This window comes from Rhipicephalus sanguineus, chromosome 1 (genome assembly GCF_013339695.2).
Source record: "Rhipicephalus sanguineus isolate Rsan-2018 chromosome 1, BIME_Rsan_1.4, whole genome shotgun sequence".
Classification (NCBI taxonomy): Eukaryota; Metazoa; Arthropoda; class Arachnida; order Ixodida; family Ixodidae; genus Rhipicephalus; species Rhipicephalus sanguineus.
In genome coordinates this window covers 16,447,796-16,519,884 of record NC_051176.1, presented here as the reverse complement: position 1 = coordinate 16,519,884, position 72,089 = coordinate 16,447,796, and the positions used below count along the sequence as shown (strand labels likewise).

General features: G+C 47.3%; 2 protein-coding genes and 1 long non-coding RNA gene across 3 annotated transcripts; 1 reads left to right on the top strand and 2 right to left on the bottom strand.

Moving 5' to 3' along the window:
* The first annotated feature begins 11,307 nt into the window (after positions 1–11,307).
* LOC125756972 (uncharacterized) lies at positions 11,308–16,109 on the top strand. Its single transcript, XR_007414961.1, has 3 exons — positions 11,308–11,429; positions 12,293–12,422; positions 13,984–16,109. It is a non-coding gene; the product is annotated as an uncharacterized LOC125756972 (long non-coding RNA).
* A 22,368-nt stretch (positions 16,110–38,477) lies between these two features.
* LOC125757714 (uncharacterized) lies at positions 38,478–40,747 on the bottom strand. The gene has a single exon (XM_049413687.1). The coding sequence runs from the start codon at positions 40,653–40,655 to the stop codon at positions 38,511–38,513; it is 2,145 nt and encodes a 714-aa protein (XP_049269644.1). The 5' UTR covers positions 40,656–40,747; the 3' UTR covers positions 38,478–38,510.
* Positions 40,748–42,538: 1,791 nt separating this feature from the next.
* LOC125758344 (uncharacterized) lies at positions 42,539–61,061 on the bottom strand. Its single transcript, XM_049415496.1, has 3 exons — positions 60,686–61,061; positions 43,068–44,068; positions 42,539–42,853 (listed from the first exon to the last, which is right to left on the bottom strand). The coding sequence occupies exons 1-3, from the start codon at positions 61,059–61,061 to the stop codon at positions 42,539–42,541; spliced, it is 1,692 nt and encodes a 563-aa protein (XP_049271453.1).
* Positions 61,062–72,089: the final 11,028 nt, after the last annotated feature.

The window sequence follows — 72,089 nt, the reverse complement described above, 5'->3', positions numbered from 1 at the left end:
GAAACGTCACCACACGGTCGTACAGCATGATACAGGTATTGCGGATGTAGACAATTTATTAATCGAGTTAATACCTCCTAGGAAAATAATCAAAGTTTATTTATTCTTAATGTTTACAGCAACCCAAGAAATAGACATCCCAATTTCCGATCACTTCTCTGCAAGACCCTCTCTATCGCGGATGGCAGAGCCTTATTATTGGGGGGGGGGGGGGGATTTTAACGCTCAACACATGGCATGGGGATACAAATATCAAAACCCCAAAGGCGGACAGCTATGGCTAGATGCACAACAACAGGACCTTACTCTCATCACAGACCCTTTGACTCCTACGAGGCGAGGGTCTAGTGTTAGTGTGGATACTACGCCAGATCTCACCTTTACCAAGAACAATAAGGATGCAAAATGGCTCAACACGCTACAAGATCTAGGCAGCGATCACAGTATCCTCGAAATCACTGTAAAAGCAGGGCCACGCAAGTCTAAGGGCAAGCAGCTCAAAATTGTAGACTGGGACAAACTCAGACAAATTCGCAAGGAAAAGGATAATACTATCTCAGATATAGGGGACTGGAGCACGCAGCTTAAAGGGGTACTGACACAAAATTTCGCGGCCGAGATAGCCTGCTGGATCGACTCCCGTGTACGTGCGTGTACCATCTGCAAAATATCGGCAGCGAATAAAGCTTGGAAGGTATTTTATATGAATTTTGAAGTTCGCGAGCGCGATCCAGCATTATAGGCCGCACCTAGTGCATTGACACCCTCGGAGGTGACCCGAGGTGACCCCCCTACTTCCCCTACGTAACCGTTGCAGCCGGCACAAGTTACGATGACGTCGTAGCCGCCATTTTTGTTTTGACGCGCTTCCCGACGAATCGCTCCTCGCCAGCGGGTCAAACATGAAGTGATTCGCCACGTTAGACGTCGAAAATTCCTTCGATCCCCGCCGCAAGAAAATCGTCGCCATCAGACGACGATGAGCCCGACGACGACAGACCGCGCGGAAATGCGTCACTGTTCTCTGTGCTCACGTGACCGAGCGTTTCACTCGCTAGGTGGTGATAGTTACACCCGGCGGCTTGCCGTTTTTGGAGCTCTGTCAAACCGAAACTGACGCTGTGTCGGTAATGAGGAGCTTGTAATTAATTATCTTTCGCTCGCTACAGCAAACGATGTGCCGTGTTATGACTAACAGGCCCCCAGCAACACATTGCAGCAAAAAAAACGCGGCGCGAAAATTTTTGTGTCAGGACTCCTTTAAACAGGATGTTAACACAAGTCATCCCCCAGGAAGCGCAAATGGAACAGGTGGACAGTAAACTTTTACATATGTGGGAAGCAAAACAATCTCCTGAGAAGATGGAAAACCCAGAGAAACAACAGGACGCTCCGACGAAGGCTAGCTCGGCTTAACAGAGACATAGAAACATACGCACAACAGCTCTGCAAACAACAATGGGAGGAAACATGCACCTCTATGGATAAACACTTAGGGCTATCCAGAACTTGGAACCTTCTCAGGTACCTTTTGAGTCCCGAGGACACTAACGCCACGTATAGACAAAACATAAACAAAATATTACACGCATATGAAAACACCGAAGAAGATTTTATTGATGAGGCAGCCGCACGGTATTTATCTCGGGATAAGCCAGCAATACACCCACATTACACAGGCACCAAAAACGCACAACTAGACGCAGAGATTAGTGAAGCGGAGCTGAGATCACCTTTACAAAAGGTTAATACCAATTCGGCTCCAGGTCTTGACGGTATAACAAACAAGATGATCAGAAATCTCGATGATGCTTCTCTAGAACAACTTACCAAGTACATTAACGACTGCTGGGAATCAGGCACAATACCACAACAATGGAAAACGGCTCAGATTATTCTAATACCTAAACCAGGCAAGCGGCTACAGTTGGAGAACTTGAGACCCATCTCGCTCACTTCCTGCCTGGGAAAACTTATGGAACACGTTGTCCTAACAAGACTAACAAACTATCTCGAAGACAACGACGTTCTTCCGCCAACCATGTTGGGCTTCCGGAGAAAGTTGTCGACACAGGATGCAATGCTCCAACTTAAACATGAAATCATAGATAACACAAGTCGAAACACCAAAGCTATTCTAGGATTAGACCTAAAGAAAGCTTTTGACAGTGTTACGCACGAAACAATATTAAATAGAATAACAGAGCTAGGCCTAGGCCAGCGAGTATACACCTATATTCGAGACTTCCTAACTAACCGAAAAGCACGTATTAAGATAGGAGACATTGTGTCCGAGGAACTACAGCTCGGAAGCGCAGGTACGCCCCAAGGGCCAGTAATCTCTCCGATGCTGCTTAATCTTGCTCTGATTGGCTTACCAGCAAAGCTACAGGAAATCGACGGCCTCCATCATACCATCTATGCTGACGATATTACCTTATGGGTGAGCGATGGCAGTGATTGACAAGTTGAAAATACATTACAACGTGCGATAGAAACAGTATACTTATCAGGAACCGGGCTGGCGTGTTCGGCAGAGAAATCTGAGCTCCTCATTTATAAACCATCACGACGTGGCCGAAAACCACGCAATTACGAGGAAAAGAACAACAAATTCACCTCACTACGGCGGATGGTAAACCTATACCCAAGGTGGACAGGATCAGAGTGTTGGGACTCATTATTGAAAGTAACGGCCATAATGGAGAGACCACACGCAAATGAGACGATGTAACGTCTCAAATCATGCGGCTACTTAAACGCATCGCCAGCAAATATAGCGGAATGAAAGAAGGCAATCTGCTTAGATTATTCCAAGCTTTTGTAATAAGCAGAATAGTTTACGTAGCATCATACTTACGATGGCACTCATCAGAAAGATACAAATTAGATTGTTTAATCAGGAAAATATACAAGCAAGCAATTGGACTCTCCATCACCACTAGCAACGATAGTCTACTGCAGCTAGGTCTTCACAATACACTGGATGAGCTAATCGAGGCACAGCGCATCGCACAATACGAACGCCTATCCAAAACTAAAACAGGCAGGCAAATATTGGATCGGCTAGGTATTACTTATCACACCCAACATAGCGTCAAAGTAGATATGCCCAGACATATTAGAGGCGTGATAACCGTGCTTCCTATACCCAAGAATATGCATCCCGCCCACCATCAGGGCAGACGGGAAAGCAGAGCACGCGATATACAAAAGAAATTTGGTCACAGCATGGACACCGTATTTGTAGATGCAGCTAGATACAGACACAAGCGCACCTACACAGCCGTGGTGATAAATTATGAGGGAAAATGTTTGACGAGTGCTACCGTCAGTACGCCACACGTAGAAACCGCAGAGGAAATAGCTATCGCATTAGCCATAGCACAAACACAAGCGGACGTGATCGTCAGTGATTCGCAGACGGCGATACGAAACTTTGCAATCTCCCCAGAGGCACTTCAAATTCTAAAACTCGGTAATAATCAAGAAAAAAGTGTCCATCTGATATGGACACCCGCTCACACACTATCAGATGGTAGTAATGAGGCGGCGCACCGCATGGCTCGAGGGCTTACAGACCGAGCATCGATTAGTGCCGTCTCAGGGAATACCGATGAGTGGGAGTGGGAAGATAGAATGACCACATTTCACGAAATTACAGTACACCATAGATTGCAGAGGCGTACATTCCCACCGCCTCACCCGAAATTAAGCAAGAAACAGTCTGTCGAATGGCGGCAGTTACCCAGTAAACCACAAATATCTCTGCGATGTAGATCCAAATGTCTAAATCTATGAATGACATCTGCGAGACGTCCCAGACACGCACATTTTTTGCGCTAAAATTTATGAACGTCTATGGTATGCTGTTTCTACCAAAAAAATAGACGGCTTATAGATTTTGTAATATGACCTCTAATATATGTTGCAGAAGCTTTACAATTCCACAGCCCATAGATTTTATTTGATAACCTCTAGAGAACATTACCCAGAGGTCAGGTGTTGCAAGCACTCGTAGACGCGGGAAATGGACAAATGAAAGATTTATTTGACGATATGACAAATGAAAAGTTTTATTTTTGAGTTTCGCGCCGAAGCCGCGTCGATGTTACGTCACTGATTATATAACCTTGTTTTATCCTTCAGTTTCTGGTCACACTGATTCACTTCAAGTCTGACAATCGAGACCACCCATATTTTATTCTCTGGCTTCTTCTAAAATATATTCATTTGTACCAATTAATAAGCAATTATGTGGGTCTTAGCAGACCCTTTCAATATCTCTGACGTCACTGGAAGTTGGCACGGGAACTTGAAGCCGTATTGTCACGCGTATATTGGCACGGGAACTTGAAGCCGTATTGTCACGCGTATATATATATATATATATATATTGCACGTTTTGATGATGATGATGATGATGAATTGTGGTCCTGCCCTTTGTAACGGGTAGGCAGCTCTCAAGTGCTTTAACCAGAAAAAAAAAGGAAAAAGGAAATAAAAAAGACGTCGAGAGAACAGAGAGATAGGAGAGAGAGAAAAAAAACTGATACACACACAAAACGAGTTATCACGTTTGCAACATCCAGCTAGTGTCACCTTGCAGACCGGCTACATTGATCATCTACATCGTCTGCGCGTCGGCATTGTCTGCCCGTTCTGCGCCACCACTGCACCAATCTTTGTTTTGTGACGTGGGCCGCTCTGGCCACCGCTGTGTTCTTGTCCGTATCTCTTCGGAATCCCAGTGCCAGCGGGAAGGTGGTGCCCTCTACGTGACCCGGGCACAAGTCAGCGCAGCGGAGGACGAGGTGTTCTGTGGTCTCCTCCTCAACGCCGCATATTCGGCATATGGCCCCGGCCACGTCCGCAGATGTGTCGAACCTACGAAGGTATCCCAACGTACGCAGCGCTCCTGCACGTGCCTCAAAAAGGAGTGCACTGCCACAGCTGTTGTCGTAAAGGGGCTCCATGCCAATGTCGGCCTTGTGAGTGCGGTATGTGAGCAGTGTGGATTTGTCTTCCATGGCACGCCGCCACTGCTCCGTCTCCTCCTCACACACCTGCGTCTTCACGGCATGGGCCCACTTGTACATCTTGTCCTCAATCACAGGTTTTGCAGAGAAGCCGAACTTTCTTTTCAGGTTGCCCAGGCGTCTGCACCACTGCGTTTGTGTGCCGGTAAGGCTCGCATATCTGAACAGTCGCCGGGGCCACCGTTCGTCGTCCATGAGTCGCAGGCGTCCTTCGTATGTAGCCTTACTTCTCGCCTCGCGCGCCTCAAATGTGGACCATCCTAAGTCACCCTGGATGGCCTCTATGGCGACACGCCCGTGGCATCCAAGGGCCATACGGCCCACCTCCCGTTGGCCACGCTCCAGCCATTGCCTGGTTTTCACAGTGAGGCACAGTATGGCATTGGCAAATGTGAGGCCTGGGACGTGTATAGCCTTCCACAAGTCTCGGATGAGGAGGAAACGGTTGCATCCCCATAGACTTTTCCGGCTCAGCACGTTTGCTGCTCTCTGCGAAGTCTTGCGCAGGTTTTCTTCATGCACCCCCAACAAGTCACCGGAGGTGCTCAATACCACCCCGAGGTATCGATATTCAGTGGCCCACTGTATCTGATCTCCTCCTGGCAGGTATATGTTGGCGGTAGGATGGGAGCCTGACAGCTGTAACGCCGCAGACTTCTTTGCATTGAAGGCCAAGTCTAGGTGATACAGATGGGTCGCAGCGAGGGTGACCAGTTGTTGCAGGTCCGTTGGGCTTTCGGCTAGCAGGACCAGGTCGTCAGCATAAACTAAACCCGGCAGCTTCCAAGTCACGGGCATTCCATCGTACAAGTGGGTGAATGAGAAGCCGATACCGGATGCTAGGAGCATATGTTCCAGTCTAGAAACATAGATCATGTATAGCAGGGGTGACAGAGGGCAGCCCTGCTTAAGTCCCCGTGTTACCATTACTGGTCTGGACTGGGCTCCGTCAAAGCACGCTATAACTGAGTTATCTTTGTACAGCCGTCGCATTAGGCCGACCCACACCTCTGACATTCCGACCTCCGCCATCCGCTGGAATAGGGATTCATGTGGGACACTGTCATATGCCTTAGCTACGTCAAGAAAGCAACCATACAGGTTTCTGGACTCCTTGCGAGCCATTTCTATGGTTTGCATCAGCACGAAGAGGTTGTCTTCCAGGCGTCGGTCAGCTCGGAACCCGTTCTGCAAGTCGGTGAGCACGTTGTTGTTCTCTGCCCACCCACTCATCCAGGCCTTCAATACCTGTGCAAATACACGGTATAGGACGCTTGTTACAGTCAAAGGCCTGTAGTCTCGTAGAAGCCCAGCATCTCCACCTTTCTTTCTCACCAGGCACACCCTTCCTGTTCGCCAGGCTGTAGGGACTGTGTCACCCGCCACGATGTCAGAGAAGATGTCGGCAAGGTGATCTCGGGCAGCATCCCCCAGGTGTTTTACAACACCGGCGGGTATGCCATCGAGTCCTTTGGCCGTGTGTACATAAATGCGTGCGATTGCCCTGTCCACCGCTCTTCGTGTCACTTGCCATTTCATGGTCTCATATTCGGGGCAGTGGATTTCTGCTTCATTCTCCTCTGCGGCCACGCAGGCTGACTGTGTGGGTTGGTACAGACGATGCATATGTTCTGTAAGATGTTCCGAGAGATCACAGACGGCCATATCCGTCTCCTCATTCCGAATCCGCGGCATGGCTGCCCTCCTGTCGAGCGATGACACATATGTCCAAAACCGCCGGGAGCCGTTTCGCCTGTCTTCAGTTAAGGCTTTCAGCTGCTTGCCATTGTGCTCGGCAATCTTGCGTTGCACTATTGCTTGCATAGCTCTTTTGCAGTCCAGGTACCTCTGCCAGAGCTCTGCACATTCGTGTGGAAGGAGTGTCCTTACCGCTTTTCTGTGTAGGCGATTCGCCTCCCGTCGAGCACTTAGTGCCACTTGGACCTCCTTGTCCCACCATGGCTTCCGGCGCACACCTCCACGGGAGTTAACGCATACTTCATGTGCTTCCATTATCTGTTGCAAAGCTTCTACATACTGGTCATAGGAAGGAGACTCCAGATTCATGAGCCGGCCTTCAAACTCTTGAGCGATGTCATCATATGTCTCTTCCGGTAGGTAGCGTGCAGCCGGCTCACAACAGTCGGTCCGTTTTTGGCGCCATGCGGAAGTCGAGAAGGTCAATTTAATTCAGTTATGATCACTTCCCCGACTGAACTTCCCCTCCTCGTCTATTGTGATTGATGTAACGTGGCGGGACAGCTTTGGTGACATAAGTACATAGTCGATGCATGAATGGCTGTTCCTAGCACACCACGTGAATTCACCCTCGCAGTCAGAGCGAAGGTTGGCTATTTCCAAGTTCAGTTCACGAGCTGTCAGGTCCACCAGGTCTCCGTTAAAATCCTAGAACCCGTCCAGAGCTTGTAGATGACCATTGAAGTCGCCCATGAGTAGAACTTCTCTGTCAGCTGCCCATCGTTGTACATCCATTGACACACATTCCATAATTCGAGCATTTCCATCATGCTGTCCATTGGTCACTGCGAGGTAAACCACACCTACTATCACGGGAATCCCTAGGATGCTACCACGGAGCCACATGTGTTCAGTGCATGGGCAGGTCAATCTATCCCACATCGCACCGGACCGCCACAGGATACCTATTCCCCCACCTTTGCGTGTATTCCCTTCGCGGTTGGAGCCTGACCATTCCCAGTTTGGATGTACTGGGGGTTCCTCCAGCCCACGAAGGTGCGTCTCTGTTAGCGCATAAAGTTCCATTTTTTCACTGTCTAGCATCGCATATAGCTCTTCCCACTTGCTCGGCTTTCTTGCGCCATGTACATTGAGAAGACCCACGTTGGTTTCCCTTACACGTAGGCCACAGTGGTGGCGGCGACGGTGTACATGCTTTACTCCTGACTGGAAGGACGAGGGGGCTTTCTGCGCTTCCCCTGGTCCTGTTTCCCTGTCATCTGTAGCATCGCCTGTCCGAGGGCTGTCATAAGCGGTGCCAAGGGGTGCGAGTACCCGCTTGTCCGTTTCCGTCGTACTGTAGGTCCAACCGGCTGGAGTCCTAAAAAAACACAAAGCCTGTGTCCCAGGCGTGTGCCCAGCTCCTCAGCAGCGCTGGCTTTGTAGAGCAAGCTGTGTACCCCACCTGTCGGTGCTCGCGTGGTGCTTACAAACTCCACCTGTTGGCCCAGTTCGTCGCAGACTTTCCTGAGCTTCTCGTTCCACAGCTTGCATTTTCTCTGCATTATGTCATTACAATGTTCCGGTTCAGGAACACCGTACACAATGAAGCGATGTTTATTGGCTCTCGCCTGCCACGTCTGCATCCTGGACTTCAGCTCTTGTATTGGAATATCTGGGGAGGCATCATTGTCCACGATATCGCTGCTTCCACAATGTACGACCACAACTGCCTCTGGTGCGCTCCAAATGTCCACCGCAGCATCCATTTCAGCCATCACCTTCTGGAGGGTGGCATCCTTCCATGTGCGGTACTGCACAAGTTTGTTCCACTTCACAGTGCGTAGTGTGGTGTGCCTCATTCTGAAGGCATTCCTGTCTCCATATATGAAAGCACGCCGACTTTTGTTCAGTGGCTCTCTGAAGCGCTCCTGTTGTTTGAGCTCCTCTGGAGGATCTCATTTCGCTCGAGCTCTTGCCCAGGTCATTACGCTTTTTGTTTCTCAAGGTGGGCCTCCACTCCTGGACCTCCAACGCACATTCGTCATCCACTTGGCTGCACTCTTCCCCTCTCGGTTCAAGTGACCCTGGGCAGCTTCCCGGAGCTGCCTGGTTAGGCTCCTTGTCACGTGCGCGACGTTTCTTGTCTTCCTTCTGGGGCAAACGCGACGTCGCACTGTCTGTTGCAGCATGATGCGACCCTTCAAGCTTTTCGGTCTGGGACCCTTCCGTCGCGCTCTTCAGGTCATCAAGCTGTGTCTGCAGCTGAGAAACCCGCGCCTGGAGTTCTTCTCGCATGCGAGTCTCCCGGCCCAGCTGAGAGAGGGCGTCGCTCAGCCTTGTCTCTGTATTCTCTAGCTGGTGGTTTCCGGAGCGCCTTCTCTCGGCGAGAGTGCTTACAGTGTTGCGTAAGGCTAATTTACAAATTACAAAATTAAACTGCAAGGTAATTTTTTCTCTTGTGTCCGTTTAAATTTGCATGGGCCCCTGGAAACAGAGCGCATATATTTTATATCAGCTACACCCGTACTATCTGTAGTCATTTCTCTCTATGTATTAATCACCTGCTGCATGAGAAAATTCAGTTTAGTCGCAAGGGTGAATCAATGCGAACTGAGACCAGCAGGTAACTCATTTAACATCCGACGTGACGTAACTCAACAAAATGGTTGGCGTGGGAAACGCGGGCGCTACAGCGAACGAGGCGACCTTCGTACGTTATATCTCTTCAACGCAAATTGAGCGGTGAGAACACAGCACAGACAAGGGTATGTGAACCGTCGTATAATACCTATCAAGATAACACGCGCGCGACCGCGCCTGGCCGCTCAATGTACGCTGTTTCAGCCGGAGCCACGCCCCCCTTCCCGGGACCCCTCATCATGCCCCTCATGGACCTTTCGCGCGACGGAAGACGACAGGCGTTTGCAGTGCCACGGCCGCTGGATGAAAGCGCTCTTTTATCCAGCGCCGGCCGTGGCAGTGCACAAACCTTGCAGTGCACAAAAATCGAACTTCAGGGCGCAGGCAAGGAACTGTCCTCCGAGCTTCAGCTGCCACTCTCAGAGGCTATGCTTTTCAATATCACGATCCCGTGTTATTCAAAGCAATACCAAGGAGACCTGAAGCTTTCCTCGCTGAGCAGAACAATGGCCTTAATATATGCGTGATTTAATTCAGTAGGCGCCGTGCAGGCGTAAATTTCAACGCCACTTTTTCGACAGCAAGACACAAAACCGACGTCAAATGACGTCACGGCCGCCATGTTTGAAACAATTTTTTAGTTTACATGTTAGCCGCATTAGCCGTTTTTAACGGTATTGGCGCTGTTGTCGCGGTTATCGCTTTTGGCGGCATGGAGCATGGAGGAAGGCATAGAGTTTCTATGGAGGAAGGAGAGGCCCTGACGTCACATTCGTGAAGCCTCCACATCGCAAACACCCGCATCGCCTCCTAGCGAAGGAGCCTCGAAACATTTCGCGATTTCCGCCGTGTCGTTTGCAAGCGCATGCGCGATTCGAGCCTTTTTTTTTTTTTCGCCGTGCAAGCGGCGCCGCGGCGCAGTCGATTCATGCATGCTGCTCCTTGTGTGCGTTCTTTAGGAAAGCTACGCGATGCCCAGCTGTTGCGTATGGTTGCGTATACCCGGTGCAAATCGCGTGCACTGCGGAAAGTACCGGGTGCCACTTTTCATGTGTACGTACACGTTCCCTTCATTGCTGATCACTAATGCATGGTATTTTCATGCGAAGCTCTCGGATGTGCGCTCTGTTTTCTCGTTGTGTCAACTCAGAACACACGCGCACTTTTGTTTTTGGCGTCTGACGCGCCGTACATAACATGCGCCGAAGGCATCGTGCGTTTTTAGTGGCTGTGTCGTTCAACGAAAGGGCAATAAACTTATGTTGTTGTTATCGGACTACGTGATGTATGTATTGTGCGGTGTGCGCTCGCTGCGTGCTTGTTGTGTGCGTACTGGAATTACAAACTTTACGTGCACGATCGCGTATACAATACAGCGGTGTCCTCTTTTCGACGTGAAGTTACGTCAACTATAGGTTGGCGTTGCGCCGAATAGCTACTACGCTCACTACGCTCACAACCGCTAATCCGGCAACAGATCGGAAAATCGGGCTACGAGAAAGGGAAGACCTAACGCCCAGCAGAACGTGTAAGTCACTGCTAGGTGAGTTCGAATACGATGATGCAGGGGCTGAACGTTTTTGATCACGGCACGTACCGGTATTCTGTACTGTTGCACAAAAACGCTCCACGAAGAATTTCAGCACGCCGCGCTCGGGCCTGCCACGCACGAACAGCCTTGTAAACGTCTGCTTACAACATTTTACTGCGTGCGAACCGCACAATACGCGCTGAGTTTACGCCGGGACTACAAATCTGCCCAGAAGCTAATCACCGCGGAGAGCACGCCGCGGGGCGTCTGCTGTTTTGTTTGCCCCATACCGGTTTGTTTGCCCCATAAATCTGACGTCACTTCCGCCACACTTCTCGCAATGCATTGAAATAGGATAGGGCCTCTCCTTAGTATGCGGGCTGCTTATGTTTATGTCGTTGTTGTGGTCGTTGTGGTTGCCGTGTTGGCCGGATCTTCTGTCCACGATCCATGCTACTTTATGAGCAGTGTTCATAGCCAAGTTACACTGACTGCATGTATGTACCTGGAGGAACTATGTAGTACGTATGTTTACCGTGTGTCTGACGCGGCGGGGAAACTTGAGCTGTTACCTTGCCGCATTGTTTGGACGTGCCTTTTCATTGTGCATCTAGAGACTAGACATTCTGATGACATTCATTTCTCTTGCCTCATCCACTCTCTTGATATAACAGGGAGAGCGGGACACGCAGAAAGTATTGCGCTCATTCCAGCGCTTCAAGTCTCGAAACGTGGGTCGCATGAGTGGGTTTCGCGTGTTCATTAGGTTTTCTTGATTGTACTCCTGTCTGCAACGTTCTTGTGCGACGAAGTGCAGGGCCTGTGCCTTCGCTTCGCCTCACAGCATGCGTATATATAGGCCCCGTTCTCTACTCTATATATTCGACATATTGGCCGCCCGCTATAGTTTATGCTAGTCTTGATGTCTTATTACGCGTTGGGTCATCTGTAGATAATGGGCTGTAGTGTGTTTGCCCGTTTCAGTTATGAGTTTAAGGCGTGTGATTAGCTCGCTTGTGTACGACGCCGTCGGAACTTCACCGTAACGGTGGTAGTCCTGTAGTTTTGAATTCGATTGCTCACACGTTAATGAAACTTAAGTGATTGCTCGAAAGATGTGTGTCGATCCCGGCTGTGGTGGTCGCATTTCGATGGAGGCGAAATGCTGCAAGTTCTTGTACTGTGCGATGTCAGTGCACGTTAACCCCAGGTGGTCGAAATTTCCGGAGCCCTCCACTATGACGTGCCTCATGGTTTTGGCTCGTAAATCCTCAAATTTTTCATTACGTAATTGCTTATTGTGACGAAAAAGGCGAGGCGAGGTCGTTCACTTCGGAAGAGAGCCATATATGAGAAGGTAGCGTTTTGGGTTTGTTCGCAGGGCGTGCGCAGCAGCCTGAGGCATCATTTTCCAGAACACGTCGTTGTGACTTTTGGAAGGTGGTTTCTACCTTGGACGCTTATGACCAAACAGGACCTACTGAGGAATGCCACTCAGTTCTAATATGAAAGTGGCTATAATTTTTATGCTCCATTTCACAGCGCTTAGAAGTCGTGAGCAACAAATAGTTGCAATAACGAATTTGCTCAGCGTCTGAAAGAGCATTGTAACTTTGTTATATGAGTACTACCATATCTTGGATGCCGTCTGCCATCTTTTTGAAAGGGAAATGTGCAAGTGCATGGCAGGGGGCCTCATCTGACTCGTATGGCAGAACTAAATTAGAAGATGTTGTTATGCTTGCAAAAACACCATGTAAAATGTTGTTTCTAGTTCCAAATTTAACTTGTAGCATGCTTTAAACAAGAACAACATTATTCAGTTTAGCATAGACATACTGTATCGCAGTTTCTTGAATGGTTAAAGCAGTGATTGTGACGGGCAGCGTGAATGCTATATCAGATTACACTCTGCGCACATACATATCAACAAAGAAGGGAATGTGCCAGATTGTCTGCAGGCAGGACACGTTTGCCATAGCTTATCATTACCACCATAGTATTATTTTCTGGAAAGCGTATTTTGGGATATGCACATCTGTCTGCTTCCAGTTTGCCTAATTTCAATTTTCACAGTTTATCATTAAGTTTCTCATTTTGCACACTTTGCATGAAAACGTCAATTAGTTCTTGTATGGTTAGATACAATGTGACAGTAATTCAGACTTTCTCCTTTTACATTTTGGAATGTTACTGTTGGACATGCTTGAAGTTTATAGTGCACAAGAAACATGCCTACAACAGTTCCTTCAAACCGTCAAACCCAACTATAAGCAAAACATGATTTACAACACATGTGTGCAGCATGGAGAAAAGTTTTGTCATATTGCAAGTTATACTATGAGATAGAGATATGGAAGGATGTTGTGTAGAGGACCTAAATTATCTATCAGTTCTGCCTCAATAATTTCATAGGTCAGATTGCTGCTGCTTTTGTTAAGAATTATAAAGGCTAAGTAAACAGGACTATGTGAGACAATGCAACACCAGCCAGTTAGTTGACTGTGCAGAGTCAGCTATCTATAACATGCACTGGACACTATGCTAGTGTATGCAGAAGGTATCCAACTGATTGCTTCCAAGAACACTAGAATAGCACGGCAGTAGCTCCATTAAGGGTTTGTTGATGCACGCTGTAATAAATAAAAACAATGAAAGCATTGCAGAACCGAATTAGCTTTATTGAGTCTGTACAATTTTTAGCAAGTACAGCAGTTCACTGACCTATAAAATTATTGAGGTGGAATTGATCTATTTGGGTGATACCTGTGTGTAAATACAGTCTCTGTCTGCCAACAAGCTTTCGTACCTGTGATTTCACATAAATTCTAGATCATGCAAGCTGCGCATGCGTGATCTAGAATATGTATTGCGTGTATTTTTTGTGCACTCTTAAATATAAGCTTCTTAATTGCCACCAGCGTGTTTCATGTTTTCTGCTTGTCCTTGTCTTGTGTGCTTTGTGGTTCAGTGACTGAATAGCTGTTTTACTAACAAGAGGTAACTTGCATAATGCAGGCATGGGACGTCTCATTTCAGAAATATGTAATCTGCTATCTTTAAACCATGCAGGGTGAAGGTGGTCACTGCTCCATGAACTCTCGGTCACCTGTGAGTGCGAGCACCTGCAGTGACTGACTTGCATCGACCATAGAGGGAATCGCCACAAGTAAGCATCGTCGGATGGAGCACAGACTGCCATATGCACTGACCATGCACGCCGAATTTCGTTGTGGGCATCTTGTCTACTGGCATCTCGCAAAAGCTCTCTAGCATCCTTGGATGCCTTAAACAGCAGCAACTGAGTATCATAGCAGAGTAAAATCCAGCGTGTGAACATAAAGAAGCACATCCATGCACTGCACACCATCAGACCTTGGTATTTCATCTTATGGAAACTAGCAAGCATTCACAAAGAGCTGCACCTGCAGTGAGTGACTGTCATTGCAACATGAACTGATACCTTAATGTCAGCTGGTGTTTTTGAAAGACATTTGTGATTTGTCGTTGCAGAAAGGATGCCATATTAATTCAAGTGACCACAACATAACCAGTTCATTTCAGTCAGTGCTTCCCTCATTCTACTTCAAGACCTTTGAGAATTGATGGTTATGACCTTGAGGTTTAGGTAGACGCCCGCCTCACTGGGCCAAGTCAGTGTTTTTCTCCTTTTGCACATTTCTCATGTCGCATTTTTACTTGTGCATTGTGAATTGTTCCCTATTTTACTTAATGTCATACCGATCTGTTAGTACAGTGAATGTTCTTACTGGCCGTGGCAGTCGCACTTTTGATGGAGTTGAAAATGCTTGAGGCCACTGTACTGTGTGATGTCGGTGCACATTAAAGAACCTTTGATGTTTGAAATTTCCAGAGCCCTCCATTACGGAATTCCTTATAATCATAGGGATTTTGGCACGTAACGCCCCAGAAATTAATATAGTATGAACGTTCTTACTGGTCTCTCTGGGTTCAGTGAACTTTTGGAGCAACTGCAAACCTTGTTATATCATAGAAATAATTTTAGTCACGCTCTGTAGCTTCTTAGTCTGCCCTGTTCAAATATAAAGTGTTTTTTTTTTCAAGCAATACGTATAATTTATAAAAATTCTGTGACAGTTGCACTCATGTTGTTATTGCACATGAACTCCATGTCTAGATGGATGAAAATATACTTTTCAGAAGCTAAAACTATAGTGATGTGACTAATTAATGAAAAGTCATAAACTTTTTAATTATTCCGTTCACGGCAGTCTTTTATATCAGAAACTTGTAGTACGTCTCAATTTATGGCATACGTATTTTTAGAAATCGCGAAAGTTGCACGTAGTTATATATTCATCATCGAATTTTAAGGGTTAAATCGAAACTGATTGCGCCCGGCGCACAGGAAACGTTCTGTTGCATAAGACCGGAACTACACGTGACAAGGAAGTGACCAAATTTTAATCAAGGCGTGCTGGATCAGAATGTGGTCAGGAAAATCGGCACACATTCTGAGATACTCTAGTGGCTTATTTTTGGGTGGGATGTGTGATGTTAATCTGTTTCCCTTTAAACTATAAACAGACGCAAAAATTATTTTGCTTGTGTGTGAGAAGTGCCACAGTGGCTGCCCGAATTTTGTTTCACAGACAAAGAAAAGGTTGATATTACGTTTTTCTGGCACACAGCTCAAAATAAACAAATAAGCACCAACCGCTGCTTGTAAAGGTGAGGTGATCCGCTGGCGCAAGTGTAATGATTTGCCGCTTGTTATGAAAAGATACGGCAAAAATATGCCTTCATTAAAATTTCGTCACTTCCTTGTCACTGGTAGTTTCGGTCTGATGCAAAAAAAAATGGTTGCATTTCCTGCACGCTGGATGCGATGAGTTTCAGCATTACCCTTACAATTCGATTGTGAGCATTTGAAATTATGTGCAACTTTTGTGATTTCTAAAAAAGGGTCTGCCATATACTGTCATACATCAAAACTTTCTAATATTAACAACTACCCTCAAGTCAATTGTTAATTAGTCACAGAAGTGTCATTTTAGCTGTGGCAAAGTATTTCAGCCTTGACATAGAGTTCGTGTGCAAAAACAATGGGAGCCTTATTGTCATAGGATCTTTATTAACAAATCTATATTGCCTAAAAACACGGTGTATTTTGCAATGTAGGCTCTCGCTGTATTGTTTGTCTGCTACCTAGTCATTTCTATTTACAATATCTGCGACTGCTTTATGAGCCGTAGCATGCATTTAAGATGTTTAAATAGGCTACTTATTTTAACATTGCTACCCAACTACGACAGCTTTTACATGACGTTTCTGTAGGAGTACTTCACCTGACATTGGCGCCATGTTCTAGGTATTTCGCCATCGTTCTTCATTTATGTACATTTTCTCAAGCTTCGTTTTCCTTCACTATTGTGGCAGTGTATATATCTTGCCATGCCATTATTTAGTGCTGCATTTTAATGCTAATGCCTTACAGTCCTGCCTTCTGTTTCATAACAGTTTTTTTTATCGACAATGTCAATATTGGTGGCAAGCTGTCATGCTGCTGTGCTATGCAACTTTCTTGCTGCAGATGGTTTCACTCGACATTTTTTGTAATTTCATTTTTTTATATAATTTGTTCACAATGTAGAGTCGAACTCAATATGACCTGCAACACTGGTGTATGTGCCCTCCCAAGCTCGAAGATTGCGCATAGCTTCAACTTACCACAACTGAATTTACAACAATTTCCACAACTGAATGATATATTCTTATTTGTGATCATCTCCATGTGATAGAACGCATTTACTTGTGCGAACAAGGGCTAGAGGAAGCCATAAGTGATCTCCAAGCTCGTAATATTGCAAGTAATATTGAGCACGACTGTACATGATTAAGTTGTTTATGTACTGACTCGCTGAAGCTAAATATGTATACTTGTATACCAGATGCTACTCTTTCTATGTATTTGTTGGGCCACGTCAGTACAGAGAGACACTTTTGTTCAGTGTTGTACTTGTGTTCAGTACTCACTTGTGCATCTTTTTCTTTAGCATCAAGTTTTCTTAATATGGCTGTTATTACAAGTATTTTGTGAATCAAGATAGCCTTGTTCTGAAGACACACTAAGAACCAGTTTTGTTTTGTAAATTTTCGTTACAAGTAGGACTATTGTAAATCAGTGGTCACCATCATTGAAAACAAGCCAACTTATGTTAGCAAATGTGTGCCTGTATATCATGTAAAGTTGTCTATTTATAGGGTAAATGTTGTTTGCGGGCAGCTATCAGCCACCACCATTTGCTGAAAAGCGTTAAATGCTACTGTCTACTACCTTTTACATGTGATAGCGTTTATGAAGAATAAACTGAGTATGAATATCTCCTACGGTTCATTGTACCTATAACTTTACATAACTGCTACAGATTAGTAAATGATGCGCCCACTGAGTTCTAAGAGCTTACATTAGCAGCTCATGCAAGTATATATAGATTGCATTATTTGCAAATGTAAGCTTTGAGAACTCTGGGCACATCATTTACTAATTGAAATTCCAGGGGAAGGCCACGTACAGTAGCTAGCGCATCTCCACAGTACGTCACATATGCATGGGGGCGACGTAAATCTGACCTTACCGCCAAGTACAGGATGTTGATAGCATGTTACAAATGTCCAGGTGCGACATGTGGTCAACGTTTTTTCAACGTGATTCGGGCGGCCGATTGTTGGTTGTGGCAACGTTGATTCTTGGTAAAATTGATAAAAAAGGTCGTCTGATGGATATGTCTAAGGTTCTGCCAAGAACATCTTTTGGATGTTGATGTGATATATGTGGTTTACTGGGTACAAACCCGATCCTACCCGAGTCCAGCTATCATGCATGTAATACACCCAGACTTATACACGACAGACAAGTGTAGACATTGTGACTCTAGAGCCACCTTAGAGCGCATACTATGGGGATGTCCAGATATAATAAACAATAGCTGTGATGCAGCCTTAAACAGCGACAGCCTCCGCGCGCGCTGGGAGTCTGCGTTGCTCAGCTCGGACCTGGAGCAACAACTCTGGGCCGTCCAGCGAGCCGAGGAAGCCGCCAAGGGCCAGCAACCCTTGGCCGAAGCCTAGGCGGGATCCAGGCCCATCCCACCAATTCGCAGGGCAATCAATGAAGTTAATTGATCTGATCTGGATCACTCACTAGGGAATTTCTGGGTACACCACGGCCCTAGTCTTGCTCGGCAGCTCAAGGTAGCCAACATGAAACATGCTTACACCGCTGACATTGGGCGATGTTTAGGTTGCTTTTTAGTCTCGTGCGTCAGTGCCAAGGAGGTTTAAATAAAACTCGCTGGAGTGGAGGCCGCTTATACTTACCAATGGGCCGCAGTGAGGCCGCGCCGCGCGCGCGGCGGCCATCTTGCCATAGGCAAGAAACGGGGGCCAAAGCGCGCCCACCACGCCAACGTTTCTAGAACCAGGTCAGTTTCGCAGCTCCGCTCGCGTGCCGGCACAGGCGGCCGACGCGTGAACTTACGGCGCTGCTGCTCCATTTTGCTTCACTTGCCGTGGCCCCCGGGATCGGATACGGCAACGCACCGTTGCTCTCAATGGCGCGTTGGCGAAGCTAATCGCGGAGGCGACGCACCTGCAGCAGCGAACTCAGACACGCGAGGAGTAGCCGCTTGCGACGCGTTGCGCGTTTCTCTGTGCTCGCTTGCTCCGAACTCCGTGCGTGATTGTTTGCGAACGGTGATCACTTGGGAAGCAGTTCTTCCGATTTAGCACGTGTGAGAGTGACAAAGCTGAATGTCATCTTGATGCGCGTGCAGCACGAGCGGCTCGGAAACGAACACTGGTCATCACTTCTCCGAATCAGGGCAGGGACTTGCAATAAATATCTTCTTAACGCCAATCCCACCACAATCGTGAAGACGAACTTCGCTACAAGTCGCCTAACCGAGCTCAGGGAATAAAATCAGGTACCTTGATCAACCATAGTTCGCCTTGTACGCCTTTCTCAAGAAATCAGGATTAATTTGCCCGAAAATTAACAATGGTCCTCTTTTACGACTTGCTTAGTATGACATATCTAAGTAAGTGAGCAAGTGTCGTTTTCGCCTCCACGGAAAAAAATGCGACCGGCGTAGTCGTGATCGATCCCGCAGCCTTCGGGTGAGCAGCCAAGCACAGTAACCACTGCTCCACCGTGGCGACTAAACACAGGTTGACGGCAATGGAATATTCGTGCGAGAGGACAGCTAGGCGTGTGAGATTGTACCATTATTACAGGTCACGTTTGATTATCTTTTGATGTTTATGGAGCATAGCTTGTGAAATGAATTGCTTTTTGAAACAGTCTAGGTTATTGCAAAAGTTTAAATGTCGAAATCTCAGCTGTCACGGCCACCGAAAGCTGCAGCAACGATAGGTCACATGAGTGTTGTAGCAGACGACGCGTGAGGTATGATGCAAGATGGAACTGCAGCGCCGCTAGTTCTAGCGTCGGCCGTCGCGTCCACTTCGGAGAGCAAGCGAACTGACCTGGTTCTAGAAACGTTGCACCACGCTGACCGCGTCTGTCCGCCGCGGTTTTTAACGGTTATGGTGAGCATTAAGAGAGAAGTTGTCGAGAAGAAGAATCCAAATGACAGAGAAGAATGCAGTCACTTTTATTCAGGTGTTTCCCTTGCAAGCATGCACACCGAAGAAGGGTGTACGTGTGACTGCTTTTTAAAAATAATCATCCTCGTAACAGCAGACCTCACTTTCTCGGCACTCATTTTCCTGTTTATTTCATTCGTCCTGTGACGGAGTGTTATGCATATGTGGAGTTCGGCCATTTGGCATATCCTTGAGCATATCCTTGAGTTCGACCACTCAAGGATATGCTCATCAAGGCTTGAAAACCATTTCTTTTCTCAAGACACGCTCAAAACCTCCAAAACCAATAGTTTTGGCTTTGTGGACGTGCTACAAATATGGGCATTCAGCTTGCAGTCGACACTATTTCAATAGATATATAGCTTTTCGATACTATTTCGTAGGCTCATGGCTCTCTCTTATCCTGTCTATGAATCAAAAACGCGGCATCCTAAGTCGTAAGTTTAAGCCAACGAGCATATACACATGCAGTCTGTCATCATGCTATTCCAGTCCCAAAGTCCACAAATCTAACCACTTAGTCGCCCACAATCTCAACATGTTTCCTAATTTGTCATCAATCAAAGTACATTAAAGTTTCTGTGCGGCATTGGGCTAGCTTTTCGAGACAGTGACTCATCTGTCAAGCCAGCATTTCCTTTGATGGAATTCTGTATACCGTTCTCGTATAGTGCGTTCTGCTGACAGTGCACGATTAAACTTCGAGCGTACATACTCATAAGCTGGTGGAGAAGATAAGTGCAGCGTTAACGCAAACGCCCGCAGCTCGGATGGATACGTGCCTTTCTGGTCTTCGTGCCCTGTGGAGGCGTTGCTGTATGTATGAGAAAAGACAGCAGTGAACATCGCCCTGCCCTACTCAGACATGAGCTTTTGATCCTTGATCTCCTTTATTATCGCTTGAGGATCGAGCCTCGCTCTTTGCCAGTCTGCAATGTCTCTGCTGCAGAATTTTCATCTTGAGCTGTTTTATCTCCCCTTGGGAAACATGAAGCATTTCTTCGTAATGCTGCCGTGTAGCTGATGCAACTGTAACATCTTCAACAACTGTTTTCAATTTGAACACATGTAACAGCCGGAGTACCCCGGGGCCTCGGTTAGGTCGCTCAATTTATTTGCAGCTGGAACGAGCATTGCACAGTTTACACCTATACTGGTTTAACTCGCTGCACTGCATAAAGCAAATACAAATAACAAAAGAAAAGGCCCGAATGTAAGAATAAACAGGTCCTTGTGTATTGCCCAAATGACGTTACTTAACCTCGTAGTTGCGAGCTACCCTTTTATAACACAACAGGGCAACCGATAACGAAGTCTCGGGAGTCACCTATTTATATAATTTCAACGAATAGCAAATGGTGCGTCCTTTTTTCTATTCGCGCTCCGCACCAGTGGTATCAACAAGCACAAGGAGGTGTGTCACTGGGTTTTGAAAGTGTTTTACAAATGCGTCAAGCACAGTCGCACAACTCCCGGGTCGCAGCCTACTCCGGTCGAAACATTTCAGCGAGAAGTGCCTCTAACGTATGTGATCGCCGTCTTTTGGCTTCCAGACTTCCCGTCAAACAGCCTGCCCCGACGTGCGTCGAACGTTTGGGTCGAAACCGGTTGGGAAAAAAGAATGACCGTGAGATGTGAAATAGACAGATTGCGAGCTGTCCGCATGGGTTTTCATAGCTCGAAATGTTCTGCTTATAACTGAAACTTCATCCCAGAGTACCTTTTCGCTAGGTTTATATAGCCGTACGCAACGCATGACGTACCCAACAACGTCCGGACGCCACCACGCCAGAGAACAGCTGGAACACCTATGCGGCCGCTGCAGCATGCGTTGCGAATGGCGCGCTTTCTGTCTATGGCAAGATGGCGGCGCGTGGCTTCAGCTGATGGGCACCTCCTCCACTCCAGCATATTTTATTTTAACCTCCTTGGTCAGTGCTAGAGTGCTCTAGTCAGGCGAGCGTCTAGAAATCGTACAAAATCCTTTTGTGTTCGACGGCTAGGTACCTAGGGAGAGAATCTCTAGGGATTTTCGATGGTGGCGCCGTCACATCTTGGCGGAGCTTTCTGGAACGCCGCCACGCCGCTTCGCTGGCTTCGCCGACCGGTGTCGGTGTCGGCTGAGCGCGTTCGTCATTTGTCTCTGCGCCAACGACGATGACCGCGAGTCATGCAGCACATGCAGCTTTCGTCTTGACAACCACTGGACAACGTAGTCCGTGAACCGGTGTCCCGTAGCGACTTCGTCGTGACTGCCTCAGAGAACGTCTAGTACTGCCTTTGCTTGATTGACGGACGTCGAGGGCGAAACAGAGCGAAGGTGCTGCAATGCGCTGCTCACCATAGCGCTGCCTTGCCACGACAAGTAAGTAGCGATCTCTGTTATTTCGAGTTCTGCTCCGCTAGTCTGAAATGTCGGCGTACCTGTTACATTTACATATCAGAGAGCGTGATCATATAGCTATGCTGCCGTTCTTACGTTGTGGATACGGAGCGTGATAAACATTTCGAACTGCGGCACAAGAGGCTCATCCGCGATCGCTGCGCGAGCAGAAAAAAGTTTTCTGCGAAGGAACAGATCGTGTGTTTTCATGCACTACATCCGCTACAGTTCGACATGGTTAACTTGCACCAACTCGTCCAATGTTCGGCTTTGCGTAATTGATAACTGCTACTATTATTATCTCATCAACTAATAGGAACAGTTTCTTCGCGCATAAAAGAAACCTGATTGCCATGTCAAAGAACACATGGCTCTCACTTTGTGGCAATTTCGCAAGTGTTCAGGTTTGAATGTCGGATTTGCTTGCATTATGAAGTGTCATCGCGCTCCATTTTCCAAGGGATTGCAACTGCTTGCAAGAGGAAGCAGGCGCTCTTCGTTCGCTAGTTTGATACAAGTGCCACAGTTCACCAGACAGCACTTAACGTGTTTAGTGCGCTCGCATTTAGTGTTGGTTTGTAAAAAGCCTTCTACGAATTGTAAGCGTACTGACGGAAAATATAAAATTAAAGACGAGAAGCGTTCACTCTTTTTTTGTACACCGTATCTCATGTGCCTGCTTAGCTGGCCTTCAGTAAGATTATGCGCCATGTAATGCATATAAGGATTGTGAGAGTGATACATTTAAAGTAGTTGCAATAAAAAACAAATGTAAATAAAAAAGGTATGACTATATACAGCAGGATATATTGTAACGGGCTAAAAAGGACAACGAAGAAGACAAGAAAGACGACGTTGACAGACCCTGCAAGCTGGGCGCCATCTTGCCAGCCGCTGAGTTTATTCCCTGTATATATATTGTAAATATATTCTCCCCGTAACATCTTTGGTGGAAGGTGGGGGGTATTAACTTCACGCAAGACGAAGCTTCGCAGCGGGCGCCTAGTTGCCTCTTCAATGGCGACGGAAGTCAACAATGCCGACCCTTCAGCGGCTACTGTGCGTTCTCCAACCGGGCCGTCAACCCTCATCTTGGAGCCCCCGAGAGACCCAGGTACCTTTTCGGGCACCGATAGTGTTGACGTAGAAGACTGGCTAAAGACATACGAGCGTGTGGGCGTACGTATGCGATGGGACCCAACGCTCATGCTGGCCAATGTGATCTTTTACCTAACCGACACCGCGAAGGTCTGGTATGAAACGCACGAGGAAGAGCTGACCAGCTGGGAGTTATGCAAGCAAAAGCTTCGGGAGCTATTTGGCAGACCTCTGGGACGTCAGCGCCCCGCCCAAAAAGAGCTCGCGTCTCGCGTTCAGACATGCACCGAATCCTACCTTACGTACATTCAGGACGTGCTTGCTTTGTGCCGCAGGGTGGATTCGCAGATGTCGGAAGCCGATAAGGTTGCCCATGTCATCAAGGGTATAGCAGATGATGCCTTTCACCTGCTTGTATTCAAGAACTCGTCTACCGTACAAGACATCATTTCCGAATGCCGGCGCTTTGAGGAAGCTAAGAGCCGCCGTGTTCTCCACCAGTTTACACGCCTACCTAACACGGCTGCTACATCCACCTGTGAAGACCCCCGCCTGCCTTCTACGGAAAGTTCCAGTGATGTTGTCCGTATTGTCCGCCGAGAAATCGAAGCCGCTGCTCCGCTCACGTCACCAACCCTCAACTCCGACAACCATCACGCCACCGTCTCCCTCATCCAGTCCGTCGTACGTCAGGAACTGGCCAACGTCGGCCTGAACAACATCTGCTCAATTCATCGACCTGAATATGCTCCACCAACTCCACCTGTTGCTGTCACACCGAACCGACGTTTTTCCGCTCCCCCACGCTATCGTAACCCGGCGGAATGGCGCACACCAGACGACCGGCCAATATGTTTCAACTGCGGTCGTGTAGGCCATATTTCTCGTCACTGCCGTTCATGGTCTAACTCGACACCATGGCCTTACTTTCCGTCCCATCGCCTTCCTCCCGGTAATCCACGCTCATCGCCGCAAACACAGCCGCTCATGCCTGACACTTCTTTGCCCACTCGACTCAGCCGCTCACCTTCGCCGCAACGCCGTTTTTCCCGCTCGCCCCCATCTCGTCGATCGCCGTCCCCAAGCTCCTTCCGGCGCTCACCTCCGGAAAACTGACGGGAGCAGCTCCTAGAGGTGATGCTGCAATCACGACCCGATGCCAAAATCCTCTACTGACCCTGCCCGCACATCGGAACCTTATCAGTGTAGACGTGGACGGTGTACCAGTTACGGCCCTTATTGACACTGGCGCGCACGTGTCTGTTATGAACGCTGACCTCAGAACACGCCTAAAAAAGTCGTTACTCCTGCCCCAAGCCCTGCGGTCCGAACTGCCGATGGTGGAACAGCTGCCGTGATTGGCGTGTGTTCAGCTCGTGTGACCGTCGCCGGACACCACACATCGGTTATGTTTTACGTCCTAGAACATTGCCCTCACGACCTAATTTTGGGACTTGATTTCTTGTCGGAACACTCGGCCTTGATAGACTGTTCTGCCGGCGTTGTGCAACTCGCTCTACCTACTGCTGTTGACCCTCCCGGTTGCCCTCCAAGCCGGCTCTGTTCCGCAGACCACCTTCGCCTTCCTCCACGGACAGTTACTTACGTCGGCGTCTCACCTGTACCACCTGTACCCGACGGTGACTATATAGTGTCTCCAAATCTTGAAGTCCTGCTTTCGCAAAACGTTGCGTTTCCGCACACTCTCGTTACTATAACGGACAACGCCTCCTGTCTACCGCTCGTGAATTTTGGCCTATGTCCACAAGTTCTCCCTCGTGGCATTTCACTTGCGGAAATCATGCCGGCGGCCGACTGCCACATTTCAACTCTAAGTTACGACAGAGATTCGTGTGCAGAGAAACCTTCCCCTACTACTCCATCAGACCAAGGTGCCTTAACTCAGATGATTGCACCCGATTTACCTACCCAACATGCTGATGAACTGCGCGCTCTCCTTGCGTCCTTTTGGGACATCTTCGACCATGGCGACCGCCCTCTCGGACAAACGTCAGTTGTTAAACATCGGATTGACACAGGCGATGCGAGACCAATTCATCGGCGACCCTACCGCGTCTCCCATACTGAGCGACAAATCATCCAAAAAGAAGTCGACAAAATGCTTTCTCGGAATATCATCGAGCCTTCCAGCAGTCCATGGGCGTCCCCTGTTGTACTTGTTAAGAAGAAGGACAACAGTTGGCGATTTTGCGTTGATTATCGGCATTTGAACAAGATCACAAAGAAGGACGTCTATCCTCTGCCACGCATTGACGACGCCCTGGATTGCCTTCACGGTGCACAATATTTTTCTTCAATCGACCTTCGCTCCGGGTACTGGCAAATTGCCGTTGACGAGATGGACCGTGAGAAGACGGCCTTTATCACTCCCGACGGCCTTTACCAGTTTAAAGTGATGCCGTTCGGTTTGTGCAATGCGCCCGCCACGTTTGAACGTATGATGGATGCCCTGTTGCATGGCTTCAAGTGGTCCATCTGCCTCTGCTACCTGGATGACGTAATCGTTTTTTCTCCATCCTTTGTGACGCACCTTGAAAGGCTATCGAAGATCTTATCTGTCTTCCGTAAGGCGGGCCTGCAGCTAAATTCGGCCAAGTGCCACTTCGGCCGTCGTGAAATTTCTGTGCTCGGGCATCTCGTTGATTCCTTCGGTGTTCGCCCTGATCAAGATAAAATACGGGCTGTGAAAGATTTTCCTGTGCCAACTTGTTCCAAAGACGTTCGCAGTTTCTTCGGCCTCTGTTCTTACTTCCGTCGTTTTGTCAAAAACTTTGCCGACGTCGCGCGCCCTCTCACTCAGCTCCTCAAGAAAGACGCTGCCTTCGTCTGGGGTCCTGAGCAAGCGGATGCGTTCTCCAATCTGGTACAACTGCTTACCTCTCCACCTATTCTCGCCCACTTTGACGTATCAGCTCCAACAGAAGTCCGTACCGATGCAAGTGGTCATGGCATCGGTGCAGTCCTGGCCCAGACACAACAAGGTCGGGAACGCGTTGTTGCCTATGCCAGCCGCCTTCTTTCTGCTGCTGAGCGCAAGTACTCCATTACTGAACGCGAATGTCTGGCGCTCGTTTGGGCAGTCGGAAAATTTCGCCCCTATTTGTACGGCCGGCCATTCACAGTCATCACTGATCACCATGCCTTGTGTTGGCTTTCGTCCCTGAAAGACCCTTCAGGCCGCCTTGGTCGTTGGGCTCTGCGCCTCCAAGAATTCGACTACTCAGTTGTCTACAAAACCGGCCGCTTGCACCAAGATGCCGACTGTTGTCCCGATATCCTGTTGACCCCCCAGACAGTTCTACGGCCAACCTTTCTACCAACGTTTTCTCTCTGTCCGCTTTTCACGACATTGGAATCGAGCAACGGCGGGACACCTTCTTGCACGATATCATCCAAAGGCTAACATCCGCGACGCCCGACCCTTCCCTTAGAATGTTTGAGCTTCATGATGGTGTATTGTACCGTTGCAACATGCGTCCTGACGGCCCCGACAGACTACTCGTCGTTCCTCCTCACCTGCGTCAGACTGTTCTCGCCCAGCTTCACGATATGCCGACAGCCGGTCACCTCGGCGTTTCACGGACCTATGACAGAGTTCGCCGGCGCTTCTTCTGGCCTGGGCTGTACCGCGACGTCTCCCGTTATATTGCTGCCTGTGATCTTTGTCAAAGACGGAAAACACCTACTACCCATCCTGCCGGACGCCTTCAGCCGCTCGACATACCATCAGAGCCATTCTACCGTGTGGGTGTTGATCTCCTTGGCCCTTTTCCTACGTCCACTGCGGGCAATAGGTGGATTGCAGTAGCAACTGATTATGCAACCCGATACGCGATCACACGGGCTCTTCCAACTAGCTGTGCAACTGACGTTGCCGACTTTCTCCTCGAGGACGTCATCCTACACCACGGCGCCCCTCGGCAGCTCCTCACCGACCGAGGCAGCTACTTCCTTTCGAAAGTGGTTGATGACCTCCTACGCTCATGCGCCACCAAACACAAGCTTTCAACTGCTTATCATCCGCAAACCAACGGCCTAACCGAGCGCCTCAATCGAACTCTTACTGACATGCTATCCATGTATGTCTCCGCTGATCATCGCGACTGGGACACTACGTTACCGTTTGTCACCTTTGCCTATAATTCTTCTCGACACGATACCGCTGGGTTCTCTCCATTTTTCCTTTTGTTCGGCCGCGACCCTACGCTACCTTTCGACACACTCCTGCCGTCCAAACTGAGTTATACGTCGGAGTACGCTCGGGAGGCAATAACGAAGGCCCAAGAGGCGCGCGAAGTTGCTCGACGCCGACTAGCGGACTCGCAGGAAAAACCAGAGGCGTGTATATGACGCCCATCATCGTGACGTCCACTACGCGCCCGGCAATCTGGTTCTGCTTTGGTCCCCCACGCGCCGCCTGGGACTTTCCGAGAAGTTACTCCCACGCTATTCAGGCCCTTACCGCATCTTACGCCAGGTGACCGACGTCACCTACGAAATCGTCCCTAGTGACCCCACCGTCGTTCACCCTCGCACTGACGTAGTTCATGTTACGCGGCTCAAGCCCTACCACTCGACTGCCTCCTGATGAGCACCGGGTCGGTGCTTCAGCCGCCGGGAAATAATGTAACGGGCTAAAAAGGACAACGAAGAAGACAAGAAAGACGACGTTGACAGACCCTGCAAGCTGGGCGCCATCTTGCCAGCCGCTGAGTTTATTCCCTGTATATATATTGTAAATATATTCTCCCCGTAACAATATGCATCTTTATTTAAGGCATGAACAGCAAGAATGAGGTTAGCTCAAGCAACCAACTTGCAACCAATCTGTAAAGCTAACGATATTCATTTGTAAACATTGTTATTGCAAAAAGCTTCTACTTGGGATGCTGCTTTACATCCTTGAGAAACCTTCAGTAGTGATTTTTAAGTCCCTTGGAATTGGGCTATCGAAACCTGTACAAACCCTGTTACCTTCTCAGCCTAGAGTTACAGGGACACTAAAGAGCAAAACGATTTTTCTCATATTAGTAAACTACTCTTTCGCAATACCAAAAACACCACGCTTGCTGTGAGAAAACACGCAAAAACAAAATGTGGGTGGTGACGCCACCTTGAAGTTTCCGCACCATTTGCCGTGACGGCGCCTACTAGGGACTACGTAGATCCTAATCGGTAAAAATGAAGTACATTGTCCTCTGAGGGTGCCATAGACTGAACATACCAAGTCTGGGGTAATTTTGTTGAGCCAATGGTGCCAAAATACGATAAATACACTTTAAAATCCGTTACGTCACGTGGGGAGATTTTGGCACGAAATTTAAAAAATGAAACTTTGAACTTGATTTTCTCCTCTATTAATAAACCTATGATGGCGAAATTAGTGACATTAGAGTTCTCAGAGCACAATTTATCGATCTAAACCGATTCATTGTTTCTCTTTAGTGTCCCTTTAAACTAATGAACAGTTTTTGTAATTCACATTTATGAGAATGAATGCAATAGGGTTTTCAGCTGTACTATAGTGTGCAATATACAACCTTTATTTGTGCAGGTGCCCGTGCTGCAAGTACAGTCATAACCCCTGTGGAGGGGGATCCGACCCCATGGAGAACGCAGGGGCTGACGAGCTGCGTTTAAGTATGCTTTGCTGGTGCTTTTAGCTATTTCAAAAGACACAAGAAGTGGCCCGACATCACTTGGCCATAGGCTGCTCTTCCTCATCTCAATGAGCATAGCTCTTGGAACGCTGGCTCCGCCAAAAAACTAGCCATAAAGTTCAAAGTAAAGTTTTTAAACCATGTACTTTTTGTCATCTCATGCGAGCTGCCATACACACACAGATGAATCTTTGTTGTTGCTTGGAGGTAGACTTCATGCTTCTCTCCCAGCAGCCCAGCTCTCTTCTCTTTCTATTATGTATTACTTTTCTTTTATTTATGCTTCAATGACCAAAGTATGCATGCTCACTCCCTGCGTGTGAAGGAGAAATGCACCGGTGTTGAAATGGCATAAAAGGATGTGAAAGGTTAAAGGACCCCTGACAGGGGGGGGGGTGAAATTTTAGTTTGTGACTTTTTTTTTTACTGTAACTTGTAGCCTTGTGTCTGGCGATGCTGAAATTGAGTGAGGCATAAGCGCTCTCACATATCGTATAATTAATGCTAGTGTCGGTAATTCTGGCCACTTTTAGCTTCATTTTGAAACACCCGCCTCAAGTCATAAGAAACTACTGCCCCACAGCGGGGAAGCACCTAAGACATTGTGTGCTAAAGGTTTGGTGACATTGATAGCGCAGTTTTCAAATCGGGGGCCCCGTGCGCGATAAAGTATGAAACGATGTGGGTGCTTCGGTATGAGTTAAGCCGTATAAGTGCGTGTCCCCTCAGGAAAATTTAAAGCATTCCTGGCTTAAGCAGCCAAAACCAACCTGTGAGCAGCCCGACAACTGAGGGAGAGGGACGAGAACAACAGCCTTGGTCGGGTGCCAGTTGTGGTATTGTGTGTGACCTGCCCATCTTTTGCGACGTCAACAGTACTGGCTTTTCTTGTGGAACGTCACACGGGGCCTTCATCTACGTCATATTAGTGGATATGTCGCGAAGTGTTGCCAACTCGGATGAGCACTCTCACTTACTTTAAAACCAAATTAAAATATCTTGAAGGTAACGTTTGCCACTAATAATCGGCAGGACAATCAAACAACACAAACATCTCGAGGTTTTGATTTTGGTGTCAGGGGCCCTTTAAAGGGAACTAAAAGTATGCAGAGGGGACAAGAGCCGTACGGGTCCACCCTATGTGTTTTTAAAACCTGTAAATGATTTAAAGTAGTACTGTGCAGTCTACTTTAGGAGACCGGTAAGCAGTCATCATACTTGCAGAAAAACTTTTTTTCAGAAAAATGTTACTAAGCTTATGTTGAATGCACTAGTCTTTCTTTGATGGAAATGATTTCAATAACATTATTATGTCACTATAATCATAGTGGTAGCGATCTTTCCATGCTTTCTTTTGTTCTTTGGCTTTCGAATAATATTCTTCTATGTAGGAGTGTGTTTTCCCATCATTATGTTTTTTGGTAAACAGAACGGTTACTTTATTGAAAAGACTGATGCTGGGACTGTTGGTACATAGTTCAAAAGAGCGACGACACCCAGCCTTGAAGGGTGCGTATGGAAGAAGGAATTGTACAAGCACAGACACCCAGTGTGTGTGTGCATTCCATTCCTTCCTCTTGAGTAAGACTGAAATCTTGACTGTCTCAAATGAAATAATTTCACTCTTCACACTCTGCAATTATTAGCTTAAAATTTTATTTAACTATGAAACAAAAAGGGGGCGCCAACCATTCTAAACAGAATGTTTATGACGTTTGGACTTCCAGAATGGAAGCCTTGTTCACGATGAATACATCATAAGTGGTTTGTTTTATTTAGAAGATGAAACATCATAAACATTTTGTTTGGACTGGTCTGCGTCTCTTTTTTATTTCAAATGTACCCTCCTAGCCAGACTGGATTTCGCCATGATCCCGACTTCAAATGTCATTTAACGTACCACGTAAGTGCTCACTCAACAGCAACATCTTGTGTTGACAACTGTGTAGAAGACTGGGAGTGGTGCTGTCATCATTAGGATCTATTCAGTGTGTTCTAATAAAGGAAGATGTTGATGGAGGGCTTCACCATGGGGACAGCGGCTCATCCTTTTTTCTTCATTGTGTTTTTCTCCATAATACATTGAGAGCCAATCTTTGTGATTGAGAGACTTGGCACAGAAAGCTAGGGCTATTTCTGAAGCATAGTAGCTTGTAATGTTTAAATTGTCATAATCTTTCACAAGTGGCAAAATCGATTTTCTTAAGAGTGGGACCTTTTATCTTTGTTTTCGCAATCACAAGTTGATTAATGAAAAAGAAAAAGTTCAAAATCGAATTTTTGAACTTCGCGCCGAACCCCACTACCGGTCAGTCAGCATGACGTCACTAATCGATTTTATTATTTTTTAAATCTGCGGCTGGTTTCTGCAGATCAAAATGTTACGAAGCCTCAGCGAGAGTGGAAAAGCTCGAGAGTGATCTTTGTTCCACACCTTTAGGTCAGCCAAATAGCCCAGAAGTATGTTACGCAGTAATAAATTTTTCCCATGGAGAAAAAGTTTTCTATTTTATGCATTGGCGCCCGTAAATGACGGCTCGATTGAAGGCGATTTCGGTTTCGGTTTCCAACTGCGCAAAGCGCCACCTGTTTCCTGCAGCAAGTGTCATGGCGACTTCCTGTTTACCTTTCTGGCTCCAACGCGTGCTTTCAACTTCCAAACTTCTGCGCTGTTCTCCGTGACATTGTGAAATCTATGTGGATTTATACGTGGTGATCATATCTAGTACCATCCGGAACATCAAGCATCAATATTTGATACGCGACACTTTGCCTACTGGTCGTCAGCAGGTAAGCAAAACGCCACTGAATCCTGCACAAGCTTGCGCGGCCCGCGTGGTAATGCGAATATGTAGTGCTTCTACGGCTACCGCTGTCCTTGCATTTGAGAATAACGCTTTTCTGCTTTAATATCGCGTTAACCATAGCGACCAAAGCCTGCGTCTTTAATGGGGAAGAACGTGAGCTGCGCATCCACGGACTTTAGAGAACTAGACGACGCATGTTTTCTGTTCTCGTTCTACACATGTCCTCAGTTCTCGATCGATTCCGACGATCTAGCGCAATTTTCTGTCCGGATTTTTAAAACTATAACGCATTCTTTCTTCCGCGTGGTCACAAATTGACACCACGTGGAAACAAATGAGATTGTACGAGTGAAATTGCTCCCCAAGAAAAGGTGGGCAGAAATATGGGCTTCAGAGCAGTGTGCATAGATTGCAATATTTAAAGTATAAAGACGATTTAGACAACCTGCTGTCACATGGAACTGGCAACACAGCATTTGTACAGAATCGTCTATCGTTTCAGGGTATCATTAAGTTCTGTCGCTCATCCTTTATAAATTAAATGCGGCCGCCGTGGCCGGGATTCGATCCCGCGCCCTTTGGGTAAGCAGTCGAGCACCATAACCACACCACCGTGGCGCGTCTCTTTGATGGGGTCCTTCCGTGCCAAACGTCCCCGACATTGCACTCATACTTCTCAAGATTCTGTTCTAAGAAATTGTGGGCAAGCTTTTTAGTGCAATATTCGACCTCTTTCATGACAGAATCATTGCAAGAAAATTTTTTTCTCTGTCCTTAGGAGGGATGTGAACGTTGCCATAGTGGTTGCTAGAAAAGGAATGGTGCTTTCTTGTTGCCTCTCATTGTCGTCCGCTATTCTCTCTCGCGATATGTTTTGTGGTGAAGCAAAACGGCGAGTCTGCGTCCATTCTGACAATTTTTAAAAAATTCTACAAAGTATATCAACACAATACAATAACACCATATGCCAGGATAGTTGCCAGTAAGTGTGTCAAAAAAAGTATGGAGGTCAATCACCGAGAAGTTTCAAAGAATAAGGAGTGAAAACATAGAAAAATGTATAAGTGGGGGTGTCGCACCACCCATATATACACAAATGCGAATATACCACATCAAAGTCCAAGTGCCAAATTGCCAGACAAACCTTTTTTTTTTCTCAATTCAATTCTGCCAAAGACAGCATCTGAATAGAACCACCTCCTCGCCTTTGTCGCCAATAACCGAGACCATTAATCTTTTCAAGCTGCCATGCATAACATTGTGTAATGTACATGTATTAACAACTCTCCTCTGTAACACTGGCATTGAGAGTAAGTTAAATAAATAAATAAATGACTCGTGTTCAGGAACATGCAGTTTGGTGATGCAGTCAAATTAAAATTGGGTGCTTGCACTTGTTTGGAAAGGTATACAAAGGAAATTCGTTTCGGTAAGTTTAATTATAATGATTTTTGTTTTAAGTGAGAAAATTTATGTTGAGCATCTGCCGCGTATTTGGACGTCAGCTCGTAAGTCCGCTTCACTGTGCTGCGTGCTTCCTTGGGGCAAAGGAAAGATGCAGCGGCCACACAAGTGGTAAGATCGTATGCTGCTTTGTGTATTTCCATGTTTTCACAAGCATTCATCGGCTTTCTGCAGTGCTACCGATCCACCATGTTTCAGATGGTTTGTTCAGAAATATACTGTTACAGTATAATAAAAGTACATAAACACTGGGGATACACTTTTTATTCTTTTTTGCAGCTCCCATAAAGGTGATTCGCACAGATCATGGCTTGAAGCCGTCTGCTGCTTCAGTTTCTTACGCTTGGATCTTCAGCAAAGGTGAACTTTGCTCGGGAGATTGCGGCGCCGATCGAGCGCACAAATATTCCGCAGGTCGTCCTTTGGCCGCATCCCTTGGAAGCACATAAAATAAGCATCGTGAATGATGAGTCTACTGCTTCCTTGTCATACTTTAGGTGGAGAGCCTGTAAAAAAAAAAAAGTTAGAGTGATAAGTATCTAAAAGGACGGTGCCACCTTACAATTACGGTGCTGAAGTGAGTGCCAACAAATGCTGCACTTAAGTGCAAGGCTCATTCTTAAAAGGTGTTAAGGGCCGGTTACACTCTTAAGTCAAAAGCTAAGTATAAAGTTGGTTCTTGAATGTGGCAGTTAGTGATGAGAAAAAAAAAACTGGGGGCAGCTACGCACTATGGCACGAAGACTGAGGAGACAAAGCTAGTGGTGCTCCCCTCCTCCTCACCCTCTTTTCCCTTTCCACCCCTTGCTATAATGTACTATATAAGAATATGCTATGCTTCCCCATCTCCCCTCCTCCTCACACTCACTTCTGTTTCCCTTCCCTTTCCCATACTATTGGGCACGAAGCCCACCACTTGAAAAGCTGGCGCCACCGTCAGCGTGACAGATAGGCAGGATCAGCAGCAGCGTTGTCTGCTTAGGGAGCACCTACATGTGCTGAAGACAAAATTTTAGAATACCACCTGTGCTGTAATTTTGATTAAATGAGCTGTTCTCCCGTTTCGGATGAGCACTTAACACTTGAAAGCACAGAAATATGAAAATGTGAGCTTGGGCATGTTGGTATTCCATCTTAACACCTATAGCGCACAGAAAGGACAGGAACACAGAGTTATGGTGCGGACACAGCGCTAGCAGACATAGCGCTGTGTCTGCGTCGTACTTCTGTGTTCTTGTCTTTTCTGTGCGCTATAGGTGTTAAGAAGCAATATGCAATCCCTGTCTTTGAAGGGTTCTTATATGGTAGGCCAGTACTCGGTGCCACAGTGCAGGATGCACGCAACAGAGCCCAGTGCCAGCTTTCACACGTGTCCACCGGGTAAAAAGCTGAGTGAAGGTTGGATTGTGAAATTTAAAAATGGTACATGATCTCACACTGCCATAGGTTGGCAAACTCACTCATGAGTCGACTCACTTGGAGAGTCCGGCTGCGTAATACAAGGGCTGTCCGTAAAGTAAGGTTCGCAGTAATTTTTCACAATAAAAAACATGCTTATTGGCATTAAATAATACATGTTTGGAAAGCTTAGACTTTCCCCTATTTTTCAACATAATCACCGTGGAGATCAATGCATTTTTGCATGTGGTGTACCATCTTATTTATGCCTACATCGTAGAACTCTACTGCCATGCCACGTAGATAGCTTAAAACCTCTTCTTTAAGCTCCTCTTCGGTTCTGAAATGAATCACATCCAGGTATTTCTTCAATTCTGGGAAGAGATGGTAGTCACTTGGGGCTAAGTCTGGGCTGTAGGGCGGGTGAGTGACAGTATCCCATCCACATTTGTTGATGAGATCAATCGTTACACAGGCAATGTGCGGACGAGCGTTGTCCTGATGGAAACGCACTCCCTTCGTGAGTACGCCTCTCCTCTTGTTTTGAATCGCGCGGCGAAGGTTCTCCAGCGTCTCACAGTAGCGGTTCGCATTGATTGTTGTACCAGCGGGCATGAATTCGCACAACAATAATCCCTCCTGTCCCAAAAAACACTCGCCATCACATTGCCGGCATACAGTCTGTTTGAACTTTCGCGGCTTCGGCGACTCTGGATGTTTCCACTGGTGTCGTGTAGTGGACCCAGGTCCACTACACGACCCCAGTGATATTGAAGTCCAAGAATTTCTCGCCATCGGTTTCGTAGGCCTGAAGAAATTCGCAGGCTGCTTCAACACGTCTCCATTTATGGTTTTCTGTAAGCATTCCCTGGACCTACCTTGCAGAAACCTCTGCATACCCGAAATGGTCTGTCAAAATTTTGTCAATGCAGGTCTTGCTGACATCAGGGATCGTCTCGCAGAGCTCCCAAACCGTCACCCTTCGATCTTTCAGCATTGTTTCTTCCACTTTCGCAATTGTTTCGTCCGAAACCGATGGGCGTCCAGAACGTCCAGAACCATTTGCACACATGTTGAATGCTCGTACACTTTTCCGTAGACAACTGGGAATGAATGTCCACCAGCGCAGTGTTTTTTGCACACAAAAAACTAATCGCAGAGCGTAATTCGCACCTGATGGAAGAAGCGAGTGGGAGCTCCATTTCTAATGGCTGCCAAGCCTGAGTGTCGCAGACAGCTCGCCGGAAGCGGAGACTACGAGAGGGAAACCACACTGCGTGACAGAGACGCTGAATCCAGCGCAGCTGTGTGTTTGTGACTGCAGCTCCTTGGGAACCTTATTTGACAGAACACCCTCATATTTTGGCAAGATTATGTCCGAGTCAGTGCAGCTGAGGAAAATTTTAGTGATTCTGAGTCCGAGTGAGACCGCCTCCGAAATCTCTGCGAATAAATCCGCTCGTGTCTTGCGTTGAAAAGGTCGTGCAACTGACTTCGACGTTGTAATGAGTGACCCGTCGACCGGGTGGACGAACGATTTGACGCCACTGCTGCGCCGAGGCGGACGCATAACCCCTCCAACTCGGAATTCAGTAGCCGGTAACGAGGAATATCGCTCGTCAGAGCTGAAAGCTGCTGACGGAAAGTTACGTCCATGTAACTGTAGCAGCATCGCCTATGAAGAACACAACGGTGACCGGCCTGCAAAATGAGGTGGACGCGCGAGACTGGAAGTCTCAAGCGGCCAGTGCCGAGCACTTTCGCGTACTCTGTCCCGCATACAACAAGTGCAACGCTGTAGAGGCTAGCGATACTTCGAAAAACAAATAGTTCAATGTCTTTACCGCCAGACTGTGATTTCTTTTTCAGGCTGAGTAATACATGATTTGTGCCCTAATTAGAAATAAACAAACTCCGTTATGCGGCTTTTAATGTGCTGTTTCACATCACCTGGCGTTTCGTTGTCTCAGTATTTCATTTGTAGCCGGTCGCGATGCCTCACACAGGCTCGTGCTCGGCTCACACGAGCATTCACAACCGCGAAAACTAAAGAAAGCGGACACGCGGATTTATACATTTTGCTGACCGAACAACTTGCACAGCTTCAACAGCGGTGCGCTTGATGTGTGAAAATGAGTGTAGTCAGGTCCGCTGAGGTACCACAACAACTTGGCTGCCAGCAGCGGCCTTCCATTTGGCAAAATACACTGTATGTACTTATTATGTCGGTGGCTTGGCGTCATTGCTGCCCGCGCTATCATGTCCCGACTCCACCGGCTACATCAACAGACTGCGAGTTTCATTCCGCACGCTTCGTGGCCCTGAACCGCGCTGCCAGCAACATACTTCCCATTTTCCTGCAAAGCTGGCAATGTCGGAATTCTAGGTCGCCAACGTCAAGTACAGAAGCCACTGCAACGCGCTTTATGCGTCATCCATCGCAGGGACGAGCATTTTACATAAAAATCCACAGCATGCCTGCACGGCCTAGCATTTCCACGACTATAATGACATTGACACATGCACTGTGCATAGATATGTGACACGTGTGTTTGCTTACATCGCTCTGTTGCACATACCTTTCCGTTCTCGTCACGGTAGCCTAGTTGGTGACACAACGGAAAACAGCACCTTCCAACCATCTTTAGCAACACATTTCCAGCACAATTCACAACGTGCGGGCTGACTGCCATGCTAACGAAACGCCGCGCACCGGCAATCGCAGTAGGTAGTCAACCTAGTCGCAGTGTCATCTGCTGCGGCGCCCTAAACATGGTGGCTTGGAGTTGTTCGCGTGAAGGGCGCTATGAAAACGGTCTATACAGCAGAGGAATGAGCAATTATGATCGAGTTAGACAGAGTGACTGTTGATATGAGGCTGCTAGAAACCTGCTTTCACTTGTGGAGCTGATGTTCGGCCCTCATTTTCTGTGGTTGGTGCATGAAGACTTAAGATTGTGTTTTGTTCTGTCTAGCACATCTGAACAACCTTGTACCAGTGCATGCACGTGGCCCTGTTAACATGAGAGTGTGTTCACCTTTGCAGCTCGCAGATGATGGTGCAAGGAGAATGCCAATATCTTCGTTATTGTACATTTCAAAACAATTCTTCAACATATAATTCCCGTCCAGAAGTGTTACGTCCTTTAGTCATCCTACTGTGTTGCTCCTGAAATGCCAATAAAAAGCACAATGTGAAAATTTGCTTTGGTTTCTCTATTTAAAGACATTATTCAGAGTGCATGCCCAGACTCTAGGCATGCACTTGCTATCCATATTCACTGAACCAAGTGTGCAATGTGTCCAAGAACAAATAACTTCCAAGATTAGCAACATTTCAGTCCATAATCAGAATAAGCATTCCAACTATTTCTCAAGGTCATGAATTAAAATCATGTTTTGCGTCAAATTTGACAATAGCAGCATGCTTGGGCACAAAGTGCATGTTGATGTTGGGCAGCAGCTTGTTATGCGCAGTTTTTAGCAAATCTTTAACATTCATTTTTATGCACGTGGCTTTCAGTGACAATGGCCATACGTAGTAGTGTAATAGGGTTTATTGGAGAACAACAGATGCGCCACAGCGGTGGGGCTGCAGATGTTTACAGCCAGCCACTTTTGTAATGTGCAGAATGCTGAAGCGAGCAAATACATTTGTTTTCTCAACAAGGCCTGTGCATTGATTGATTGTGCCACTTAAAGGTCCCCTGACAACGCAACTTCAAAGCCAAAATCTTTTGTGTTACATTCTCCCGCATACATAGGTAACTCAAACCATGTATTACTGGTGAACATTGTCTTAAACACATTTTAATATGGTTTTAAAGGAAGCGCAAGTGCCCGAATTGGCGACAACTTGTGGCCTCATTATCAGTATGATGCATTTAGTGGCTACTCAGGCTCACTGATAATTCACCTGTTCTACGAGTATAGTCGACGTCAATGACGGACAAGTTTGCAGGGCGCACAATGAGGGCTATCGTCATTCACCTCTCTTGCTTTATTCTTGGGCTGCTTTCTAGGTGCTTCTGGATGCTTACGCCAGTGGTATTTTAAACATTGCAAGATATAAACAAGTAGTAGTAGTAGTAGTAGTAATAGACTTTTATTCAGCCAAATTCATAGGCCGAGCATTTCGACCGCCTGCGCGATCAGTCGACGCTGTTCTTCTTCCCCTTCGGCGCCGATCCAGTCGAGCCAGGTGGTGATGGAAAGGAAAGGGGGAGGATAAGAGCTGGATTGCTGAGCAGTTGGACAGTAGAAAAGGCAGTGTGGCAGGTCTGCATATGTAGATGGGCAATTGGGACAGCAGGGGTCCGATCTATATTTATAAAGAAAAAGGCGAGAGGGGGTGATCAGGCAGTTCATTTGGATGTGCCGTAGAATTCGAGCCTCTAGTAGAGTGAGCGATGGATGAGGAGGAGGGTAAAGACGCTTGTCGAGTCGGAGCTGTAGGTATACCTCCTTGATAGTATGGCGCAGCGAGATCTTCCCATCATTCTTGACGGAGCTCCCACTGTCTCCCGAAGGTGTGGGCCAGGGGATGAACGGTGCCCGGTGCAATATATCACGGGCGAGCCGGTGAGCCAGCTCATTGCCGTCAATCCCCGAGTGCCCAGGAACCCAGCGTAGGAAAACAGGGGAAGGTTGCAGTGCATAGACAGCTTGCTCAACCTCCTGTTGGAGGTATGGGGGTAATGTGCGGTTCTGTATGTTACGGATGGCGGCGTAAGAGTCAGAGTATATCGTGTACTCGGGAAGTGAAGGGAGGGAAGAAAATGATTGTAAGGCATGGACAATGGAAAGGACCTCGAGCGAAAGTACATCGGGTGGGTGCAGGTATGGCCCGCTGGTGTGGGTTTCAGGTGTCGAAAGGTGTGGATGGTAGATAGCGTAGCCGCATGAACCCCGAGGAGCCACGAACGAGGCATCCGTATAGGCGACTCCCTGTGTAGAAAAAGGAGGGGAATGATGTTGCGCTGCCACGTGACGACGGCCGGCGTGAAGAACGGGGGACATGTTGGACGGGAGAGGAAGGATACGAAGGTTGGGAGCAGGGGTGCACGCGGGAGAAGGCAAAGTGGCAACGGGAACTGGAATGTGAGGGATACCCGCTTGGGCCAATAGCCATTGGCCCTGACGGGTAAGAGAAAGACGCGCAATCTGAGAGTCGTGGTGGAGCGAGAGAAGAGAACGTAGTGGATGGAAGAGGCCAGTGGCAAAGAGCTTAGTGGTAGAGGTAGTGATAGGGAGATTGAGAGCTGCCTTGTAGAGGCCTAACAGAGCTCTTTCGAGGGTGTTAAGTTGGGTTTGGGTAAATTGAACGTAAGGTATAAAGTACAGGAACTTGTTGAGGGCGAGCGCATGGGCAACACGGCACGCATGAGCCTCGTGGAGACCCGACTGCCGAGTGACAACGCGTCGCAGGAGGTGAGTTACCGAGTGGCAGGTCCTGACAGCGTGATGGAGGGCCTGCGCGTTCTTGGCCGCATGCAAAGGGAAGCCAAGAACTTTGCATTGTTGAACGGTAGGAATGGGAGAGCCAGAAAGATGCAGGGAGATGAGATCATTGTGGGAGCGCTGGTAAGCGGAGCGATTGAGTAAAAGCAGCTCAGATTTCTCTGGAGCAGGAGACAGGCCAGCAGTGGATAGAAAGGAAGCGATAAGATCTAGGCCACGCTGTAAAGTATCCTGCACTTGTCCGGGAGATCCAGACGTACACCAGAGAGTGATGTCGTCGGCATAAAAAATATGATGGAGGTCAGGAATTTCGGATAGTTGGGAGGCAAGAGGCGCCATAGCCATATTGAATAGGGTAGGAGATAGTACGGCACCTTGAGGAGTGCCGCGAGTGAGGGAGTGCGGGTTGGACAGATGAGTATCGACTCTAAAGCGAGCTACTCGATTAGAAAGGAAGGACCGAATGTAAGAATACATGCGGGAACCACATGAAAGGGAGGAGAGCTGAGCCAATATGTGGTCGTGGCAAACACCATCGAATGCCTTACGGACATCAACGGTTACAAGAGCATGAATCTGATTGCGAGAAGGTGAGAGAAATGTGTGCTGGAGGACGAGGAACATGTCCTGCGCACAGACGCGACGTCGGAAGCCGATAAGAGAATGGGGGAAGAACTCTCGCGCCTCAATAAAATCAGACAGGCGAGTCAGGGCCATTCGCTCAAAGGTCTTGCCTACGCACGACGTCAAAGAGATAGGGCGAAGGTTAGAGAGGGATGGAGGCTTGCCCGGCTTCGGAATCATGCAAATGAGAGAGGATGTCCAAGAGCTCGGAAGACAGCCGCTGTCCCATGCTTCGTTGAATGTTTTTAAGAGGAATTCTTTAGCGTTGTCAGGAAGATTGCGGAGTGTATTATATGTTATCTCATCCTCGCCGGGAGCCGAGCGATTAGAATGAGTTGCCAGGGCAGCCTCAAGCTCCCTGAGGGTGAATGGACGGTCTAGGTCTGGGTTAGTATCGCCACAGTAATCTGGGTAGGAAGGTGTTAAGGGAGGCGGGAGATACAGCGAGGTTAAATTGTCAAAGACATCAGACGGAGTCCCGTGAGTAAGCGCTTTAGCTAGGGTGGGAGCAAGGGCAGGCTTAGTACCTAATAGAGATCTAAAGAGAGACCATGTGGATCGCGAGTGCAAGGCGGAGTCGAGGCCGTCACACAGCGCGTTCCAACGAGAGTGCTCGAGGGATGCGCCGTAAGCCACGATTTCAGCACGCAGAGCATCAATGCGGGAGGAGAGTTGGACGTTATGCGGCTGGGAGCGAAAAGAGCGTTGTAAACGTTTATGACGACGCCATAAACGGAGAAAGTGAGGATCAGGGTCAGGAATAGGGTGTCGAAAGCGAGCGCGACGGCTGCTGGATGCCAGTGCTGCGGAGATCCGCGATGTCCAGTCGTCGTAACTTTCATATGAGTCAGAAAGGAGATTAGTGCGGAATGCCTCCCAGTCAGTGTGAACTACTTGGCGTGTCCGAGTCATGTGGGAAATGGAAGTGGTGATGTGTATGAGAAAGTGGTCACTGAAAAAGTTTTCGGCTGACACCTGCCAATGAAAAGGAAGGGAACCCCGAGAGAAAGTGAGGTCGGGTGTAGTGAAGCGCTGTGAGGCAGTGCCCGCTCGAGTAGGGGTGTCAGGAGTGTTAAGAAGGGTGAGGTGACGTTCCTGGGCAAGACAGTGCAGAAGGCGGCCTGGTTTGAGTGTCTGGGGGTAACCCCAGAGCCTGTGAGGAGCATTGAAATCACCCCCAAGGAGGATATGGGTAGTCAAAGGAAGAGAGTGGAGCAATTTGCCAAGGGCATTGAACAAAGAAGATGTGGCAGGGGGATTGTAAAAAGACATAAGGGTGAGAGAGATGCGAGAAGAGGGTTGGTAATAGACCACACCAACTAAATATTTAAGGAGAGTGGAGGGGATGTCAAGTGGTTCGACGGGAACGTCGGTGCGTACATAAATGGACGCAAGTGGCGTGCCCGTCGTAGCATGGTAGGCACGGTAGCCCGGGAGGGTGCGGGCCGTCCGAGTCTCCTGGAGAAGAAGAAAATGGGGCAGGAAAGGGCGGGTGAGGATATATTGGTGGAGAGGGGTCCTATTATGGCGAAAGTTGCGGCAGTTCCACTGCAATATCTCGAGGTCCTTTTCACGCGCCATCTAAGTCATTGCAGTGGCGGAGGCGCTTGTGCGACCGCGTTCCTTCTTTTTTGCCGGGGGGAGCGAGTCTTGTAGGGAGTTGAGCATAGAAGCGAAGGATTCCAATTGCTTGGATTGGGTTTCGAGGGCAGAAAGAATCCGGACAATCGAGGTTTCCAGTTGAACCAAGCGAGTGTGGTGTGCAGTGGTGGTGGTTTCGACCATGTCAGCCAGTTTGGCTACATGGAAGTCGGAGCTCGGGGCAGTGAGCGTGGCGAGTTGCTTATTCAAGTCCGCGAGTTCGGAGGTAAGAGAAGAGGTAGTGGTTTCTAGGGTCTGCGTCAAAGCGTGGATTTTCTGCTGTAACTCATCTGAGACGCGCTGTTGCTCGCGCTGGTTGCGTTCCAGCATTGCGAGCCGGAGATCGAAGGAACGGCTCTCGTTACCCATGGATGGTGAGGGTGTGTTGTTAGAGGAAGGTGGGTAAACCTGTGACGCGCCTTTCACTTTAGCGGCGTAGGATCCCGGGGTGGATGTTGCGGGGGGTGAACGGAATTCATGCGTCGAAGAGGAGGGCGGGCATGGCTGGGTGGTTCGGCGCAAGGCTGTGCGACGGAGAAAAGCGGCTTTGGCACACTCCCGCTGCTTAGCAAGGAGGAAAGGGCAGGTGGAGTCGAGAGATGAATGAGTATTGACTTGGCAATGGATACACCAGGGTTGGGCACAAACGTGAGCAGCAGGATCTGCGGGCAGAAGCGCTGCACAGCGGCGGCACTTGGCCGCAACGCTGTGCTGAGGGCATTGGTGAGCACGGTGCCCTATAGCAAGGCACCGGGTACAAGTAGGGGGCTTAGGTTTATGTGGGCGACATCGGAAAGAGACGCGTTTAAAATATACAAAGCGAGGGATGACGGTTCCAGCAAATGTTATGAGAACGGATTCAGTAGAGCCCATCATACGTGCAGCGAGTATGTCAGTAGTGAAAGATTCGAGGTCATGCAAGAGCTGAGCTGATGTGAAATGACCACAGACGTTGTGTATGACGCCGAGGCATGAGATGGGAGGATTGGGTGCATATGGCTTGATGGTGATCGGCTTACCGTTAAGTTCCATATTCGTAAGAGAGAGGAGGAGGTGGGCAGTGAGAGGGGAGTGTGTTTTCAGGAACACAAGGCTCTGAGCTGGTTTGGCCTGAAGGGTGACTTCCGCGCTGGTCTTGGGCGAGAGGTTTGCGGCGGCGATGATGGAAGCAAGCAAGTCGTATAGAGGTAGTTTGGGCGTGAGTGTCCCGGGTGGAAGTTGGATACCGACGGTGATGAGCTCGGTGCGAGGTCGGGCGATCGAAGCAGGTTTCCGGTTGGCCCTCACGGTGTTCCAGCTGCCTTCAGGGTATGAGGTATTATCTTCGTTTCCTTGGGATGCCGCGAAGTCCATTTCTGTCGAAGAGTCGTCGGCCGCAATAGTGGAGGGCAAAACTGTGGGGACGAGAGGAACGCCGCTCTTCAAAACGGACTTGTCGGCACACAGAGAATTTTCCTTGAGTATTCCAGGCGAAGATCCGGTGGGAACAGCATCATGCGCGGCCGACTGCGACGCCGACGCAGTATTGACGCTCTTGGGATCCGGAGGTAGCGTGGTTGAGCTGGGAGTCTCAAGGACGCTTCCAGCGTTGCACGTTGCTGGAGCGTGCAGGCTGTTGGGGAACGCTGCCGGTTGATCGACGGTTGTCGGCGTGGGCCTGCTGACGTTGCCAGACAATGACAGCGTAGGTACGGCAGCGGCAGTGGCACAACAGGAGGCTGGGCTTACCGGTGGGGCATCATTTGTTGTCGGTGGTACCGAGGGCTCGGCGAGACGCTGCATTACGGAGGTGCAGGCGCGGCGCGTTAGGGTTAGCGCGGCGCCGCGCCGCTTCGGATTTCTGAAGGGGCCTGGAGGGCCAGCCTGGGGTCGGATCGGTACTCGTATGGTGTCCACGTGTCGTGGATGCCTACTAGAAGGAATAGTGAGCTTGTCCAGAGCCGGGCGGGGCCCTGTACCGGGCCAGGAACACGTGAGAACAGAGCACGGTATGCAGCCAGCCAGACAAAGCGGCGCCACCTAGCGGCCTCCATAAACAAACATTCAAATAGTGGTGAGGTTTTTTTTGTTCCCGAGGGGGACTGTGAAATCGGTGCCCTGCCGGCAGCTGTACTCTAGTAAACAAAATTCGGCAGAAGCTCCCTCGTCAAGTCACCTGCTCAAGAAACTCAACCATCTGAACGGAATGGAGTCACTATTTTAGCACTTTACTTCTTCTCATGCTGGTAATAAACTGTTTGTATCTAAAAAAAAAAAGGATTCGGAAAAGTTTCCAAGTCACTGTGGTATGTGTGTAAGGTGATTATGACAGTGCACAGCTTCATATTCGTTGTGTGACTGTCAGCTGATTATCTTGGAATATCTCTGCTAGGTACACAACAGTGAAGTTGCTAAACGAAGTTTGCCACCTAAACATACGGAATGAAAATAATGCTTATGGAGATTAGACGCAGCAGTCTATAATACAACATATGTGTCACTGCTGCTGGTCCTGGAACAACTGTAACATAAGCATTACAACAGCTGTAACTTGCAACAGTATAGTATAATAACAGTAATATTCACGGAACTTTCAGTTGGCAGCGAGCATTGCCTGCCTATGTTACAACATGCTCCGTGTTGACATGAGCTGCGTGACAGTGTGTATTGCAATTTTTTTTTTCTCTGACACCATTGATGCCCTAGCTGAGCTGTGTGCCACAAATCTAGCAAGTGGTGACTTGTAAAGCTGACACATCGTGCAAGGCTTGTAAGCCATCTGGCAAGCGGAGTTGCTTCAGCTCATCGCTGCAGTCGGCAATCTTGCTCTCGCTATCCACTCAACCTTCAAAATTGGATAGCGCAAAATTGAACAGGTCCTGTGCATCTGTGTTCTTTTTAAGTCCTGTTCGATTTCCCGTTATGCAATTTTGAAGATTATGAGCCAACTAGCCTATCAACATATTTTGTTTGTTATCCACCCAACGCCCGCAGGATCCACGTGTCTGCGGCTGTAACTTCATCCCAGGAGACACAAACACTTTGCCCGAGTTTAGGCTGATCGGTGATCGTTCTCATATACCTTTTGTTTGTCCGCATGCTTTTGGAGATGGTCACTATACAAGAGAATATAATAAGAACAGCTGGTAGTGTGGCGGCACGTTGCAGAGCAGATCTCAACCACTCCACACACTTGGTCTCTGTTGCCTGACGGCGCGTGCTCGATCGAGCTTGACATGTCGAGTGCGCGTGACGGTTGGCTGTTTGACAAGTTGAGGAGGCATAGCTGGGTCGAGGAGGGTGCCAATATAATTGCTTGCAGCTGCCTTGATATGCAGTGCGTGGCTTAATTCATGGTGCAAATGATTTGATGATGATGTAGCCTAAATTCTTACAAAATTTCACAGACAGTGTCAGGGTCCCTTCAAAGTCAAGTTCACTTGGCTCTTATCCTATTCGAAATTATCTTCGTGAATACTTTGTACAAAGATGAGGCTGACATGTCTAGTTTAAATTCTTTCATGTCTCCATTTTTTGTATTACTAAAACATTGGCGTTTTTCCAACTCTCTGTTACATTCGAATTTTTGCATCTTGCCGTATGACCGTGTGCGGTACGGCGTCACTCTCTGCGTACCTTTGCAAAAGAAGGCGGCTGAATGAACGGCTTGGGCACTCCACGCAAGCATGATTCATACTGTAAGGCATGTTTCGGTACATACAACTAGTACAAGTAATGGCGAAGTTAACGAAACATCGCCCTGCGCACTGTTAAAATAAAATGATAAGTCGTTCTTTAGCTGTTTCTTGTTTACAAGTACCAGGTTTTCAAACGCCCCAGTCGGTCAACAGGATTATTCATTACCGCAGTACAACGAATCTAAGAACTTGCCTAGGATTAACGACAAGGGAGTGCCCTTACTACTAGTTGATGAGATAATATCAGTAGTGGTTATCACTTACGCAAAGCCGAACATTGGACGAGTTGGTGCAAGTTAACCATGTCGAACTGTAGCGACTGTAGTGCATGAAAACGCACGATCAGTTCTTCCGCAGCAAATTTTTTTCTCCTCGCGCAGCGATCGTGGATGAGCCTCTTGTGCTGCAGTTCGAAATGTTTATCACGCTCCGAATCCACAACGTAAGAACGGCAGCATGGCTATATTATCACGATTTGTTATGTAACAGGTACGCTGGCATTTGTGGCTATTACGCGCGACAGAGACTAGCGAAGCAAAACTCGAAATAACAGAGATGGCTACTTACTTGTCGTGGCAAGGCAGCGCATTGCAGCACCTTCGCTCTGCCCTCGACGTCCGTCAATCAAGCAAAGGCAGTACTAGACGTTCTCTGAGGCAGTCACGACGAAGTCGCTACGGGACACCGGTTCACGGACTACGCTGTCGAAACGAAAGCTGCACGACTTGCGGTCATCGTCGTTGGTACAGAGACAAGAGACGAACGCGCGAACATACATGCACACGTGGAACAGCATGGAACAGCCGACACCGGTCGGCGAAGCGGCGTTCCAGAAAGCTCCGCCAAGATGTGACGGCGCCACCATCGAAAATCCCTAGAGATTCTCTCCCTAGGTACCTAGCTTTCGAACACAAAAGGATTTTGTACGGGATATAGACGCTCGCTCTAGTCAGTGCCTTTCATAGAGTTTCATACAATAACCTATGGTGCGATCTTGTACGCATTCCAAATAAACACGGAGGCGTGGCGTTACATCCAGCCGCACGCGAATGGCCCATGTGAACCGCGACAGACGTCACGGCCCTGCATTGACCAATCGCGTGCGGTCACGTGCGGCTGGTTGTAATGCCACGCCTCCGTGTTTATTTTGGAACGCGTCTAGAGAGGAAACTGGCGCCTGGCGCTGCGATCGTTCAACCACCATGGGAATGATGGGAAGTACAGGCTTCGGATTGGATTTCGTTACCTAGCGAACTGTCTACGGATCTTTTTCTACAGTTTCAGTTTCGTTCTTTGCGAGGCGTGGGCAGTGGGGTGCGTCGCAAAGCACTCAAGCAGTGCGTTTGTTGTTCAAAGAGGCTGAAGACCGCTAGATCTCTTGATTTGCTGCGACGTTGCAGCTTTACAGGTTGTATATGACAGTTTTAGTAAAGCGTCGCGTCCCATGCCAGTTCAGGAAATTGCTAGAGTTCACGTTTTGTGATAACACTACCTGTTAAAACTCTTTCAACTCGGCTGCAAAACGACGGCGAAGCCAAGTAGACGCACCGTCACGCTCCTCTGACTCGACTTCACAACAAAACGAGGGATGCGTTGGAGGCAGGCCACTTGGACAGACGCACCTGGCATCGCAGCAGACGATACGTTAAGCGTTTCTCACTCAATACAGTACTGTTATTTCTATAAATAGATAATGCGTACTATCGAGGGAAAAACAAGCATGTTTGTTTTCAAGTGTTGTAAAAAAAAATTCATTATTTGGTGATGCCAAATGTGGAACACAATTGCAGAGGAATGCATACCCTGGTGGTTGAATTTGTCCAGGTTTCAGTTCCATCTCACGGTCACGCAAACTTTTGCAATAAGTTTTACGTACAAAAGAATGAAGCAAGTTTTAATTGGAAATAACTTCATATCGCTTTGTTTTACACTCGACAAACAAGCGTCGCTAATCTCAAGAGCCTAATCCATCCGAAGCAAATCCGAAGCCTGTACTTCCCATCATTCCCATGGTTCTAGGCACCATGGGTAGCCACCATGGAGGAAGGAAAAACTAAGGAGAGGCCCTATCGTATCCCAATGCATTGCGAAAAGTGTGGAGGAAGTGACGTCAGATTTATGGGGCAAACAAGCCGATATGGGGCAAACAAAACAGCAGACGCCCCGCGGCGTGCTCTCCGCGGTGGTTCGCTTCTGTTCGGATTTGTAGTCCCGGCGTAAACTTAGCGCGTATTGTGCGGTTCGCACGCAGTAAAATGTTGCAAGCAGACGTTTACCAGGCTGTTCGTGCGCGGCAGGCCCGAGCGTTGCGTGCTGAAGTTCTTCGAGGAGCGTTTTTGTGCAACAGTACAGAAATTACCGGTACGTGCCGTAATCAAAAACATTCTGCCCCTGCCTCATCGTATTCGAACTCACCTAGCAGTGACTTACGCGTTCTGCTGGGCGTTAGGCCTTTCTTTTCCTTTCTTGTAGCCCGATTTCCAGATCTATTGCCCGATTAGCGGTTCCTTGCTCGTGTATATGGAGTGAGCGCATAGCTATTCGGCGCAACGCCAACCTATAGTTGACGTAACTTCACGTCGAAAAGAAGACACCGCTGTATTGTATACGCGATCGTGCACGTAAAGTTTGTAATTCCAGTGCGCACACAACACAAGCACGCAGCGAGCGCACACCGCACGATACATACATCACGTAGTCCGATAACAACAACAAACGTTTATTGCCCTTTCGTTTGAACGACACAGCCTCTAAAACGTACGATGTCTTCAGCGCATGGTATGTACGGCGCGTCAGACGTCAAAAACAAAATTTCACGTGTGTTCCGAGTTGACACAACGAGTAACAAGCAACAGAGCGCACATCCGAGTTCCCAATGGGCATTGAAACTCCCTCGGACATCCGAATAAAATCCGAACGTCCACGTCCTAAGCACTTGTCCAGGGGACATCCGATGGATATCAATGTCGGATTAAATGTTCAAGTCCGTTTGATTTTCTCCATCGGACGTCCTCGGGACATAACGTGCAGGACATATCGTTAGTCGCGTACGATTTTAAATTGTTTCGGGCTTTCTTTGCGAACTTGTGGTTTTCGGTACTTATGAATCAAGGATATGTCTTTGAGGGCCATCATGTGCGCGATAGGTCGAACTTTCAACAGAAAATGTGGTGTACATAATTCACTACGCCTTTCAACTACTTAATTATAGCAGCCAAGCCTATATATCGCTTTCAAAAACCCCTCGGTCATTTCTTACAGCGCAGAAAGCGCGCCACGCCCGAGAAAACCCGCACGCTGCCAGTATGGCCACCACGGGTGTTTATTGAATCGCCGCATCTGGCTGAGCGATCGAATTTTCAGCACAGCACAAAAAACACTAGCATTTTCAGCGCAGCCTCAGAAACACTACGGTCTTTAGAATTATGTATCGATATATTTTCTACTAAAGGAACGCACCATCTAATACTTACGTATTGATGTTGCGCCTCAGATATGCGTAATATTTGCTTTTTGATCGAGAATGTTCACAATTATGAACCCCGCTACCAGTTCAAGATGGCTGGGCATTCAGAAAGTAGTTAAACTTTAGCCGGGTGGCTTAACATCGGGTGACAGACGGACACCAAAGTATCTGCGTTTGTTCCCTAAGAAAGACTATCGTCTTTAATATTTGACGATATGGCCGTATGGCGTGCAAATTAAGTCACGCCGATCGAGGTAGCGACGCCCTTTAAAACAAATTACACATATTTTGAAGCCGCAAATCTTACTCGATCGTTGCAAACGACGAAGAGACTACGGTTGATCTGCGGTTGCCACGCGCATTTTTTCCCCTCCATGGCAATGAAAACATCAATACAATAAAAAGAGCTCCTAGCTGCGTCCGTTGAACCTCCGAATATCCGCCCTAGACACCCGTGGGACATCCGCCGGATTGCCAATTAGTATGCGCCTTATAGTCCAGCGGATGTCCGCTGTACGCCTATCGGCTATTCGCGGATGTCCACTGGACGACCAAGACATCCAGAAGTGGACATCCACTGGACGCCCGCCGGAGTTTAAATGCCCCATGGGTTCCGAGTGCTCCGCATGCAAATACCATGCTTTAGTGATCAGTAATGAAACAAACGTATACGTACACATGAAAAGTGACACCCGGTACTGCTCGCAGTATACACGCGATTTGCACAGGGTATACGCAACAGCTGGGCATTGCGTAGCTTTCCTAAAGAACACACACAAAGAGCAGCATGCGTGAATCGACTACACCGCTTGCACGGCGAAAAACAAACAAACAAAAAAAGGCTGCAAAGTTTCGCGATGCGCGCATGCGCTTGCAAACGTCGCAACGGAAATCGTGAAATGTTTCGCTGCGCCTTCGCTAGGAGGCGATGCGGGTGTTTGCGATGTGGGGGCTTCACGAGTGTGACGTCAGGGCCTCTCCTTATTTTTCCTTCCTCCATGGTAGCCACCATGGTAAGGTGGCTACCCATGGTGGTTGAAGCGCCGCTAGCGCCGCTCAATGCATATAAACGTTGGCTCAAGCACGGCCGGGCTAGACTGCGCGCGCGGTCTAGCCCAACGTTTATAGAACCAGGTAAGTTGCAAAACTCACGAGCGTTTCTTTTCTCACAGACTCCATCCGGGTAACTTGGATCTGGGGATATTTTCCCCGTTTGCTTCTTGAAGATCTCCTTATGTCTGGGTACTACCTAGGAACACGTGCAATGCTCTTTTTATCCCTAGGAGAGCTTTGCGGGTTGGCGCGCGAGGTTTTTGTTGCTGACGTTGGTGGCGGACGGCGCGTCCGTGCTCGCCGGGGTGTGTATGACGGTGTATGATCCCATGTAGCCCTGCCATAAGTGTTCTGTGGCCCTGCCGCGCTATGGTAGCCACCATAGTCGCGCTGTCACTTACCGTCCGCCCTTGTCTTTAATCCCGTCGAACGCCTCGAGATGCGTTTTCTTTGCCATTATCAGTGTAGCTGAGAATATTGTGCGTTTTTGGAAGTTGGCATGAACGAAAGCACTTCGCTAATCGTTATACCGGTGTCACAGGGGCAATTGATCGCGATCACGACCGATCGGGATTGGGCTCGATCCGGATCAGGTGTACCTACACGGTCATTTTTAATTGTTTAATTGCGATCTGCGCATCGATATCTAGCTCCTAGATCGCGATTTGACTGATGTCTGCGCCAAACTCGATCCGGATTAGTCTGGACCGAGCAGCAGAAATGATTGATGATCGCGATCAAGAAATCCGGTCCGGGTCAACCTTGACTGCGATCAAAAGTGCCTGCGTGTCACCGGTATTACTTGCAATAGCTATTCTGCCCGCGCATGTGATTGAGTTTTAATATAGTTGATGCTAAAAATCTAGGGCACGTGCACTCAAAGTAATGAAAGTGTCCATGCTTCTATAAAAAAAGAGCCGAGCAGGATCCTTAGACGTCAGGTGGTAATAAGAAATAATTGCAACTGCTGGTTACATCACATTGCTAGTGTTCAATATTTGGACATACAGTGACAAGGATACGTCTACATGGCGAGTAAATAAAAAGAAGCGAAATGTTTTGAGAAGCAGCATGACTGCTTTCATTCATGTTGTCGCACGGGTGTATCAGTGGTGTGAATGCACCTGCAACTTTGTTTCTACAGTTGGTGGTTGGTAAAGGGTGCACCTTTTTAGGACAAGTTTTCCTTTGGTCATGAGACTTTATAACTGGCTTAATGCAAAATGTGAAGTTAAATGCGCCATTATTAGATTAGATGGTACATTTAACTTCTAGATGGGTGACACACTTCTATAGGCATGGGATACTTCATTTGGTTCAGTTCAGCCCAGCACTGTAACTTTCACCATTCCACGAATGCACCCCTTCAATTGCTACTGCAGTTTCTTCTGCCTACAACTGCCATTTGCAGACTAGAGCAGATGCACACAACCAACATTTGTAGCTGCAAATGCTTGCTCCTTTGTTATACTGAAGTTAGTTTTTTTTTTCATGTGTTGCTCTTGTACTTGACATCAAAACAACAGAAATGGGAATGTCACTTGTGTTGTTTGGTTTGTTTCCTGACTGAGAACCTGTGACCTTTGACTATTGTGTTGCTTCATCCCTTGACCTTTGCTTTTGCGATGCTCTGTCGCAAGAGTGTACCTGCTTGTCTGTTGCCGATTCCGCATATGCTGCTTTAATGGTTCACAAAGTGACACAGATGAATGGTTTACCGTATACTTTCAGCATTTTTTTTACATTCACACAAGTGGAAAAATGTAGCTGTTTTCAAATTTCAGCTGCCCACCTACCAACAAAGCCACATATACCTGTACCCTCTAAACAAGGAAGCGTGACGTTTCAGTTAATAAGGCAAGGACCAATTTTAATGGAGTGTGGAAATTTTTTTCTCACCATGTCTCCTTTCTTGTTGATTTCTCTTGTCATAAATGCTTGCATCTTAGCTGTTCTCACTTTATGTGTGCTTACTGGTATGAAGTATATTTTGTGCCATTGAGAGCTGTTTTCACTGAATTTCACCCGTTTTAAGACAGTTGCTAATATTTTCCTGTGATAGCCAGCCCGAATGAGAAGTAGGAAACCATGCAGGACATGTGGTTCTTTTTCATTTGACACTGCAGTGAGCTTCGACAGCTTTTGGGAACCCGACAGCGGTGACTGCAATAACGATTTGTGTGCAGGAGGATCACCATTTGTTTTTGACTGCCTGCACGGGAAGGTAGGACGTAGTATATGATGTCACAAACACAGGGTGGTACGCATTCAAAGGTGTAATACGGGTCTCGCTAAAGAATGTTTAACCCTTTGAAGTGCAAAGCATGAGTTGGCAGTAAGCATTCCATCTTCGTCGTCTCTGTGTACCCTGTCCTCTTCGTGCTGCACCACCTTAATGAAAAATTTTGGCCGCTGTTCAGCCGCACATTAAAAAAACATGCCCGACAAGCAATTTTTGATCGGCAATGGGAAGGATATAATTACAGAGCTCGTGCAGAAGTACAAGGAATCGATCGAAAAAAAAAAAGAAGATCGGACACAGTGTCACTGACAAAGTACTTCAGTGAAGCACCCTTTTAGTGCGAGGAGCGAGGTAAGGAGGCACGAAGGTTGCTCTAGTGCTACCTTAACTCAAGAGAGCACCAAGGAAGGCCTCAGTGAGGGAACCTTGGTAAGAAGTGTTATAGAATACATGGCAAGGCGTCCTGAAGCAGTTATGGCCTCCTCGCTGAGGCAAGGAGCATTTCAGAATACGGGCCTTACTTCAACATTAAAGGCTTGCTAATCTGAAACACTGAATCAGTTTTTATTGATAAAGTAATCAAGGACTTTTACTCGCCTTGGTTTCATGGCAGTATGTTATTAAGAGGGAAAAGAATGGTACAAATTGCTTTTTTTAACTTTGCACCAAAAACTATAAGTTCTTCAGTGTTCTCAAAACCATGTGGCCTGAATAGAAATTGCCACGAGCTCATAAATTATCTTGTTTTAGTGGTGTAACAAGTGATGCACTCATTCAGTTTACCATTAATATTGCCATGCTTATCTTTCACTGCATGCATTTCGGTCTTTCCTATAGAGTTACCTGGTAGCTGTTTCGATGCCATCACCTTTTTCACTGCTCTTTGATATCATAATTCCATATGTCACTGGGCTTATATTTATTGATAGCTTTAATAGCTAAGCAAATTCTATTTATCTATGCCCACCCACTTATCTGTTGTTGTTTCTTTATCCAGTCTTTTGTGGTTCAAGAGATGTTGCTTCTTGCATTGATGCTTTACCTCCAACTTCGACTACAGATTCAGAAATTGGTCTAGTTGTGGTTTCCTCTATGTCTTTTGTTTCTTCTTGTTCTAAGGTGTCGTATTTGTTTTCTAGGGGAATTCTAAAGTATTCTGTTTTTTTCCTGGCTATACCTGGGTTGGCCTGTGCATTAGTGGTTATTTTTTTGTGTGTGTTCTTCAAACTGGGGGCAAGGATTGCACTCACTAGCCTATGATCGCTGCATTTTACATATCTATACCCTGTAGCTATCAGATGCATGAGATCACTAAGACATTTAAACACTTTTTTTTTTTTTCAACGATCAAGTGACTGGGACGAACTACCACCAGTCCACAAAGAGAATGAGAACTATGTATCTTGAACTGTAATACACCTGTATGGTTCCATGTCGTACATTTGTTTATGATGTTGGTGCAAGTGAATGATATGTTTTTATTGATCATTGTTTATTCTTATTGTGTATTCGTTAGCCTTGTGCTTCATGTGTTTATTAAACCAACTATTTTTTTCTATGTTCATTACTTATTTACACACACACAACACACATGCACACACATCCAGATATACCTAACAGAATGGCTGATTGGGTGAGTTGGCAATTCATGATACTTGAAATATGAGGGCGTTACTACACAGGAACTTAAGTATCATATATAACTACTTCTGTTCATTTGCCCTGCTGTTCTGGGCTCAAGGCCTGCAGTAACAGATAAAACAAAACTTCTACTCCATTTTGTGATGTGTTTATATCTGCTTACCTATTGCGAAGCAAGTTTTTACGAACTCACTGGAAAGGTAAAGAGCATGCTGTTGGGTGTGTGCCCAATTCTTGCAGATTTATATGTTGCGTTCCCCAAAGCAACTCTGCCTACGCAAAGCCCCAAACCTTGCTTGTGCTTTTCTGTAATGTCGTTTGGGTTTTTCAGTACTCCCTGCAAGTCTGCATGGGCAACTTTTACGTTACACTAATATGAAAAATATAAAAGTCCTAGTTAGAGCATGTGGTGACAGCATCATGGTGTCAAATAATTTGCAATACCGATGCCACTTGTCCATTAAAATTTGTGCATGCTAATAAATGCATCAAAAAGTGTGTGATCGTGCAGGGTGGTCATTTCAACACCTGTGGTAGGGCAAGTGATTTATAACTTTTACAAACCTTTACGAGTCGTGTGTGGCATGCAGCATGACATTCAGTTTTTTTTCGCACTTTTCCTTATTTCTTACTTTTTTTTTGCATTGCGCATAAAAAAATGGGACGAGCCAGTCAATTTTTATCCTTCCTGAATCTTTGACCGTAAGCTGCATTAAAATCGAATAATTTGCAGGAAAACTACAGCCCAATGAAACAGGTCAGTTCTAAAAGAATGACCATGCACATTTGAATACATGTCTAGCTGGCATGATTTCACTGCCACGGCAATAGCAGCTTTGCTGGATGCATTAGGCAGCGTTTTGAGAATATGACAACGATTTCCTCACTCAGCCTTTTCAGACAAGCGGTGAAAAACATAATACCGGTGTCACACAACCCCTTTCGATCACAATCGGGCCTGATCCACATCGAATTTCTTGATCATGATTAGGTCTTTTACTCAAGCTGAAGAAGGCGGCCATCGCTGTTCATAAATTTAATACCTATAGGGCTCAAACGCGATGTAAAGGCGGTGTCTAGCGTTACGCCCAGACGTAACGATTAACAGTTGCTGAAGTACCGTCCAGTGTGTCGCTCACGGAGCGCACTTGACTCTCACTTCGCCAGCATACGTGGATTGTCACTCGGGGAGACTACCCACATGCAAAAAGTTCGTCGTCTACAAGATCGACATCTTCAGAAATTGCGAGGCCCTTTAACTAAAGCAGGGGGCAATCTCGAAGCGTTCGATGGGTGTAAAAACTGGAACGGACGGAATGTAAACACACCTCGGCCGCAGATCACCATCCGCGCGCGCACAAACTTCGTATTCGTAGACAAGTTTAACACGCGCCATCAACAAGCAGCCGAGTGGCTGGGTCTCTTAGGGACAAACAGTTGCCTAGGTAGTACCCAGACGTAGAGGGATTTTCGAGGAGCAAGCGGACGAAAAGTCTCCAGATCTCAAGTTACCCGGATGGAGTCTAATGGCATCTTCGACAAATCGCACCGGTGCGCACCGGGGCGCCCTGGTACGCGGTTTAGTCCAATCATCGTAGCGCCTGGGCGCCCCGGTGCACACCGGTGCGAATTGTCGAAGATGCCATGAGAAAAGAAACGCTCGTGCAAACGACGAGCAGCAACGCTCTCCTAGGGATAAAAAGACCATTGCAAGTGTTCCTAGGTAGTACCCAGACATAGGGAGATCTTCAAGAAGCAAACGGGGAAAATGTCCCCAGATCCAAGTTACCCGGATGGAGTCTGTGAGAAAAGAAACGCTCGTGGTGGGGTTATTTAGTGGGGGGGCAGTGTCTGCAGCGACCGGGTGGACGCAGACAGTAGGTGGGGTAAAACGTTAGGTGCACCCATATAGCCGCTTAAAACCGGCTTGACTTGACTTGAAGTGTATGAATAGGCGGCGGCAGAGTAGCGTTCAGGCCGCTGTTTATTTCTGCGTGGTGAGTGTTCGCAGAGAAGGCACTACTGTGTTGGTTTTGAGCGTGAACCCGTGAACTGTGTGCATTAGCGTCACGAGAACCACCTCTGGCCGTGGTGTTACCGTGGGGACGTGGTCGCGTTGTGTAGAGTGTAGTAGAAAGTGATTCATGTGCAAGTCGTTGCCGCTTTTGTTTCTGCGATGTCCCCGTGTTCAGTGGACCGCCGCCAAATCTATAAGCAACGATAACGAGCTGTACGAGCATGAGATAAAGGCCATGTGTTACGTGATTTGGGAATGTCTGTTTGACGCACTGTGGTAAGTGCGTGCTTTGCGGATCGATCGCTTACAGTCAGGGGCGTAGCCACGTTAGGGCACACCCGGGCCCGTGCCCCCCCCCCCCCCGAAATTTTTTTTTGCCATAACATACAGAGCAGAAAATGACACTCGACCACATCTGCCTGCTCGTCCCCACTACAGATCAAGGAGGTGCCCCCCCCCCGAAAAAAGTTTCTGCCTACGCCCCTGCTTACAGTTGAAAAGTCAATTGGGCGAAGTGTACTTGAACCATCACTTTTATTTAAGTTCCTGTTGTATTTAGAACAGAGAGAAACGATGCATCCGATGCCTGAACATCATCTTCTTTATTTCATGTCCCCACGCGACCATCCTCATCTTCTTTCATATACAACATTTCCCCGGTTGATAAAAAAAAAAAAAACTATCGCTTGCGTAACGCATAGTCCCTGAGCTTCAACGGCGTTTTTTTAACTCGTGCGCTCTTCCGTGGTGGTTGGCCGGTCATTTTGTCCTGCAGTGAAGACGGCTGAGTACTTGATTGACTGCTGGCTTGTGCTGCTATTTCTTGACGTGATGTAGGTGGACAGTCAGCATGTTGTTCACTCGCAGGAAATGCACCACCTTGAAGAGACTCGTCAGGTAGTGGTAGAGTCCACTCTAGAATACCCGGTCGATTGCCTATGCACTTCTCCGCAGCTTCTGGGTGTATCGCTTGAAATTTGGAGGCGTTCCACACTCGCCCGTCATCCAAAAGAAATGAAGCTGGCCCTCGTTGCTCAATAATCTTCTTCGGTTCTGAAAAGCGCGAAGATATTTTCCCGTGAACTGACGACTTTCTCACGCGGACGTAGTCGCCGACGGCAAAGTGTCTTGTCCGGGCTCCGCGACGGCAGTCTGTGTAAAGTTTGGAAGAAGCTTGGTTTTGTCTGACACGCTGACGCAGCCATTTCATCGCCTGTGCTGGATTTTCGTGAAATGAAGAATCCGATAATCCAACAATGCTTAAGCGTGTTCGTGGCAGTCGTCCGTGCAGCAAAACGGCGGGTGCAACTCCCGTTGTGGCATGAGGTGTGCAGCGGTAGACCCCCAAATAGTCTGTCACGGCGACACGGATATCACGCCGCTCGTATACTGCCATCTGGACAACCGATTTGAGGACTCTGTTAAACCTTTCTACAAGCCCGTTTGCTTGCGGATGGTAAACAGAAAAAAAGCAATGGCGTATGCCACGTTCCTGAAGGAACTCTTCAAATTCAGCCGAGCTGAACTGCGGTCCGTGGTCGGAAACCATTTCACTCGGGTAGCCTTCACGAGAAAACACTTGTAGCAGAAAGTTCTTGACCGTCGCCGTAGAAACTTGTCTTGCAAAAAAAACTTCTGGCCATTTGCTGTGATAATCAATAATCGTCACTGCATAACGGCAAGTGATGGGAGCTTGCTCAAATGGGCCAATAATATCAATGGCAATCTTCTCCCAAGGGTTGTCAGGGAAAGCTACTGGCTGCATAGGTGCTGCGGTTGGCCGTGCTGATTTGTCACATGACTGACAAACAACACATGTTTTAACCAGTTGTTCTACGTGGTTATCCATGCGAGGCCACCAGTACAACTCTCGCAAACGGCTTTTCGTACGACTGATCCCCGGGTGTGATTCGTGTGCGACTTCCATCAAACAACGAGTAAGGGTACTTGGAATTACGATCCTGCCACCACGGTAAAGCAAGTCGTGTACAATGGATAGTTCTGCACGTACATGAAAATATGGCATTAGCTCCGCTTCCAGAGATGCCTTATCAGGCCAAGATGACAAAACGAAGTCCATGACTTTTGCGATTGTACTGTCAGATGCACTCTCCGCTTGTAATTCTGCAATGGTTAGCATCAGAGAAAGAAGGCAAACAAACTCATCTTCGGCAACCTGATTGGTTTCTCCTTGCAAAGGCAGTCGAGAGAGTGCATCAGCCACCACATTATCGCTTCCCTTACGGTACTCTACGGTGTAGTTGTAACAAAGAAGTCGCGCTGACCAACGTGAAATTCGCAATGGCCGATGTCCAACACCTTTGGTTGATAGCAAGGTGACAAGAGCACTGTGGTCGGTTCGCAAGACAAAGGGGCGACCCCAAAGGTACACGTGCCAATGTTCACAGGCCCAAACACATGCTAAGGCTTCACGTTCGCCTGCAGAGTACTTCCTTTCTTGTGGGCTCAAGGTACGGGAGGCAAAGGCAACCGTCTGTAGAATCCCCTTGTTATCTTGTTGTAGCACAGCACCCAGTCCATACCCGGAGGCGTCGGTCGTGACGATGACAGGTAGGTTCGGGTCAAAGAAATGTAGAACCTTGCAAGTTGTAAGCAGTGATTTCAAATGGACGAAACTCTCTTCGGCAGCTGACGTCCAAGCAAATGGCTCGTTGCCTCGAAGCAATGCCCGTAAAGGTTCCACAACATCCGAAAAATGGGGAACGAACTTGGAGTAAAATCCCGCCAGACCAAGCAGGGAACGAAGTTCATTGATGTTCGAAGGCGCCGGAGCTTCTTTCATCGCTTGTATAGATGACATTAGTGGAAAGAGTCCTTTGCCGTTCACATGTCCCAGAAACGTTAGTTCCGTGACGTCGAAAACGCACTTCTGGTTGAGTTTCAGGCCCGCTTTAGAAAGTCGTTGCAAAACGATGCGGAGATTTGAAAGATGATCTTCTCGAGAACGACCATATACGATAATGTCGTCGATGTAGAAAAGTACACCTTTGCACCCTTTCAGTATGAGATGCATCATCTTTTGAAATGCTGACGGGGCTGAAGCCAAGCCGAAACATACTCTCTTAAAGCGAAAAAGCCCGTCGTGCGTGATGAAGGTAGTCAGATCACGACACTCAGGATCGAGCTCTAGTTGATGGTAGGCAGACGCCAAGTCCAGCTTAGAGAATCGTTTGGCGCCAGCTAAGCTGTGCAGCAGCTCGTCTGTCTGTGGTAGTGGAAAACTATCAACAATTACAGCTTTATTGGGCTCTCGCAGATCAACACACATTCGTATAGAACCATCCTTCTTGCGAACAACCACTATAGGAGAAACCCACTGGGAGGCGTCAACGCGCTCGATTATGTCTTGGGCTTCAAGTTTCTGCAGTTCAGCCGACACTTGTTCACGAAGGGTAAACGGCAGCCGTCGTAGCTTGCTGGCAACGGGTGGAACGGAATCACGAACCTTAACCTTGTGTTTGAATCCTTTGGCAAGTCCGAGCTGTCTGTCAAAGAGGTGTTCGTACTCTGAACGTAGCTCAGCTGGCAATGTAGGAGTGCTGGAGGCCAATCCAAGACACTGAAGCGATTTACCTTCAATATTCATCTGTAGTGCCGCAATGGCGTCTAAGCCCAGTACAGTGGTGCCTTCAGATACAACATACAAAAGAATGCAAGCAGTTCTGTCTTGGAACGCAGCTGAAGCGACAAAGCATCCTCGAACTCTTATCTTCGACTTGGAGTAGTCGAAAAGCTGCACTGAGGTAGGTTTCAAAGGGTAAGTGCTTGCAAAAAACTGATGATAGAGTTCTTCAGCCAGAATAGTGACAGAAGATCCCGTATCAACTAGAAACGAGATAGGGCGACCTTCCACAGCGACGGATGCGTAAATGCCATGCTTGCGTCCATTGACAACACAAACTGTTTTTCCGCTACTCTGGGAGCTAGCGTCGTCGTCGTCATCAACTTGTTGAACTTTAGCTGAATATCCAGACGACCTACACATAAAATCTAAGTGGCCAATCCTCTCGCAGCGACGACACCTGCGCTTGCGGGCCTTACATGCAGGACTGTTTGCAAGATGATCAGTCGCTCCACAACGATAGCAAGCTCGAAGGTTCGTGGTACCTTGTACGGGATGCTCAGATGATTTGGCTTTGCACTTATTACAAGTTGTGCATTCCTTTGGTTGTTCAGAAGACCGAGAAGAGCTTTGCACTGTTTTAACGTGACGAACTGAAGCATCGCCGCAAAATTCCTTAGCATGGCTCACGGCTTCTTCGTACTGATTAGCAATTGTTATAGCTCGTGAGAGCGTCAGTGAGGAGCCCTCAAAAAGTAACCGCTCACGTAAATGATTATTCGTCGTTTTCGAGACAAGCTGATCACGTAGCATCTCATCGGCGAGGCTTCCAAAATTACAGTCGGCAATGAGGATTTGTAAAGCAGCGACGTATTCTTCCGCTGTCTCACCTGCATGCTGAGCACGGCGACTGAACCGTTGTCGAGCCACGATGACGTTGACTGAACGCTTGAAATGGTCCGAAAGCAGGGCGATTGCAGAGTCATACGCGTCATTCGTCGACCCGGCGTCACCTGTGCTCGAAGGACTAGTAGCGGAAGCAGAGCCAGACAGCAAGTCCGCTGGCTTCAGTGTAGAGAAGATCCGCTGCCCCTCCATACCAAGACATGTGAGCAGGATAGCTTTTCGACGTTCGGCTGGAAGCTCTGAAGCTCCAGAAACCACCATGTACGTCTGAAAGGCCTGCTTCCACTGGTCCCATGGTACAGCCGGATGACCAGGCGAAGGCAGGAAAGGCGGTGGCGGTTGCAATCCCGGAATGCTCATTGTGGTGATGCAGCAGAAATCACCAGGACTCTTGCTCTTGCATGGGTTGAAATCTCGTCGCCAATATGTTGTATTTAGAACAGAGAGAAACGATGCATCCGATGCCTGAACATCATCTTCTTTATTTCATGTCCCCACGCGACCATCCTCATCTTCTTTCATATACAACAGTTCCGTCTTGCGTAACTGTGCGAGACAGATACGGAATGCACAATTAGTTGGAAGTGACGGGATATACAATGCGTTCACCTGACATATTGTCCGTGTAGCTTATGCTGTCACCGATGATGACGAAGAAATGTTTTCTAAGCAGCGTGTGTTTAAATAGGTGCATACAAATGAGTACGCGCGTGTGTGTGTGCAAAATGGAAATGCAGCACTGTCATTAGGACCGTCCCCTGCTTCATTTGTGGCGATGCGGCGGACAGCACTGCCACCAACTTCAGCCTTCGGAATGAGGATATAACAATTTACCCTGTAAAAAACATTTTGTGGCGAGCGATTGGCAAGGCAGTAAGCTTCTGGTTCATTGCAGAAATAATTCAAAATTGTTGCATGGCCTCTTTAAATAAGTGCAAAGTACCTGTGATAGAATCCAGTGGTACTTCATATTTTGCACCTTCACTAGCCCTTGTTGCCTTCATTACCGCAATGGCAAACCCAAATCAAGACCTTTGAGGGATAATAGGACGAATCTGTCCCACTTCTTCAGTAAAAGCTTGCTCCGCGGCTGCGTGTCGCCATCAGAGATTTTGTGCTGCTGTGGGTCAGAAGCATTTAGAAAACCAGGAAAAAATATTTCACATGTTTACAACACGTGGTATCGGTGGTGCGTAGAATTTAAATTCGTTTTGTTTTGTAGAAATTTTTTTTTAAATTTTCGTTCCATTGCATGCAAGATAACTGAAGTTTAGATTTATGGAATGTTTCTCCTTTTCTGAATTTTGAGAGAACATGTTACAGCATCGAACTATGGATTTTGTATGAAAATTGGAGCAGTAAATTGGGCAATAATAATGTCGAATCGTACTTTAACGAAAAATGAAGCAGTTCTTTGCTAATCCTAACTACATAACAGGTACGCATAAATGTGTTTTCAAGATTGAGGGGCACTATTACATCATGAGACAACGCCTTATAACGGAGAAGACCCTGAAATTCTTTTTTGTCCTTTTTGACCGCTTCGGTACCAGTGGGAATGAAAGTAAAAACTGTGGCTAGGACGTTCCTGACATTGAGGGCCAAAGAACAGAATGTTGGGATCGATGCTCTAGACAGTGAGGAAGCGACAGAGAACACCGAGTTTACAATATCTAGGAGAACAGCTAATACCTCATACTTAGCTGAATGGATTTCATGAATGCATTTACAGGTATCAGTGCATTCAGTGGCACCCCAATTATGTGGTTTGCCTTGATTCGCAGCTGCAATTTGATATATGGGCAGAAATTAAAAAAAAACTGAGGTGCTTGTCCTTATCTACAACAACAGAAGAGACAGGAAGGAGCTAAAATGGTGAGTGTATGTGAAGAGCTAGGTCAGACAGAGCCGCTGGCACAGCACGACTGGCGCTGGTGCACATTGTGTACCACCACAAGAAATGAGTTGCGCCAGAATTTTTCTTTTTGCACAGTTTCTGAAGTGCCCCTATGTACTACTTGCTTCGAGTCGGTGTCGGCGCCGTTGGTTGGGAGCGAAAAATCATCATCTTCTCCGTGACCGAAAAATCGCAAAAGCTGCAAATAAAATAAATAATCAAAAACTTCGGCCCGAGTGAGAATCTAACTCAGGCCGTCTGCGTGGGAAGCAGGTGTTCTACCACAAAGCCACGGTGTTGCTTTTTTCTTTCTTTTACGGTATTTGAGCAACAGTGTTGCTCGAAACAGTTACGTAAAAATACACTGCATAAATGTCATGTAGTGAGAGGGTCTCTTAGCACATCTAATATTGCGTGGCAGAAGCGTAGAATTGCGTCAGGGGTCAAAAAATGTGAATTGCGCAACGAGTCAATGTTTTAAAGGCTCACCCATTCCAAAGCGTTCAGACAGAGTTGGTGTTTAAAGCCAACCAAAAAAAAAAAAAATAAAAGGCACACACATACTGTGCGTATTCCTCTAAGACCATGTGTGGGTGCATCACAACTTCGGAAAAGTTTCACGCGCATAGTTTCTCCTGGTTTAAAGCATTCGCCCCATTTACATAGGCTGCACACCTTAGTGCACACAGTCTGTTACATCATGGGTCAATGGGACACATACCTCCCACTTTTTTCTCGTAAACTAATGGTCATATTTTGATGAAAGGTGCTTCATACCATTTCTAAGCACGTTATTTAGATATTCCGCAGGCATATTTTTTGTTATCATGTGAAAAATATAGATGAAGCCTCAAAAGGTTAACAAGCATCAATCTGCATTTGTTTGTTGTACACTAGGCATTGTGTATCGCATCCTGCTTTCCTGTGACAAACAATATATCAGACAGATGGGCCATTGCTTTAATGATAGATTAAGGGAACATTGTAACGGCAAAAAAAATTGGCAGGGTGGATGGCTAGCCATTCATTGTAAATTCTGCGGCTGAGCACAGCTCTTCAACGCATGTACAGTAATCAAGAGAACATGTGACAAGCTTATGAGAGAGATTTTTGAGGCTGAGGCTATCTCATCCCTGGGTTCCTTGTGTATCAGCATTCCATCACTTCTCCTAAATGATAAAGAACTGTCGTTTCTAAGAATTTAATTATGTCATGATGTGACGCTTTTCCTCGGGCGATATATGTAAGTGATAATTGAAAAACTTATAACTGCGCTAAGGTACGCTTCTCGAGTTCATATGTAAGTGAGCGAGGAAATAAACATTATGTTGAAATTTAGCACATGTGTTTTGTCCTCTTCTTGTGTACCTGTTCATTCAGCGTTATTTTTCCTTGCGAGTGATTCAGGATGCATGCATGGCTTTACATTCACTAACACCTACTTTATTTTAGCAATGTTCACAACAGTTAGCTACATTAATTATGACAGGTGGTTGAAATCGTCTGCATTAGTTATTTCAGAAATGACAACACCACTATTAGCAAATGAGTGAATGTTCGGTGATAGCAAGGAAGGGAAGTTGTTAGTACAAATGAGGAACAAACTGCGCCTAGCTCAGTACTGAACCTTGCAGTATACCCGAACTGATGCTTCAAAGTGGTGAGTAATGGCCATTTGTGGTTACGAAGTGAGTGCAGATTGATAGGAAGCATCCAATCCACATGACCATGTTGGTGCCAAGGTCCAGATGTCTTAGTTTTAAAGTAAATGTTTATGACTGGCTTTATGAAATGCGTTAGCAATTCTAAACAATTCAATGTGTGAATGATAATTGCATTGAGAGTATGATGTAATTTATGAGTAAAGATAATAAAAATTAAGCTGAGTTTCACTTTGAAGTGTATTTTTAAATCCATACTATGCATAGTGTAGTGTGCAGTATTGGCCAATGTAGACGTATTCGACTGCTGAAAAATCTTTGTCAGAGTATTACAAGGGCAATAGTATTTTGTTCATAAATCTAAGAACCACGATATGAGTGTGGTGTTTCAGCAAATAAATTAGTTTTGTGACAACAGCCACATCAACAATCACTGGAGTCGTGACTGCATAACCATTCTGACAAGTAGGATATAGGTAATCATGGCAGGAGACAGACATTTTTCACAAATGTATCATGATGAGAGGTGCAGTGCATTCTCCATTAGGTACATGGATACCAGTGGTTTTTCCAGAATTATATATTCATCACTCAGGGCTTGATCATAGTCCAAAGTTTTTCAACATAAGACATTAAGAAAACTTAGATCTGGAGCTCTTTAGTGCCAGATTCAATCTTCTCGACTGTGCTCCTACAATTGAAGCGCTTCTGCTCGAAAACATAGGTTGAGCCTTTTTGCACAGGCCTCTCACTGCAAAAGTGCTCGACAAATTTTTTCTTCAGATTTCTTATTCTCTGCGCCAGGAATCTAGCTCATCATTTCAGCACATCGTTTCTCTCACCACATGCATCAAAATGCTGCGTATCTGCCATGTGCCCAATCTTCTACTTATCAATGCTTATTAGTTATTTTACATAGTGCCCAACACTGTCATGCCCTCCCTTCTGACAGTGCCCTAATCGCCAATAGTATATTGTTCTCATTTCTACGCTATTTTAAAAATCATCTGTAAAGTTGCGAAATCTTACATGACCGGCCATTTTTTCTGTCTGCCCACTCTCATGCAATGTCCCATGTCAGAACCTTTGCGATATCATGACTAAATAGGTGAATAAATGAATGAAAATGCAGATATGCAGTCTCACTTATTATAGGTAGGTATATCAACCATTTGTCACGGTACAATGTCGGCATGGTCAAGGCTGGCTGTATACATGCACATTAAATGATACACGTGTCGTTTGTGTTACTGTGTTACTGTGTGCGTGATAATGAAAAAACTCAGTACTATATAGTCTTTTACCTTATGACTGAAAAAAGAAAGCAAAGATGGAGTATCATTCCAGGTTATTTTTGGAAGACTAAATCACCCAGAAGTAGGATGCGTTATGAAAGAAATCACATGTGAACAAGGTTTAATACTGTCACATGGTCGTGACGTCGACGAAGACAACAGTCAGCACGTCCGAGATGAAACTGTTTATTTGGCCGAACTTGTGGCCGGAAACTGAGAACTAGAACTACAGCAATACACGCTGTACAATGATAGCGGCGAACAGGGCGTCGTCCTTCGATCAACTGACAAGCGGTCAAGCGCGTCGGCTTTTATACAGGCGCTATGGAACTTTCCAGCAATATCGCTGGTGGCGGCGTTATCTCTCGACAAAGCTGGAACATTCGCGTGCGGCGCGCAATCTTAACAAAACGATCTACTAAAATCGTGATGCTTCTCGAACACTGCTTCGCGGCCAGCGTCGAGCGTTGATACCGTCCTTGCTGGTCAAACTCGAACACATCAAAATAAAGAAGAAGCGGGCGTGGCAATACTATCATACAGCTAATTGAAGAATATAGGTGCTGTGGAGGGTGAGCAGTAACACATGATATATGATAAAATTTGTTATGACTAAGACATACAGATGACTAGGCAGCCTCCAGATCCTTGCTTGAATAGGTAATAAAAAGGTAGTGTCATTTGAAATTCAGTAGCGCTGACAGTTGGGCTAGTTGCCTATCTTCGTGCATTCTTCGTCAGTGTTTCGTGTCCTTTGATTGTGCCGTTTCATATAATCATTTGAAATTGCCAAAACGGCACTACTTCCTCTGCAATTGTAGCAAGAAAGAGAAAATTGCACAGCAACATTGCATACTTCTGTGACATGTGCAGGTAAGCACATTAAGCATGATTATTTTCAGAAAATGTGCCAATGGCAGACTATAAGAAATGGTATTGTTACAGACACACTTAATCCTGACATTGGAGAATGTAAAACTAAAACTCGAAGAAATGAAGCAAATGAACCAATTCCCCTCTTAATTGCTTCCTGTGCCGAAGGATATGGTGGAATGGAGCGTGCACACTGTTAAAAACTGTTGAAGAAACAGCACTTGGGAACAAGGCAGATGGTCTGCTCAGGTTGGTGTTACTCTGCCAGCCAATCACAGAAGCAAGGAAAATTTACATCAAGCAACCTTTTTAAAATAGCGTCTTTGGTCATTTCAACATCAGTTAAAGGATTAGGCTTTGTCATGTTCCACTCTAACATACAAATGAAACACATTTAAATGTATTGTAGTGGTGAAGGATCAGGCATTCACCAGTGGGACACTCTCTTGGTGCAAAGCACGAGCGCTGTTTGCGAGCTGTTGACACGTACCGAGCTTCTTGGACTGTTTTTTCCCGCTGTGCCAGCTTTCTGTCTGCTTCAGACGTTGTCAAATAAACCCCCTTTCAAAGTGGTGGAGGTGCTGAGTGCTTAAATCTGGAACTTCGAAGCCAGAAGCTGCCCCCCACCATCACAATTGATGAGACCATCGAACAAGGCACCGCCCAGCCAGGCACGACCCAATCTCCACTGGTCAACATGCCCACCATCCTGCGCCAACGCAATCCCCCTTCTTCAGCGGCACCGATGATCAAGATGTAGAGATTGTCTGGTGTTGTTTGAAAAGGTGAGCGCCGCCAACAAGTGGGACGACCTCTCGAAATTGGAGTACGTCTAATTTTATCTGAAAGACGTCGCCAGCCTGTGGTTCCACAACCGCAATTCCGAATTCTTCACGTGGGCTGCTTTCAAACCTACGTTTGCAGCAATTTTTGGTCGCCCTGTATTACGCAAGCTCCGCGCCGAACAGTGCTCGCACTTCGCACCAAGCGAGTGTGAATGCCTTGTGCACCTATTTCTTCTCTTGTACTTCAGGCATATTCCAGGATAAGGCGCGCATGCCCGTAAGGAAGATGCGAACAATCTGAGCCATATGAATCTCAATTAGTTTTTATACTAGAGAAGAAGGAACCCGGCTGAAAAAACTTCAACTGGTTCTAGGTGGTTCCAGCTGGAACCAGTTGAACAGTGTTAAGGAACAATTCCAAGCTAGATCAGCTGGAACCAGTTACCTCTGGTCCTAGCTGAAATCAGTTACCAGCTTGTCCCTGCCAGACCTTGTTGGCTTCTGGTCCCAACTCGTACCAGTGCCAACAAATAGCAATGACAGAAGTAACAATGACGCAGCCCACACAGTTTAATATTTTCACAGGCATACATATGAATGAGTCAGTTTGAGGACACATACAATGCTGTTGTGGAGGCATTACACTTCAGTCTGCGTATGATGCTAGCAGAACTGAAAATTTTGGCTTGCAACCAAACATATTGCAATAAGCAATTGTATTGTTTATTGACAGTGTTCTAATTTTAACCATATGGCAAAGAACCTTTGGTGAAAGAGTATGGACAGACTACAAGCCTTAAATTGTATTTCTTTTTGTCATGTAACTTAGGCTCGTGTTACAGTCGGCGTGTGCTCTCGGAGACCTCCTGCATGAACTAATTTCTTTCCTGCAGTTGGGCCGTATCATTCCACATTTAATCCTGCTGGTGAGATTAGCCTTGGATACAGCTGCTTGTGCACAAACAAAAAGGTTCCAGCTAGATAAGCTAGCACGATTGAAAGTTGGGCAAGTTGGTTCGGATTCATGTTTGAAAACAGAGGCGTGTTGAAAGGTCTGTCTTGAAATGACAAGACATGCAGTGTGAAACACACGAAGCCTTTCGTGCGTTGTGCAGCAAGCGCGATGGTCTACATTGGGCGTTGGCTGCGTCCTCTGAAATGTTCCGCCGTAGTAGTAGTAGTAGTAGTACAACTTTATTTATAAGGGTTGGATAAGGGGTCATGAGCTCGATGGGTGGGGCCCCAAGTCCGGGCTCCACTGGCTACTGCTGCCTGCCTGACGTGACCCAGAAGCGCAAGCTGTACCTCCGGGTCAGAGCTGGCGAGCTAACCACACAATAGCTTATTAAAATCAGCAACGAAACATGTTCCGCCGTATTTTAAGAAAATTGGGTACGAGTGGTCTGGCTGGCAACTGTGTGTAACGAATCCACGTTGTTGTTGCTCCGTTCCCGCCGTCCGGAACTAATTACTGCATTCCTGATGCAATAATAAGCCGTCATGGAGTGTCAACAACAGTGGCGACGAAGACGTGATCACGGGGATCACCGCTGAACTGTAAGATACGCCAACGAACCTACGAGGATCGCGACAGCGACCAGCGGCACATATCACCCGTTGTCAAAAATGGCGGCACCCGCATTCACCTCGCCTCCACCGCAGTTCGACGCTGCTGCGGAAACTTGGACAAACTACACGGAAAGGCTAGAAGCGTACTTCGACGCCAGCGGCATATCAGATGAGTCTCGGAACGCTCCATTCTCATCACATGTCTGACTCCCGAGTTGTACGGCCACTTGAGGAGCCTGCTGGCGCCAAAAAACCGCGCGACGAGCCGTACGACCGCCCTGCTCACCCAGCACTTGAGTCCGGCGCCTTCGGAAACCTATGAAACGTTTCGATTTCAAACTAGGGTGCAGAATGCAGGCGAAAAGTGTCGGAGCACTTAGCGGAGTTGCGGAAGATCGCGGACAACTGTGGATTCGGTTCGGCTCTAGAGCGCAACCTCAGGGACAGATTTGTGATCGGCCTGCGCGAAAAGATGGTCCAACGTGTACTTCTCGCGAAGCCCAAGTCGCTGACATTGCAAGAGGCCCTGGATGTGGCTACATCAGCGGAACTCGCAATCCTGAATGCGGACCGACTGCCTAGTGCAAACGCGTCGGTACCTGGCCCATCGGAAGTGAACGCCATGCACGTGAAGAAGGGTCGCTCAGGTCAACCCTCGGAAAGTCCGAAAACCACGACCATGTATTCGCTGCGGTGCCTGCTCACACGAACCTCCAAACTGTCCACACAAAAACTCGACATGTTTCAAGTGCCAAAAACGAGGACACTGGCAGCGAGCTGTTTGGGAGGCAAGGAACAGGGAAAACCTAACTTTCAGGCGAGCGCGGTGACTGTATCCGATGAAGTGAAGTGGCTGAACGAATTATCGACATATTCACAGTCACTAGCACAGCGACAACCAGTCGTGAAGCCGGTTTCCAGAACACTCAGCTGGGGCGGCGAACTCCTCAGTATGAAAATTGACACTGGGTCTCCTGTTGCATAATTTCGGAGGACACATACCGCACTCATGCGAACCAGTGGCCCAAGTTGGAAAAAACTGGAAGAGAACTTCGTTTGCTACCTGGGACAGCTGCCTGTCTGTGGAGTACTGAACATGGGCAGTTGAGCACCAAGGTCGACAAATGGCAGCTGAACTGTTCGTTGTGAAATGTTCGGGGACCAGCACCTTGTGGCCGTGATGTGATTCTGGGACTGGGTCTCATGCACGACATTCAGGTGGGAGCAGTCCTAGACTCGACCGAAGACACCTCTGCAACTACAATGAAGCTCAAGGCAGACTTCAAAGATTTGTTCCAGCAGGTACAGGTCTGATGAGAGGGCCACCAGTCAACATTGCCCTTAAGAAGGATTGTAACCCCAGATTCCTGAAAGCTCGCTCACTCCCATATGCAGTCCGCAATAAGGTTGCGGCAGAACTGCAACGCATGTGCCAACAAGGGATCTTGACCCCCATCAGCCACAGCAAGTGGGCAACACCTATTGTCCCAGTTGTGAAGCCAGACGGAACTCTGAGAATCTGTGGAGACTTCAAGGTCTTAGTCAACCCTGCATGTGGCATTGACCAATATCCTCTTCCCAAGGTTGAAGACATTTTGCATCACTGAAAGGAGGCTACTGGTACTCCAAATTGGATCTTCGTGAAGCATACTGTCACATACCGTTGAGTGAGGAGGCAAAAAAGTTGCAGTGTTTGAATAGCCACAAAGGTCTATTTGCATACAACAGGCTTCCATACAGCATTGCCTCAGCTCCGGCAATCTTTCAAAGAAGGATGGAAGCTCTTCTGCAAGGCATCGCAGGCACTCGGGTCTTTTTGGACGCTGTGCTTATTTCAGAGCCTGAAGATGGCTATGGAAAGACGGTGAGAAGAGTACTCAGGTCTTCCGTGAAAATGGAATTCGACTGCGGGAGGACAAGTGCGTTTTTGGTGCAAGGGAGGTGACCTACCTTGGACATCGTATTGACCGGGAGGGCTTGCATCCTTCAGAAAGAAAAATGGAAGCAATCATGCAAGCTCCTGCACCTCAGAATGTCCAGAAACTTAGGTCGTTCCTAGGGTTGATCACCTACTACCGCAGTTTCCTTCCAAACATGTCAACTCTTCTGGCACCACTGTACCAACTTCTTCAACAAAATGCAACGTGGAGGTGGACAGCGTTGGAAAAAGAGGCCTTTAGCAATGCAAAGAGTGCTCTGAAAAACTCAGACCTGCTAGTCCATTTTACCCCACAAAAGAACTGGTACTCGAATGTGATGCGTCCCCACAAGGCATCGGTGCAGTGCTATCACAGGTCATCAATGGCACCGAAAGACCTATTGCATTTCGGCCTCCCACAAACTAAGCCCGAGAAAAACTACTCTCATTTGAGAAGGAGGCACTGGCACTCATCTTTTGTGTCGTTAAGTTTCGTGACTACTTGCTGTGTCGGGAGTTCACCCTGAAAACTGACCACGAGCCCTTGGTAGTTTGTTCAAGGAAAACCGCCCAATTCCAAGCACTGCTGCTGCACGCATTCAACGATGGGCAATGACTCTTGGTGCGTACAAATACGTCATTCGGTATAAGCCCGGCTCCCGGAACCAGAATGCTGATTCCCTCAGTCGCCTTCCGTTGCCAGCAGCAAATTGGAATAGGAAATGCAGGACCTGAACAGCAAGATAGCTCACTCGTAGCTCAGGTCTGTGACACAGGACCACTTTCTGGGAAACAGCTTGAAGATCTGACGAAGAAAGATGCGCTCTTGCAACTCCTCCTAGGCTGTATCAGGCAAGGGTGGCCAAAGGACAGTTTCCACAGCACCTGGAGGCTCTTCAACCATACTGGAAACAGACACACTCCTTCACGGTGGATGGAGAACTGATCCTAATGGGGGAGAGAGTGGAGATTCCTGAATCAGCCAGAAAAGCATTTTTGCTGGAACTGCATGAAGGACACACAGGAATCAGCACGACTAAAGCGCTGGCAGAATGCTCGTATGGTGGCCATGAATTGACCACGACATTGAGCATCTCCTGCAGACCTGTCAAGTGTGTCAGGCCCACCCGCTCAATGCATAGAGTTTCCTACAATTCTATGGCTCAATGGAAACGCACCGCACGGGGTGCGGCCTGCTACGTCGCCCGAAACCGGCGTGAGGAGCCTCGTTCTCCGCGCCGCCGCAGTGGCGCTGCTGCTGCGGGAAAAGCCCACGCGGATGGGAACGTTCCTTTGGCTGTGTCCGCATTCGCGTTTAGATTTTATTGTCGCGAGTGTTGTGCAAATCTCACCGCTGCCGGCAATGCCACTAATGGGCTCACATGAGGCC

Bases quoted from the DNA above. Each gene is read 5' to 3' on its own strand.
- LOC125758344 (XM_049415496.1), bottom strand. From the start codon at position 61,061: ATGAGCATTCCGGGATTGCAACCGCCACCGCCTTTCCTGCCTTCGCCT. The intron at 44,069-60,685 runs GTGAGACAGCGG...GGCCCGGTACAG, and splicing joins TCGCCGTGCTCAGCATGCAG to GGCCCCGCCCGGCTCTGGAC. The intron at 42,854-43,067 runs GTCTGTGGTCAT...GCCTTGCTATAG, and splicing joins GCCTCGGCGTCATACACAAC to GGCACCGTGCTCACCAATGC.
- LOC125757714 (XM_049413687.1), bottom strand. From the start codon at position 40,655: ATGATTCCGAAGCCGGGCAAGCCTCCATCCCTCTCTAACCTTCGCCCT.